The 72,089-nt window shown below is 36.5% G+C and overlaps 2 protein-coding genes and 1 long non-coding RNA gene across 3 annotated transcripts; 1 reads left to right on the top strand and 2 right to left on the bottom strand.

The window, feature by feature from the left end:
* Positions 1–3,014: 3,014 nt before the first annotated feature.
* Positions 3,015–24,670, bottom strand: LOC149798968 (uncharacterized). Its single transcript, XR_016420855.1, has 3 exons — positions 24,465–24,670; positions 11,692–11,844; positions 3,015–4,439 (listed from the first exon to the last, which is right to left on the bottom strand). It is a non-coding gene; the product is annotated as an uncharacterized LOC149798968 (long non-coding RNA).
* Positions 24,671–46,336: 21,666 nt separating this feature from the next.
* LOC149798967 (uncharacterized) lies at positions 46,337–47,216 on the top strand. Its single transcript, XM_089958113.1, has 2 exons — positions 46,337–46,681; positions 47,061–47,216. Exons 1-2 carry the CDS (start codon positions 46,337–46,339, stop codon positions 47,214–47,216), a joined length of 501 nt encoding a protein of 166 aa, XP_089814239.1.
* Positions 47,217–50,936: 3,720 nt separating this feature from the next.
* On the bottom strand, positions 50,937–71,721 carry LOC149798966 (uncharacterized). The gene is made up of 4 exons (XM_089957008.1): positions 71,572–71,721; positions 67,810–67,996; positions 63,940–64,134; positions 50,937–51,384 (listed from the first exon to the last, which is right to left on the bottom strand). Exons 2-4 carry the CDS (start codon positions 67,988–67,990, stop codon positions 51,131–51,133), a joined length of 630 nt encoding a protein of 209 aa, XP_089813134.1. The 5' UTR covers positions 67,991–67,996; positions 71,572–71,721; the 3' UTR covers positions 50,937–51,130.
* Between the last annotated feature and the right edge of the window lie 368 nt (positions 71,722–72,089).

Below are 72,089 nucleotides of genomic sequence, written 5' to 3'. Positions count from 1 at the left end.
ATCTTGGTCTGACGGGCTTTTAACATCGTATAACAAATATGCTGCACTAAAATCGAAAGGATCAAGCAACACTAAAATCGAAAGGATCAAGCAACACTAAAATCGAAAGGATCAAACAACACTAAAAGCCGGAACATACGATGATATAGTCATAACTAGTAAATTGCGTGACTTATATAACCTAAACTATCATTATAAAATTTGTTGAAACTGTACAACGTTTCTTATTAATATTGAGAGAGAAAACATTTTATTATAAACAGATTTTCTGTTATAATATCAAATTGCTGCGACAAAATTAATACACAAATGACTATCTGCTATTAACGCAGGTAAAATCACTGGGTGGGATTGTCTTCATAAATTTCAAAACGGCCATTGAATATGTTGATCACAATATTCTTCTGAACAGATTAACAGTCTATACCTTTTCAATACTCTGTTCAAAATTGGTGTGCGCAAAATAGCATGTACATATAAATATCAGAAACTACAGGTATGGCACTTCGCTCCATTCAGATACTCTAAAAAAATTGCTTCATTGACAGAGATCTTCGTCGGAACACGTACGTTAATTACATTTGCCATCTACTGAGTAAACGGTCTGCTCAAGTAAATATTCTATCTAATTACATTTATGAAAATATATTTAAATTATATTATAATAACTAGAGTTTGCAAATCTGAGATTATCAGTACACCATTTGAGGGAGCTGTAACACAAATTTTAGATTATGGATAGACCATTGAAGCACCTCTAATACAAATTTTAGATTATGGATACACCATTTGAGACAATTGTAACACAAATCTTAGACTATGGGTACACCATGAGGCAACTGTAATAGAAATCTTAGATCATAGGTACACTAATACAAATCTTAGATCATGAGTACACCATGAGGCAAATGTAACACAAATCTTAGATTATGGGTACACCATGAGGCAACTGTAATACAAATCTTAGATCATAGGTACACTAATACAAATCTTAGATCATGAGTACACCATGAGGCAAATGTAACACAAATCTTAGATCATGAGTACACCATGAGGCAACTGTAATACAAATCTTAGATCATGAGTACACCATGAGGCAATTGTAACACAAATCTTAGATCATGAGTACACCATGAGGCAAATGTAACACAAATCTTAGATTATGGGTACACCATTTGAGGCAACGGCAGTTAAGCAACTGTGAAATAATAGGGGATTATATCATTTATTTAAAACAAGAACAGAAGATGAAAATGTCTGTACACAATATAATGGATATATAAGTCTGGATATTATTGGTTGTGAGCCGAACGATACTCATTATATAAGGACTTGAATTTACAGTAAGAAGCTATGTTCTTAATTTCAATTTGAATAGTATTCCAGAATATATTTCATTCCAATCTGCATATTATTATTGTTTTAATTGCTATTGTCACAACATTGATTACACCTCATATACATTCCAATTCATGCAAAGATCTCCGGGCTTAGCATTAACAAAAAAAAATATTAGAGATGTTTGATCTGGAAATAAGGAAATAAATAGCAGAGATAAGTTTGGTCATGAAAAATCATTTAATTGGGTGGGAAATCTGGTGTTTTAAAACTGCTTGACATTAAATTCGCAACAAATTTAAAAAAATTAATCATACTATGAAGACAAAAACCGAAGAAGAAACGTGTTCTCAAAGGTCCAGGAGACTTTTGACTCCTTTTGAAAAAGTTACTGCTATAACGATTCTTGCTGTGTCCAAGATAAATCATTTAATTCGTTCTTTATCTAATCCATCCGAAAGTATTATCAGTAAAGTTAATAAAATATGTTGTTTAAAAGTTTGGATAAATAATTTTTTTTACAAAGACTATTCTTTATTCAAGAATATTGTACAGTAGGACTGAAAATGAATAACATTAAAATGTTTATGATGGCATGAAATACATCCTGGCTACGTAGACTATTTTATGTACAACTAAGCGGGGACCTTATTAATTTAAACATGCTAAATATACATGATGCTTTGGTTTTGGACTTGAATTTTGTAGAAAGATTTATAGAGGTCTAAACAATGATTTTTGGAAAGATGTTTAAATTATTTAATTAAATTAAAAATTAATTAATAGAACTGAATCGTGGAAATCGTTTCATGCTGAGCCAGTGTGATTTAGTGTATTGATTAAAACTGGAGATTACAGTATGACGTATAACCATCTGTACAAATGAAGATTAAACGTAATTGGGGACCTCAGTTGTAACAATAATTTCATTAGTTTTAATTACTTTTCTAGAAACAATTCATCAAAGTGGAATATTTTTTTTACAACATTTGGGTATAATAGATGCTATATAAAAATGTGGATTTGTAGATTGGAAACATCATATTGCAAAGAGCAACAGAGGAAATTTTGCCATCATTACTTACTCACAAGAAGAAAAATCCGGAAAGGTATCAAAGTAGTTTGCATTTTCGTGGAAAATGTAATTAAATCCCAAGTCACAAGATAAATGGAGACGTGATCTCAACATGGATGAGTGTTCTGAATGCAATGCAAAAGAATATTGGTACATACGTGTACAAACGATATTTATCTTAAAAGGTTGTAACTGAAAATGGTTCAAATAATTCTACCAACTTATGCCCTTCTGACCAAAGCTGAGAATTAGACAAGACAACGTATGTTCTTTTTGTAGACAAAAGAAGAATCGCTTTTGCAATTACTGATTACGTTACAGTTAAGTTTTGTTTCACACAATTGCTTTCATGGCTGAAAAATTAGTGCACAAACATTGTACATTTTTGTTTGATACGGTTGTTTGGGTGGCTGAAAGAGAAATACACACGACTCTTACATTTATCTCTTTGATTCGATTGTTTCGATAGTTGATAGAAAATGCATACGCCTCAAACAGCTTTGCTTGATAAGTTGTTTGAATGGTTGAATAACTGTCACATACACTTATAAACTTTAACTTCACATTAGTATATACAATATCAGAAATAAAACAAATATGATGACATTTTAAATTTAATTTTCATCATAAGAAAGAACTACATATTTAAATTAATATTCACAATAAATTACCAAACCTTGGAAAATATAAGACAGAAATATTATAGATACAAGTTAGAAAGGTATGCAGCCTACAAAAGTGTTTATTTGGAGAAATTCGGTAATAAATAGTGAAGCATATGAAGGTACAGTTGTTGAATAATTTTTGTTATGGATCATTTGCAAGCTAATTAATTATGTTAACATAATACATGTCTTGTCATCTATAATATATGAGAGAATACATTCAGTGGTGATTGATACAATTAAAAAATAATGTACTTGGCAATAATGAGTAATTACTTGAATTGTAACACAGAAAACAAAAAACTAATATAATACATTTATAACATGAATATTCTCTCTCTTCTCTGTTATATCCCATATACACTTCTTCCTCTGTACTATTATCGCTTTCTTTTAGAGGTGACTGGAAAATAATAATAATAATAATAATAATAATAATAATACAAACATGCAGTTAATTTGCTGTTTCACTCTGTGACTGTACAAATCTAAGTAAAATAATCTGTAGGATGATACTGTTCGTCATCTGAATTTTTTTCCTCATTATTTAACTCTTTTTGTGTAAATTTACCGTCATTCAAACATGTACATAGTTCATGTTTCTCAAGTTAGATGAATATATTACCGTCATTCAAACATGTACATAGTTCATTGCTTCTCTAGTCAGATGAATATATTGGGCGAGATGAATGTCGCCATGATGTAAAATGTTTCTGTGACGTCATAGTCTAACGATGCGCGAACTATATAGTCAAACCATGATTTAAGCGGGAATACTTTTGCAATTACTTCTTACGTAAGGTCTATATATGAACACACTATGATGGGTCAGCGGCCATGTTGAAACTTACAAGATGCAACGACACTATAGAGTGAACGCCTTCAGCTAAGCGGTATGTTGGACTGAGCTCTGGAACCAGAAGTCATGGATTCGAAGCCACACGGAGCAAATAAAGTTGTGATGCAAAATCAAAGAAGAACAATTTAAATCCTCATAGATTTCTGTAACCGCTGGTAAAGGAAATCCCTCAAAAGTAGAAGTATTAATAGGTTTGTGTACTGATAAGTATAATAGACTCAACTTGAAAAAAATCCGCACCAAAATGCTACTGCCACAAAATCACACAAAACTCCGCGTTTGAATCCACAAGATTAGATAATACCAATTCATTCTAATTTCGACTGGTATTGAGATTGAGGCTCTGTTTTTCTACGCATGGGTTAAAATCCTCACGCGTTCTTTACCATTTCCTGTTCAGTCGTATCTTCAATGGCGGAAGAAGATGAAGAAGAGATATAGGTACTCTGGGTCAAGGTCTTATTCATCTGCTTGTATTTTGCTTCTTTCCGTTCGGACTGACCTGTCGAACAAAATAAAAATACCTCTTTATTAAGTAAGTTGAAAAATGTTTCATTGTCTAAAGTAATAAATGTGGTATGACAGTACGTTAAATGTCTTTTCTCTGAAAGACTTAGATGCCATTGAGCCGTAACTCGAAAGCTACACCAACTCCGCTTATGTGGTATAAGCAGTGTTGAGAAAGCTCTGAACGGTATGTCACGGTGGCCCAGGCTGATGTAGGACATGTTTAACCCCACAGGAATCTACGTTGTTCTTGGTAAGGAATGTACAAACTTTCATATAAAGATGAAACAATACTCCAGATTTCGTCCGAACGAGTAACTGAAAAAAGAGATAATGCCCGAAGCGAGGATGTTAAAAATGAGAGAGAGAGAGAGAGAGAGAGAGAGAGAGAGAGAGAGAGAGAGAGAGAGAAGTACTGCATGTAAACATTGAGCACCCATAAATTGGAATCTGTAGAATGACATGATAAATCTGGAGCTTTTCAAGCTTGCCTAAATTGAATCGTATGCTCAAACGCAAACCTGCAGATTTTAAATTTCAAACTGTTTGGTAATTTGCATTTTGCCATAACTTTTGTATCCATCTATCACAACTATTTGTCCATACGGACGATGCAGATTCATATATAACTAATTAAAATAGTTGATTTCGGGATGCACAACAAATAAAATATAAAATATTCACTTTTTTACTTAAAATGCCAGCTCATTCATTAGCCATGTACTCATTGGTGACCACTTACTTTAATACTGCATAAAAATCACCATCGTTCCACTGCACGAGAACAGAGTTGGACCACCTGCATTACTAATACATACCCCAATCCCACAACAAAACAAACAAATGCACCATCTCCTAATACTCCCCACCCCCACCCCCATCCCCAAACAAACAAATAACACACTGAAATTATTAGATCTTTTCACTGGACCAATTTTCATTATACTGGATGTTACATGTGATACATGAACTCTGTCGGAACCCTAATATACCCCACAACTCAAACAAGCCATATTACTGAAATATTTATACTACCTTAAATGCAGTTGACAAAAAGCTATAATGCTATACTGAAAAATTGAGACACAAAATGATCTCAATTTATTTGAACAAGATAAATGATTTATCATAACTCTATTGTGACTAACTTAACGGTTTTCATAGAGTTAATAGTTTAATATTAAAACACCAATCATAGTATCAAATTATAATGTGCATTTGTTGACTGAATCGGAGTAAAGCATAGTGAAAGTTAGTTTTGATAGAAAATAGCATTGAAGATAACATAAATGTTGATTTTCCAATTTCAAAGATGAATAACTTTAAGTCAAGCCTCATCAACTCTAATAGCAAGATAACCACAATTTGCAATATTGGAGGGATTAAGTTATGTCTTTTCTTTAGATACACAAATATACATTCGGCTAAATTTACAGAAGAACATTTCATCAATTTTACAAGGTAAAAATACAACGATTCGTCAAACGAGAGGTATAACTTGTGGAAAACGAAGTTAGACTAAAAACAAGGGCACATATTGACTCGGTGTATAAAGTAGCTTTTTTGACACATTTATTTCAATGGCAAAATTTGAAATCAATCTGAAATTATTCGTACGTTTGAAATGAATGACAAAATGTTGCAAATTGTAAAATAAAATTTCAAGTTGTAGATATTTTGTCATGTGTTAGATATTCTCTTACCGTAATTCCTTTTATGTTACTAACCTTGATTACCATTGCAAGCTGACATTGTTACTTGCAAGCAAATTAAATATGGATACCAATGTGCGTCGTAAGTGATTGCTGGTCTTGCATAAGAGTATATGGATAAGCCCAGCTAACGCATATCATTTCTGGATCGTTTAGGGCAAAGGTGATGTCGCAACACAGAACGATTTCAATTTATTGGAAAAAGATAAATAATTAATCAAAACTTCGATGTGACCAACAAAACGATTTTCAGAGAGTTGATAGTTCAACATAAAAACATTAATCATGATCATCAAATGATAATGTGCATTTGTTTACATAACTGATTGGGATTTAAGCGTAGTCAAAGTTAGTTCTGATACAAAATAGCATACAAGATAAAAAAAAAAAAACATCCTAGCAACGTTCCTAAAGCATTGCATATGACTATAATCTTAATTGTCCTCCACATTTGCAACTATATATCTACGGATAACACGTATACACACTGTATATGATAGTCGAAACAATAAATGGCGTCATATTACTTGGATAATATGTGACGCTTCTATGTCTACGCTTAAATCCCAATCAGTTATGTAAACAAATGCACATTATCCGTAGTCCAAGAATTAATCTAGAGCAAAAGTATTTCCAACCAGATAAGTTTATTTCTGTTAAATCACTCCTGTATTAGAAAATAACCTCGTCATCTTCAAATGGAGATTAGGTGAAGTACAAGTACAATAAAGAAAGTTTCAGTACAAGTGAAACGTAAATTGCTGTATGTGCCGTGCTGCATATACGTTTTCTTTCTAGTATTAAATTTATTATTTATTTGCAGTAGCCCGAAAAGAAGAAAACGAAGACTTAGATTGAGACAGGATACATACTCGGACACAGAATCGTAGTAAATTCCATACGCCAAGACATAAAAATAAAGATATAGTATAGCATATGTGGTATCATATCCTCATATTTGATAGCATCCTATCTCTTCTTAAATAAGGGTGTCTGCACCTTTGGCCTACAAAACGTGCTAGGGAAATAAGATAGAAAAAAAAACGTTTTTATGGGCAAAATCATGTTTTAGAAGTACCTTTTTAGCTACTGCAGACGCTGAAAACGATTTTCATGCCATCAGCAGTAAACAATTTTGGATGTAACAACTACATAGAAACTGCTTGATCCAGACAAGTAAATTCACAAAGCATCTTCCGCGTCATAATTAAAGGATCTGTAAAGTGCATCTAATTGGGTGAGTTTCACATCTGCAATTATAGTGCTAATATCTGGAGCATCTAAGTGTCCCCATATTCATCCTGCTGTAATGGCCAGCCACCCACAGAGTGTTCATCCTGCTGTAATGGCCAGCCACCCATAGAGTGTTCATCCTGCTGTAATGGCCAGCCACCCATAGAGTTTTGTTAAGTGTCATTGCGCAAAAGCAACCAAAGTAAAAATGTAATTTAATGTACATTGTTCAACGAACATATAAATGATATTTTAGATTTCAAAATGAGTACACTAATTGTTTGGTCTTTGTTTCCAACACTTTGTACTTTTGACACCTAAATAATTTTGAAAAAATGTTGTCAGTACAGTTAGGCAAACATTACTTAATGAAACATTTTTGAAAAAAGAATGTTTTCAGTACAGTTAAGCAACTATTATTTAATGTAGACCCGTTAAACTTAGTAGGCATACTTTTATGCATTTCTGTCATATGATTGTAATGGCTATCTGAACACTTTTCACATGTTGTTAATTGTAGACGTTTGGTGTGGGTAAGATTAAAATAATTTGCTACCATGTTTTGGTAATGTTTAACTATCAATTTGTAAATTCTCGCCAGCAATACGGACTATGAAGTTTCACGAACCCAAAGTTTTTCACAGTACTTGCTAACCTTGTTCACGAGGTTAATCAATGCTATATATAATGACATTAAATAACAACGTTGCTGCAAATCGCATCAAATCGCATTGTCAAAAAGTTAAAGAAGGAACGTTGCCACATCTATAGTGCACGTTTGCTGCAAGTTGTTGCAACTTTGAACTGTTGTTGAAAACCTTTCGTACCCGTATCATTCATCTCCTTCTTTCCCATACAAAAAATGGTAGATGAAATACACGACGCTTTCACAGACGCGTTCAAACATTGAAATCTTAAAAAGATAAAGTTTAATGAGGAAAGGTGTCTTAGAAAAGAGGAAACGATTTTCTGAAGAACGAGGCAATCGAGTACTTTCCAGCCTATTCAGACAAAAATGTTCAATGCTTAGCAACACAATCGAAATTAAAATGTAGAGGCATTTATCTTACAACGAAACCAGACAAAGGGTAATCATTTAACACAGCATATTGAAAGATCCATTAACATTCATCACACATCAGTAGACATGTCTCCAGTTGAAGCGAGCAAGAAAAAGAAAAAAACAAGTAAAAAGTATGAATCAATCTATTATGCTATTTGACAACTGATAATATCGAACACATTAAGTCTAAACTGGAAAAAGAATAAGAATTTCACAATTCAAAACAATTTTTATAAAATGCTACCTTCCTTACTTCCTTAGAAAACATTTAAAATTGATCAAGTAATAATATGCGATCCGGCTGTTTCCAAGAAGAAGAATAAAAGGGAGAGGATATACAGGTCAAGTTTACGAGCACGAGTTATCGCTGTAAGATACACAGGATAACGTATACAAAGTTGAAAAGATTTTGAAGACCAAGAGAATGAAAATAAAAGAACCTGTATTCGTGAAACGAAAGGTATGTGACGAATTGTTTGACAGTTAACATAGTCCCAGCATAATACATGATTCCTTAGCATATAAATAATAGAACACAGCTATTAGTATCAAGCAACATAACAAATGTGAGATTTTGAGCGACAACGAGTTTCTAGACTGCTACAGATGTGGTAAAATAGCGCACCAGCAAATTCGTATTGATCACAAGACCAGAAAGCATCTACCTCCAAAACATGACAGTTAAGACGAACTTGATAAGGTGACTACAAATGATATCACAGAAGAAAAGAATGAGACAACATTCGAAACTATCAAGTTGATTCACAACTACATTTTTAAAAACCACGTAAGTTCTTAACCATTTCTCACCCGAAACATTCAACCGGCATATATTGGCTCATTGCTCAAATATGCAAATTTTTGTATGTGGTTATAGAAAATATAACAGCTTAATCGGAAATTGTCCTTACACGTGACATAGACCTTTCATGCTCCTTTTCTTATTTTATATTTCATAATCATCAATCATCAAAATAATATTGGTTATTTGTCTTGGCGAATTTATGTCAGATCTGACCAATCCTCTAATTCCTCTCTCAATCATCAAACTAATAAAAACGTCCGTGCAACGTTAAAATTCTTCACCCAATATTTTAAATCTGGCGTCGTGAGCTAAACCGCGTGTTCTTATATCTGGATCAAGTATGTAGTGTTGTCAGACATGTATTTCTCAGCTCTTCAAAAATGTTAAATAGCGTTACAGTGTTTTATATCAGGTAGCAATGGTGAACATCACCTTCTGGGCTCAATTTGATATATGACATCACATCGTGTACATTTTAGTAAATGTTATTGAATATAATAAATCACTCAGAAGTAATTTAAACATTACATTGTGTGGTACAGATATTTCGCTAATCATTAGAAACTACTGAGGCATTCATATAGCAAAGGTACTTTGTCCAAATATTTATGCTCCATGTTTTCAAACAGTTTCAGTGCTTCTGTGAATTTGTCATAATTTAAGTTTTAGTCAGATGTTATAATGACTGCATTATGAACCTAAAGCTAGTTACGAATGTAATTCATCTTTTAGCTGTTATTTTATTTTCGTCATTCATCAACCTATCAACTATGAATCCTTGCTGAATAAAATTTAGTTTTTGTTGCTATTCGGAATGAGTTTTTTTACCTCTTTCTCTGGTCATTTTTCGCATGCTATATAATGAGTATCATAGTTTAGCATGTTAGGAACGAATAGCGGGATGTGGCTGGGTATCGGAACGTTCCAGCCAGGGCATCATGATCAAAACTTTATCGTTTAATAAATTACTGTCACAAATATGACATGTACGTGTTGAGTTAAAACATTTTCCATGTTAATCTACGAATATGATAGATGTCTAATTTACAGTTCGGTATAGATGAGTCTCACTGTCCTACCCATCCAGTTGTAAAACACATATATGCAATTAGTTCCTCAGTAAACTACTGGTCCGTAACATTAGTGAACTGAATTTATGTAGGTACAGTACAGACACCTGACGGGATATGCTGAGCGGTTTGCACTGCTCATGATACACTTTATTGATTTAGAGTATCGTTGGAATTTTGTGATGGGGCGGTTGAACACAGAGTGTATTGCATCATTACAAATGCAATAAACGAAAGAATGATTTTCGATTCATAATAATATGTACATTGTACACTGGTTCTTTTTCATACATCATTTATATCTAGTTGTCAACACTGTAACATAGTCTTTGTGATCAGATAGCATTTATTGTACATTGAACAAATTCATGCCTTTTTACCGGTTGTTCCATTTCTATAAAGATATCATGAACTAGTCTTTTTTCTTGTTAGCAAATGAGCAAACAAAAATGACCACCTAAAATCTGCCATACTGACCAAACTGAAAGTGAAATAGTTATCAAATCCTCTATCAACTCGAAGCAAATATATTTATATTAAACATTATAGTGTTATAAAAAAATTCAGGAATGTTGACTGGTTTCACACTAAAGACACAATATTAGACCGGTCTATTGTTTGCTCATTCAGATAAAGAGCGCAAACGTGGACGCGGAAATACGTATTGCATTGGGCGTTCAGTAGTAAGGTGAAGGAGAAATCCAGATCAGATCGCTGAAAATCCTAAAGTAATAAAACTGGTCCAGTAGTAACTACAGTGAGTAAATCATGAAATATGGATCCGTTTTACTATTTTATGTAGTAGCGGGGATGTGATCTACCAATGTTCTTGTCTAGAGGTACGAGGGTGCTTTTATGCAGGAGTTGAGGAAATGGTTCAGCTGAGTAGAGAGAGCTAAGATATGATTCAAAGCCTCTGTTATTTTTTAAAATTTCATTTCTTGTGCACAAAATATGAACTATTTTAAAGTTAGCAATGATTCGTAACTCACATTATGTATCTACTAGCAGGCAATAAAAGGTACTTGGCCAGTTTAATAATAGTAGCCATCTGTATTCAGTAGGTGAGTTGATGGCATGGATAGCCCAGCATCACAACCTAATGCATGTTTTGACAGATTATTTTCAGGTGGCAGCAAGTGCTTTTACTGAGTAACACCTATGTAATAAAATCTATCCCAAGTGCTTGTTTATAAACTATTTAATATTTTAAAATACTCTGGACAAAGTACTCATGAATATGTCCAACAATAACTTCAAAATCTTGTAATAAAGGAATATCAAGTGGACAGCAGACATGAATCCGTTACTTGCATATTTGGAAAATCGACCATTAAATTTAGAATATATTAAACGGTACTTACACAAGTTTCCGTGTTTTTCCTGTCCATCAGGCTCACCCCGTGAGGAAGCACCGTCGGTGAAGAAAACTTCACTACAGTCCCTATATGATCCCGTTACACCTACCGAGCGGGACGATCCACAACCCATTGTTTCCAACTTCTCGTTTAAGGAGGCTAAAATTAGTTAATTAATTGATGAATTAATGATAGAAAGGTAATATTAAAGAAACTCGTTTAATCATTACATTCTAAAGCTTGGGTGAAATAAAACCAATTCGACGATTTTTCATTTGAAATGAACACACGTGTAAGTAGCACTGTCGCCACGAGACAATATCTGCTGGCAGACTGTAAAGTTGTTCTTGTACAATATTTGGTGATAGCGCTGGACGATCAAAAGTTACATTCAGAATGAGCAAAGATAAAGAAAGGGAAAACTAGATCACAGCAGATGTAAATTTACCACTGCTAAAATACCACATGTAATCTGTAACCTATTATTTCAGTCAAGTAATTTTAGCCCACCTGTCCGTAACGCCAAAATAACCTAAAGTATGTCTCTGTCCGCCGCGAGTCTTTCCTCGTCCATTGTCAGTCAACAGTTACTATTTTAAATTTCTTCAAATCTGCAGGACCAATATCAACCAGTCACTAGCACAAAATATGTTGGTTTTTCAGATTTGTACACATAATTTCCATTCGATATAAAATAGCCTCTGCTAGTAAAATAGAATCTATAAACAAATTCACCACAAATATCTAATCATGATTTGACCAAATGTGACAGGAGGCATACCTGTGTGATGTCTTTTTTTACATGCATACCCGAATTGAAAAAAGTGAGGGTACGGGACCAAAACGTGGAGGTCCTTGAAAAATATACTCTCATATCAGGGAGATCCATGTTATGGCAACACAGTTCTGCTCATGAGTAGGTCATGATACTGTTCCGTTGTTGTGCTCTTGTTGTTTGATATCCTCAACCAAAGCCTACCCGCCTACCCTCTGTGCATGTTCATCTTGGTCACTAATGACACGAGAGCTGCATTAATGAAATATACTGTAATTTAACGTCGCGTAAAATTCCTACTTGATAATTGGATCAAAGGAAATGAGATCGCCTGATACTGAAACAAATTAGATTCATAGTTGATCCGACACACGATGTAAATGTGGTAAAATCAATAATCCTTGGTATTTTTGCTCACGCCAAAAATGTAAACAGTACTTGAAGAAAACAAAAAGGCTGGCAAAGCAAACTTCGCTCCGAACTGTGCCTTACGAAAACCTGACCATATAAGCGGAGATATTATAAACCTTAGAATTATGTTTGGCTGACTGACCTTACGAACATAATTTTACCGGTACCTTGTGACCAATGAAGTAAAGTCAAGCAAAGTAATTTTTAGTTACATTCAGTGAATATAACTAAAATAGGCAAACCAAAACCTCTACAAAAGCTCGTACTCAGTTGACTATTGAAACAATTATCGATTTAAATAATATACAATATTACTCAGACGATACGACAAAATTACATCAATACAGTGTATGCAGTTATTACAGTAGTAGATACAGTAGCTCATCATCATCTTTATTTCCTTCCATGGAAGATTACATGATATAAGAATAAATCATCTGAATACAATCAATAAATATAAAAAAAAAAAAAAAAAAAAAAAAAATATTCTATATTGGAATACAAATTCTTACACAATATCAATCAACAAAGTGTTCGTCAACTCATAAGTTGCAAGTTTCAGTACCTTATTTACAGAAGATAGCTGCACACTGCATGACAAAGTATGCTGCATACAGGACGAATAGCTTGGAGTTTTCTTTGTCGATTACTCCTGATGGTAACCTTTTACCTAAAGATATTGTAGTTGCAGCTCATCTTCTGCATTAAATAACGTAATGTGCAGGCTCAGGGGAAATTTATCAGTAAGGAAATCCCAGAAAGAATTTCGAAAGTTCGACATATAAGGACAACTAACACAACAATAAAGTATCAAGTCTGTATAAACATTCCCACATCTAATACACATATCAAGCTGTGTTTGTGGAACAGCAGCCCATAGTTTAGCTACATATGTAAATACCTTAGTGTGTTGTCTAGTTTTAGCCGACTGCCACACTGAGGCAGGTCGTAAGTATTCGTGTATCGAAGAGAATCTATCAAAATCTGCTTGATTAGACATACGAATTCTCCAGAGGCTATTTTCAAGACCAACAATTTTTGACCTTACAATTTCTTTCCAATTATGTTTATCTGGAATTTCAGAATGATGTAAATAATCAGTTAGATACCCGAGCAAGTCAAACTTCTTTGAGGTATAATATAAATTTGAAATTAACCCGCAGCTTGACATGCATCCGCTCAGAATGAAGTGAAATAACGCAACGTTAAACACACGTTTAGTATGTACATTGTTAGGCATCAAACACAATCTGTGTAAAAACATCAATTTTCTTCTATCAATTTCGGACTGCGCTGATGTCCATCCTAGCATTCCCAGGGCAATGTCTGATCTTGTATGTATTGGAAAACCTTGTAAATGTTTGGCAAAATACCTCAGAGTTTTATCCAATAAAGCGAGGTCACTTTTTGAAATGTTACACCATAATTCACTTCCATAAAACATTGAAGGGAAAATTACCTTTTTAATTACATTTGCAGCAACCAAAGGATTTAAACCATTCGGTTTAATGCCAATACCAAACAGACCGTGAAAAGATTTTTTCCCTTTCTTGCATGCATCGAGTATTGCGTCATGCGACGTCAGCTTTGAGTTAATCCGGTGACCCAGGTGTGTTGCCGAATCGGTGACCGGCAAACATGACGGGCCAAGATACCATTTCATATTGATAAAATTCTTGTATTGGGGTCCGAAAATGATAATGTATGACTTTGTAACACTAAGCTCGAATCGCCACTTATTACTGTAGTCGTATGCTATATCTAACAGCTTTTGTAGATTGCTAGGATATATAGCCAAAAGTGAAATATCATCAGCTAGGGTTGGATTTCCCACAGCTAAGGATCCAATCTTTGCTCCAAATCCACTATTTTCTAACTGTAGCAGCAAGTCATTTATAAATATTGTGTACATCAAGGTTGACAAAACACCCCCTTGTCTCACTCCTTGGCCAATTGAGAACCAATCTGAAAATTGCCCATTTACAAGAACTTTACTCTGTAAATTTGTATACATGTTAAAAAATATCAAAAGGGATTTACCCGTAATTCCCAACGTGAATAATTTAAAAAGCAGTCCTTCGTGCCACACGGTATCAAATGCCTTTTTTGTATCAAGAAAAGCAGCAAAAACCCGTGAACCCATGTTTACATTATATTGTACTGATTGCAACAGCACAAAACTCGCTGTTGTGCAGCCTAAACCTTTTTGGTAACCATGTTGTTGTGAACTGGGTATACTAGAATTAGTATCTTTGAGCCAAGTTACCAAACGTTCATGAATAATTTTCTCAAAGGTTTTGTAGATAACAGGCAGTAAAGTAACAGGCCTGTAACTTTCGAGGGAGTTCTTTGATTTTCTGTTACCTTTATACAGTGGTATTACTAACCCTTTTTTGCAATCTACAGGTATGTAAGATTGAATAATATACAATATTACTCAGACGATACGACAAAATTACATCAATACAGTGTATGCAGTTATTACAGTAGTAGATACAGTAGCTGATAAATATAGTGTTACGTATATCTGATTTAATATATATTTATTTTAATTTAATTGTTTGATTGTCATTTTTTAAAAAAATTCTTACATGCTATTGTAATGTAAATTTATGCACTGGAGATGATATTTTTTTTCAGAAAATTGGTTGACCTGAATCATTCTTTTCATAAACACCAGCTGTTGGCCTGGAAGCTGACCTTGATTCAAAATTAGTATAAAAAAGTTCTATTTTACTTTAAAATGATTGGTTGTTGTCAAGGTCATGATGGGACTACGTGGGTTAAGAAGTAAACACTTTTTTATATCTTTATTCTGGGAATAAAATCATTGGTCTAATCAAGGCCATATTCTGCGTACGTCATATAAACACGATCACGTGACCCCCCCCCCCCCGATTTCGCAACTTGGGGGAATTTCGAAACTGCGTCTTATGATACAATATAACCTTTGTTTCAGAGAGAGAGAGAGAGAGAGAGAGAGAGAGAGATCAGTTTTGGGCTTTTCACACTGATGTCAAGTTAGTTTTGTTGTAACCAGATCTTGAGCTATAATTTTCTTCAGATCATTTGAATTTCAAAAGGATTAATTCTTTATTCTCTGGAAATATTTTAAAGAGTGCTCACACAGAAATTTTGGAAAGACATTGCTTACAAATTTAATTTGGATTTCCAACACCGGAGTGCCATTATTTGTATTTCTACAAGGAACTGCAGATAAACACAGCACTGACAAGAGCATACGTCATCCATCTTGGATTTTCCATCAGGATTCGAATTTGAAATTATTAGAACATTTATTACTAGGACTCTTGCAATTTAATTCGTGGATTATTCTTAGATTATTTTTGGATTTGATTCTTTAAACCGTAAGTTCTTGTCCTTTTTTTCATTTTTACAGAATTTTCCAGGAAAATAAATTATTTGTTAAATTTTAAAAGGCTTGTTATTTTTACTCTTTCTGTGTTACTGTTTATTCGAGCCTAAACACGTAACAATATATAAATGAATACAATTATTTAATTCCGACAAAAGCTCCATATCACAATATCCAAGGTTACAGGACAATAACAACCACACACAAAAACGGAACAAAATTACAAATTAGACGACATGATATTAGACTATAATGCCTGTTGTAGAATAAAAAATTTCTTCTTTTAAGAAATAGCTGACTGCTGTGATTCATTATAAATTGTGATTCTCGATATGCAGCTATTTGCAAAATTTATAGAATTACATAATTCGAGCTCTAAAACCACATAATCGTTTACATGATGAGGCGATGAGGTCATTTACAAAATAACACGATACAATCTCTCTGCGTGTATAATTGAAACAATGCATACATATTGTTATAACACATATATATTGTAATTAGAGTTTGCACATTTATTTATAGCTATCCATTTGAAAGATTTCTTTGATTTTTGTTATTACTTGTTTGAATATGGGAAGTCGGTGCTGCGGAAATAGTAATGAGACCGAAATAATTAGCTAAGTACTAGGGGCAAACGTCACGAAGTGAAGTGTTAGTGAGTAACCATGATGCCATGGTTAACTTTTGGTGAATTCAGGTCAGGGCCGCATGAGTGTCCTAGAGCTCAATAGTGCTTATTAAATCTAATTGTCCGAATTAATAGTGTGACTCCATGTGCAATATTTATGGTTGGAGACTAGTAAATTACGTAATTAATAAACGACGAGCGACTGCTCTGTAGTCGGCAGGCGCTGTTTATTGTTGCTGCAGTTGTAATTATGGTTTAGATTTACAGGCGAAATGTGGCTTAAAGTCATGATTTTTCTGGCTTACGGTGGCGTATTAAAATAGTTCCTGTAGTAGGTGGTTGAGTTGTATAGTTTCACAGCATAAACTACTGGGGTACGTTACGGAAAGTTAACTAGGAGAAACGATGCAGTTGTGAGGTTTACAGCAATTGGGAAGTTGTGAAATCTCTGGTCATTTATTAATTAGAGTAAAAGTACTTTTACTTTGGATGTGTTGATATTTCCATTTTACAACATCAGTTGTATAGTGGTCATTGTAATCGAGGGGAAACATATGATTTCTAGCGGGATTCGCGCCAGGGTTTGGCTTGTTACAATATTTTATACATACACTGGTTCAGAAAATCACACAATAGTGTGTAGCAATACAAGTCTGTGCAGAAAGCTTCATTTTCTTTTGTTGTTGTTGCTATAGGTATTACATTTCCATCTGACCAAGACAGCGTGTATACAGAGTGCTCTACTTCGATTACTAACATCCTCCTAATTATTCACGTGGGCAGAAATTACATGGCCAAGAGATGTGAATTTTATAAACAGTATAAAATATCCCCATACAAAATATGTGTATAAAATATATGTATATACAATTTCACATGACTTTCACATGAATTTGCAAGAAATATACATTTAAGTGTATGTATTAAACATCACACGTAGATGTAGGGAACAAAGCTCAGAATAATAATAGGCAATTAAAATTGAAGCAAATAAACAGCACATACCAAAGAGGAGCCAACATTTTCAGCCAGTTGTATATATTAAACATCACATGTAGCTGTAGGGTAAAAAAGCTCTGACTAGTTAAAGGCAATCAAAACTGAAGCAAATAATCAGCACATACCGAAGAGGAGCCAACACTCTTCAGCCATTGTAAAGAGCATCCTAAATATTTTGAAGGAAAGACTATTTGCGCTTTACAAATTACATTTAATGTCATTCCAGTTTTTGGCAAATTTCATACAATTATGAAAAGAGGCAGCAAAGTTAATAAAAATGCTGTTTTACCACAACTGACTGTTTTGAGTCTGGTATTTCTTCCATATGTGTATCCGAAGAATATTTAGAGTCTTTTTGTTAAGGATCACGCAAGCAATTAGAGCTAATGACATTCTGAATTTTATTGATCTCAATAGCTATATGCATCAGCATGTTAACATGCAGAGTACACGAGTTTGCTTTTGTTAACAGTACGTCATGTGTACTATCTATGTCTTGATCTAAAGCTCTGAATGGTCTGAAAAGGAGCTTTTCGAATTTGTTAGTGTTAGTTGGACCACAGAATTATCATATCACAGAGTTAAAAATAATATTTGAGATAATAAAAATGCCTACTACGTGGCTTTTCTATACGCTAATGTCAGATAATGTCCCCTAATGTCAGATGATGTCCCCTAATGTCAGATAATGTCAGATAATGTCCCCTAATGTCATATAATGTCCCCTAATGTCAGATAATGTCAGATGATGTCCCCTAATGTCATATAATGTCCCCTAATGTCAGATAATGTCCAGTCCGTTTCGTACTTTGATTTGTTTTGAAGTTTTCTTGCAGATCAATGATAAATATTTTTCAAAAATTAGATACCCAATTTTCAACCATAAAATAATTGCAGATCATTCACCTGTAATCACGGCATCTCCAAAAGCAGAAGATTTTTTTCTGAGAAAAAAAATGTTTTCCTTCACACTGTATGGCTCTGGAACTTATCGGGATTAGGCTTCATGTGGTTCACACTGTATGGCTCTGGAACTTATCGGGATTAGACTTCATGTGGTTCACACTGTATGGCTCTGGAACTTATCGGGATTAGGATTCATTTGGTTCACACTGTATGGCTCTGGAACTTATCGGCATTAGGCTTCATGTGGTTTACACTGTAAGGCTTTGGAACTTACCGGGATTAGGCTTCATGTGGTTCACACTGTATGGCTTTGGAACTTATCGGGATTAGGCTTCATGTGGTTCACACTGTATGGCTCTGGAACTTATCGGGATTAGGCTTCATGTAGTTCACACTGTAAGGTCTGGAACCTATCGGGATTAGGCTTCATGTGGTTCACACTGTAAGGCTCTGGAACTTATCGGGATTAGGCTTCATGTAGTTCACACTGTATGGCTCTGGAACTTATCGGGATTAGGATTCATTTGATTCACACTGTATGGCTCTGGAACTTAGAGGGATTAGGCTTCATGTGGTTCACACTGTATGGCTTTGGAACTTATCGGGATTAGGCTTCATGTGGTTCACACTGTATGGCTCTGGAACTTATCGGGATTAGGCTTCATGTGGTTCACACTCTATGGCTTTGGAACTTAGAGGGATTAGGCTTCATGTGGTTCACACTGTATGGCTCTGGAACTTACCGGGATTAGGCTTCATGTGATTCACACTCTATGGCTTTGGAACTTATCGGGATTAGGCTTCATGTGGTTCACACTGTAAGGCTCTGGAACCTATCGGGATTAGGCTTCATGTGGTTCACACTGTAAGGCTCTGGAACCTATCGGGATTAGGCTTCATGTGGTTCACACTGTAAGGCTCTGGAACCTATCGGGATTAGGCTTCATGTGGTTCACACTGTATGGCTTTGAAACGTATCGGGATTAGGCTTCATGTGGTTCACACTGTATGGCTCTGGAACTTATCGGGATTAGGCTTCATGTGGTTCACACTGTATGGCTCTGGAACTTATCGGGATTAGGTTTCATGTGGTTATAATAAAATCATGTGACCAACAGTATACTTTCACTTTCAAGATCCGATCTAAGAAATTGAAATTGCTCATGTAAGGCAACGTATTATAATTTGCATAATTACAGAGTGTAGTTTTCTCGGTAAAATTTGACTGTTATTAATACATATGTTAAATATGGATGGGCGGTATTGAACCTCTGTAATACACCATCTTATCCTAATCAACATCAAAACTGAACCATCAATATAGCGAAATCTTCCCCAAGACCGAATTTATTTTGTAGTCCCGAAGCTTTCATCATTTCAATTTTACGTTACCTCCTCCCCCATAAAACAAAACTCAGTTGAAACGTGAAAATGTATTTAGCTGCTAAATTCTGATACACGCTGGGCCAGATTAATTATGGATGGCAAGTAGGCCGACTTGTCTGTGAGACAAGAACCCAGAAGATCTCGCTTAAGTATGCAATGTTAAAACAGTACTTGACACGCATGCCGACTCAAGTACGGGCTGAAAACTGGCTCACCTGGTGGCCTTGACCATAACAAAGATCAAGCGTTTAAGTGGAATAATTAATAACTTAATGCTTGGAGCTAAGCAACTGGAGATATATTATGCTTATCTGCTTACCATCTAATTGTGATTGATGCTATTCATTTGCATACATGATCACTAGAACATTTTTTAAATTCAATATCAAAGCCTTATTTCCCAAGCACGTGTTCCCGCTTTTCATGCTTTGCAGACAAATCAGTACTTTATGTCAGAGTCGCTTTTGAACTGTTTGAAATGTGCAGAATATATGGAGTATTTAAACATTAAAGAATATCGTTCATAATTCTACTGGACCTATCATAAAGTGATAAAGTAGTTGATTCCTTAAACGTTTTTCATGATATGGACTGTATTTCTACGTGGAACAACTTCATTTATTCCTGTGACAGGATGTGATTTTCGGAGGGAAAGTAAGATATTCAGCTAATAATTACATGTATTAAAAAACATCAACAGAGTTCTTTATTTTGTGGGTGTGTGAAAAGATTGCTAGTAGCTTTTCTTGGGTCGGACGTTGTTCCCGTGTTCTTCCTCCACCAAATACATCGGCCGCCACGAATAGCCAGCCTGTCGTATAGAGAAAAATGGCGTTAAACCCTATAAAATGAAAAGCCATAATTCTCAATCTTGTCCATGCAGATATCGAAAATGTGCTATTAGCTCAGAAGCTTACAAGTTCTATTGAGTGTCCTTGAACACGAACGGTTTCTTTACTGAGCCGGTGCAGTATTTCATGATAATGATACAATTTGTAATCACAGAAAGGAGAATTATGTATTTGTCCTTGTTGGTTGCTTTGCTACGAAATAGGTCAGAGACAAGCGGAGTAATAATTATCGTCGCCATTACTTGAAAAGATTGATTAATGAATTCAGCTATAGTTCAACAGGCTACTTTGACGTTTCGTTATACAATATAAACGAGTAGTGAAAAAAAATGACATATGAATTATTACAGAGATAAAGAATCGATCCAGAACATGGGTTTAGGTTATGATATCAATGAATGGAATGTGGTACAATTCAAGAGATCGTTTGTAAATTGTAGCAAACTCTGAGTTTCTCGTGATACTTGATGTGAGATGGGGAATCCCAAATTAGGGTTATAGCTCGTCAATCAACAGCCTCGTATCTACATTAATCATAGGTTATTTTTCCTGGTTCATGTTGTATACCGATCAAATCTACATTAATCATAGGTTATTTTTCCTGGTTCATGTTATATACAGATCAAATCTACATTAATCATAGGTTATTTTTTCTGGTTCATGTTATATACAGATCAAATCTACTTTAATCATAGGTTATTTTTCCTGGTTCATGTTGTATACAGATCAAATCTACATTAATCATAGGTTATTTTTCCTGGTTCATGTTGTATACAGATCAAATCTACATTAATCATAGGTTATTTTTCCTGGTTCATGTTGTATACAGATCAAATCTACATTAATCATAGGTTATTTTTCCTGGTTCATGTTGTATACAGATCAAATCTACATTAATCATAGGTTATTTTTCCTGGTTCATGTTATATACAGATCAAATCTACTTTAATCATAGGTTATTTTTCCTGGTTCATGTTGTATACAGATCAAATCTACATTAATCATAGGTTATTTTTCCTGGTTCATGTTGTATACAGATCAAATCTACATTAATCATAGGCTATTTTTCCTGGTTCATGTTATATACAGATCAAATCTACATTAATCATAGGTTATTTTTCCTGGTTCATGTTATATACAGATCATACGAAGGGTCAGCCTGTATATGGTGCAGAGTAGGTATCAATGTTTAGGTATTCAATGACTTTCATGTTTGTTTCAATAACTTTTCACAATCTTGGTCCCAAAAAACGAAGTAGGGGGCAGCTGTAACTCAGCTGGTAATGCGTCGTACAAGTAAACCAAGGGATCGTGGATTCGATACCAGTTAAGTTCAGTCAGTAAACAAATACACAAATAAAACAGAGTAAATCATATGATGACCCAGTGGTGGTTAGTGTTTGCTATGTTTAGTGATTGTGGTACGCGTGTATCATTGGTGTCAGTAGCTTAATGATAAGCATAACGAACTGAGCCTAAGGTTCGCATACAGCCCTCCTTATCCTGGTAGATATGTTTGATGTTTTAGTTCTGTTAAAACCCGCTAGCAAGCTAGAAAATAAACAAGTCTGGAATCGCGGTTCCACGCATTATCCGTCAAGCATGTAGATGTACGAAGTTGTTTCCATATCTTGTTTGTCATTTCTGATAAGGCCGAGAATTGCTATAGTTTATACAAACGCTTCGAATGAGATTGAAGTTACCTCAGAAAAAATATAACACTTTATAAATATTACGTAATCACTCAATGTTCAAATTTTTCTATTACAAAAAGCTTCATATAAACCTTCAACAGGAATTAACTCCCTTTCTGTACGATCTGGTGATACTTGACAAATATATTAAGGGATATACAATATTAATCATGTTCGTTCGCATAAAACGATTCTTCTGGAATAATTTTGAAGCACTTCGCATAATTACTTGTTATCTTGTCTATATGATAAGGCATCTAGTTTGTTCTCTTAAAAATACCAGTGCATATCCGAGCAGGTTACATTTTGGTCGTAACAGTTTCGTTACGCTATCCCGATTGGTCATCGTTATCGAATTGGAAAACCATGACTTAAGGTGAAACATGTTCTCTGTCACAACGCAACCTACAAAGCTCACAGAAACTCATCTATACCTAAATCATATAGCATTTATTAAGATGTCATATGATTCAGGTATAGATGATTTTTCGGCACATATATAAAACTGATAGTGGCACTACTTCAAGAAGCCAAGGTTTCTCTTAAGGGCTATTCCATTTAAACATACCCGTGGGGGGGGGGGGAGGCACATTCAAAAATGGGTGACCACCCATAGAAGTGATTTTTTTCTACCACCACCAGTCATAGCAGTGAATTTTGGACACCCATGGCCATACATCTTTTGATATGACATGGCACAGAAGTGATTATTGTTTATTGATGACCATGCATGGAAGTTTTTTTATTTTGCCGTCCGCGGGGTAGTGGTATGTTTAAATGGAATAGGCCTAAGCGAAAAAATCACGTAGCTTATGTAAAGAACTTTGAAGACTTCGTTGAGACCTAAGTTCTTTCCCTCACTGGGGATAAAGGTATGAAATTAAACTCCACATTAAAAAAACGTAGCCAAAAGTTTTAAGTCTGAACATAAAAGAATTCGATTGGTCAAACATTATTTAAAATGAAATTTCATCCATTGATATCGTAGGATTCTAGACTTAATGTTAGGTTCAGTCTTAAAGTCCTCAAAGTGAGTTTCAATTGGGTTAGCAATGAATTTGGTGTGTGTGTGTATGTGTGCTTGCGTGATTGCGCTCGCGCGCGTGTGTGCGTGTATCTATATGTGTGTGTGTGTGTGTGAACTCTCACTGTGGATTGAAAGTCAAATAAAAAATAAGACAAAACAATCCACCGCAATTCGAAACATTATTTTTAAAATCCATTTTTACATAATATGCACATCTAGGAGAAAAAATAGCAGATTAATAGAGGTTTTAAAAGTTTTACACTTTGCATACTACCTGGCTCGGATTTCACCAATGATAACGAAATTGAACTTTAATTTAAATCTGGATTCCATCAAGTTGATTGGATAAGATTTAAGTCTGACATACGTTTGATCAATTAAATCTCTACAGTCCGATTTTGTACTTTTATAGATGTTGGTGAAAATGTGGTTTGGTTCTATGTAAATTCCAGGTGGAAACGCCTTCCCCTAATACCTTTAAATATGTTTGTACATGTTGACGGCATCTTTCCTTCTACATCGCTGCATCAGTTTGCCACTATAGCAAAAATTGTGCAACATAATGCTTACCATGATCATAGTGAGATACATAGCGATACGACAAAATCGGATTTAGATGTATGTAGAGTTTATAACAAAATACTTACCTGGTCATAATGATATATAAAAGCGATAAGAAAAATCGGAATTAGATGTATATAGAGTTTATAACAAAACCCTTACCTGGTCAGTATTTCATTGAATCCAACAAATTCTTTGTCATTGTTGAATACGAAGAATATTTCCTTTACATTTTGCGTAGACGTCAGGAATCAAACGAATCTAATTTCATATGCTGCACGGTGATTGAAGAATGTCAACATATCTCCAGCGTTTAATAGGTTTCTATGGTAACAACTGATAAAATGATCTGTCACATGTGAACAAGTAAAGAGCTGCCTGTCTCTAATGCCGCCATTAATATGCTCGTGCTCATTGTAATCGTATGAAAGATTTAAGCAAAGCGTTTCACGCTAAGTTTATAGGTGGTAAAAATCGATTTGTCTTCCAATATAATTTACACCGAATAAGGAAAGAACAAACCATCTTTCTCAACATTGGTCCAGATAAAAGAATAGAAATTAAAAATATATTAAGTTCATTTATACATGCAAAATGCACAAATACCATTTAATCCTACGTTTCTGTGTGAAATTTATTTATTTTGCTGTTATGAGTAGGTGTCATATTATGTTGAATCGTATTTCACAAATTTAATCACCAGTTTGACCAAGGGTTGAATGTGCTATGTGATTTGGTTAAAGTGACTCGTCCTTCACAGGACGCGACAGACTTTAGTTTTTATTGATCGTATGAATTATGAATATGGATTACATTAAATGAAAATTTGTAAATCGAAGTTGGGTTCTTTTTTTTTACATTGTTACGAAAAGAAAAAACAACAATAAAACAAACATAAACAACAAAAACAGCAAACAAACGAAAAATGTGTTACCAACATTTCCAACTGAAAATGTAACGGATTCATTTGCACACATTTATAATACGGATTGATTGATGTACTTATTGATTGATTGATCGACTAACTTTATTTCACCCTTTGGAGGCTAGAACATGCAAACAGTCACGTATCAAGGCTAGGAATGACACATACAGATTATCAGTACCGTAACTTGACCTAGGTGCTTATCATTTCTCGAGTTGACTGACGGAGATGGGATATGGCGATACCGGTATGGTCGAAGATGATCTGATATCTTTCCACTATTAAACGATACGTGATACGAGCACGTAGGTGGATTTACTGTTCTGATGATGTGTTGTTTCATTATATACATTAATCAGTTATTTCATTATAATTTGCGTTATGTTGTTGTGATTTACTTTAACATCATACATCTACTTACCTTGTATGTTGTGTCTAAATAGTGTTAGGTGACGTCATCCTTGACAGCGAAGAATCAAAATCTGTATCCAATGCCAAATTGACACAAGGTTTTATATTCTTCTCTAAGAATAGTGACCTCTATTATGATAGGTATATAATATATATGATACACCGTTTTATCAAATACCCATTGAATCTTAAATTGCTGATCTGGCGCTCAGTACAAATATTCAGTCTGATTCCGTATCGCACTCATAAAATATCCGCATCACACACCCAGCCAGTAACTACTTTTACAAGTTGAAATATTCAGTGAGTTCATTTATAAAATATCATAATGATTTATTGTTATAAATTTTTAATTTTAAAATACGTCACTTTAATAATTTTAAGAAAAACAATCATAGTTGGTGAAAAGGGCCGCTGCGACGAGCAGTTTATGTGCATTTCAAGGGATCTAGGCAGAGAAAATAGAGTTAGTTGAGGTAGACAATAATATTTTGGACAGAATGTTTGATGCTAAGTTCGCAGATGAAGTTGGTGCGCAAAGTGACATCAACTATGAGAGAGAGAGAGATCAGTGCCACTGAAACTTCTGTTGAAAATTGCAAAGATCCAAAGACCCAGACAAACTGAGAAAGACTCAAACAGTCAATCATGTCAAGTTTCAAGGCATGGATAGGGATTCCCCGGTGTTTCGAGAACTTTACACAATGTTTAATTCCCAAGAGTCATTCCACATTATGAATCATCTAAAATGCAAACTCACCCAAAGTCTATTTCATCTTTAGAGTTTCAAAAATATGGTCTGCGGAATTAAATTTTATAAGGAGCAAGCTGCAGCGGAGGGACTTAACGATTTTCCTGTTACTGAGGAACTGAATTTGTTTATTAAATATAAGAATAAAACTGACAAACATTTATAAAATAAAGATAAACATATCACAGAGAACAACAGTATTTTTTATTGTGACGCAAATTTAGAAGAATTACATCTTGTTACAATGTTGTTGAGACTTTTTCATCACTGGGACACGTGAAGGGAACTGATGGTTTGTTTACATTTTAAATTCTTTTGACTGTTCAATTAGAAATTAAAGAGAAGAAAAAGAACAACATTTTTGGAATTTTCTTGCTAAAAATATATCAAAAACAAAAATTAAAAATCTAGTCCGCATGTCAGGACGAGACCGAATCTTCGATTTCTTAAAATATATGCTTACATTATCAATTTCAGTTTAAATCATCAGCAATTTATTGTATTAAATGAACGATCAAAAATAGAGAGTTTACACGTATAGTAAATTAATGAGCTTTGCGTGGACAAATGAATGTATTGAATTAATTTTAGTCTGTGACATTTTCCCTGAAATTTTTTTGGAACCAGAGTGTCTTATCTATAGGTAGAGGGTAAGAAAAAGGGTCACTTACTGGTCCCTTTTCAGGGCTAAAATGAACAGATCAAATGCTTACGGGGTTTCAATTTGGAGAGATTAATTTGACTGAAGAAACCTCTTTCGATTCAATCGTTGTATTTTTCGAAAAATAATCATTTCGACCTCCTGTCAAAAATAGTTACACATTACTTCTTCCTAAAATCACCAAGAACAGGCAAGAGTTACCCTAATTCGACATAAATTCTTTTCAGGAAAGTCAAAAGAATACTATGTAAGCGAAATTCTAAGAAATAAGTAGAGTAGGAAAATCTGAAACAATATTGCTTGACTCTAATTACATGTGTGGCTTACACAAAACTGGTTGTTACGGACAGTCCGATTTAATTAACTGAGCAAAATTTGATTAATATGTGAGTCTATGGCTTTCAGCAGGATTCCGCTGCTGCTCTGCGACCAGGCCTTCCCACCGTTTCCGCTTCCGGATATTGGCAATTGGGACCAGATCACAATTATTAGTACCGGTTCTATTCCCACGAATGTAGTCCAGGTCTATTTATAAAGCAATTTTTCCTGTCTCCTTTGGGATGTGATACAAGAGTTAGAATTTAGGCATTCTTGGTGTTGATTTAAAAGGTAATTGTTTATTCTTTAGAAGTGGATCATTGTGGTGTGGTTGTCTGAGTGTAATCCGACGACAATACACAGTGAATAATGAGGCATTGATCAAGATCCGGTGGTGAATCTGTGACTCATTGTACTGTGCTTTGTTTATAATCCAGCCTCTAAGAAATGCCGGATCACCTGTTACAAGAACTTCACCGTGTGTTCATCTTTGAAGGTCCTTTAGAATAAGATGTGATGTATTATCATTTGGACACAACGGAAAGTTCAGAACTGAGAAACAAACGTTGAGAATATATAGTAAAATTAATTATGATTGGATTCCAATTAAGTAGTACATGCAATTAAAGTGTCAGAGAGATGCCTTAACTAGTACCTCCTCTATCCTTCATCCTACAACTGAAGTAATATATAATCCGCTTACATACCAGTGTCGTTCCCATGGCTAGTCGATAAATCAACCCTATCCCTAATCTGTGCTGATTCTGATGGACGATATGTGGGTCTGCTGTCACATGCTTATTAACATGTGCAATTTTACTGCATGCAAATCTTTCCTAAACACACCTCAATACATTTTAGATACGTACCGTTATTTTTGGTAACAGCCATATCTAGCCCAAAATATAAAATGGTTACACAATAGATGGCTGTGTTATTCCACGTAGATTTACAAGTCGCCAGACGTAAAATTTCATCTGGAAGTTGGATGTATTTATCGCCGAAAGGAACTTTTCAGCTGACGGTAGTTCAAATACCGCGAGAAATACCTGTAATTGTATAAATATACACGATGTGTGCAGACAATAGTGCTTGCAAAGTTTGCAAATTTTAATGAAATGGGGATACCAGCCCATAAACCTCTAGTCAGTATCATTCAATGTGTTGGGGTATTTTTCTCGGATTAGAGCAAGGCCAGTTTGGATAATATTTGAGTGGATATTTGTCTGATTACGCAAATGCCTATGTACAAATGGCTGTAATATAATTGCCACAAAGGAGTATCAACTTACATACTCTCTGTCTCTCTTTCTCATTATCATAGTAGTTTGTATCACACATTGAAATGATCACAGATGCTTTGATTTGTCAACGCTGAAGAACACCACAGCAGCATGTTATATATTTGAACATGTTTTGATATATTAGATATGGTTTATGCTTTTCTTATCTTAACAAAGTTATTTTCGGCAGCTATCAAAGAACAAAGCACTATCTTGCTAGACTAATCATGCATTAAATCATTTTTAAACAGTAAAAGAAAGACGACGCAAGTTGTGAGCATAGTATGGATATAATCAAGTCATGTTTCCTATACTATTGTGCGTTTATGTTTCCGGGGATGGGGTGGGGTGGGGTTGAACACCAAATTTCAGCACATGATAGGTTATACATGGCGGGTAATGTATTTGGTAGAGGAAGAACCCTGTAAGACCCTGGGAAGAGCCAACGACCCACGAAAAGCTGGCAATTTGTTTCATTTACGTTGATCGAGCCGAGCCTATAACTCACGCAGACATAAGTGAGATGTGTAAGTTATCTGCAAAGGCAAATGCCTTAGACCACTCGACCACCCCGGGACTCATGAACGGCGTTTGGGGGTGGCTAGTGGGGCGACCGCCGCAGGCCCCGCTCTTGAGGGGGTCCCGCGCTTCAGGCCTAAGGTCGTCCTTATGAGTTTGTCAAGCCATATTCTCCGGTAAAGTGGAAACGCTGATAAAGGCCGCACGTAATGCACGCAAAGTTGCGAAGTCAACTTAGTCAACTTCGTAACGCAATTAACAGGTGGCAGCACAGATGCAGACAGATGCAGCCATGTTCTCAAAGCCATATGTGGGCAACGGCTGTCAGATAACTTGGATCTCAGTTTTTCAAATTTTCGCATGGTTGCGCGGGAGCCATTGGGCTATGCGGACGATGTCCCGTCTATCTCTAGTCTATGGTCATTCCTGTCCAGGTACCCGGATAACCTATAGATACCACATCAACTTAGTTCAGTCTGCTGATACCGATACTCTGGCCCCGCGGAGTCATGGTCGGCCCTAGGCCCCACGTACTCCTAACGCCGCCTCTGCCGGGACTCCTGAGTTTATCAGTCAAAGATTGACAGATAGGCTTGGAATAGAGAGTTTCGAAGTTACTGACCTTGTCTCTTTTATAGTATGATAAACAACAATCTGATTAAAATCAGATCCCCACTGTCTACGTGAAGATCTGACAACGAATGCTTAGGATTCGTGTTCTTGATGACCGATATTATTACCATAATCGCCAGTTGTATTAACAAATCAGATGAAGTGTTATACCTTCACCTTTGGGTTACCGAGTAAGTTGGCCGAAGAGTATCAATGTGTGCCGAACGATTTAATTCAGTTTAAAATTTCTGAAAGCTGCATTTGCATTGGCTAATTCAAACTTCACCAGAAATAGTCTGGTTCCCTGCTTCGTATGCTCCCTGCAGTGCACTCCGCTATACTAAGTCAGATGAAGCCGACACCATATTGTCACGTGATCAAAACAAATGGCCTCTTATGGAGTGATCTAGTTTATCTGTCCGCGGCACATTTATTCCTTTAATATTCTGTTTGTTAGTGACACAATGTGAACTTTACTAATACTTTCGATTTGAACTATAGCAGTCGCTATCTTGTGGTCAAATTTAACCACCAATTCGGTCACATAATTATTTTTCAAATATTTTTACTAATACACGAAGATGAAGGAAAAGGATACAAACAACGCAGGGAGCATAAGAAGCAGGGAACCAGACTACACCAGAAAATAACCCCTAAGCGGTCTCTATCAGATCTTCACGAAAGACAGTGGAGATTTGATTTTAATTAGATTGGACAGACAGGGTCTGGTGCCAGAAAGTGATCATACAGGTTATCTGAGGAACTTTTGTCACTCGGAATGATTTTTCCCCACTCGTGTAATTGTTTGTTGTTTTTTTATATCAATATTAAGCTTGCGTCAGTCATTTGTGATGCAGCACGGTCGGTGAGGTCGAGTATTACATTACAGGTTCTCGTGTTTCAACATTATTCTGTGTTGTGTCAGTTAGTCCACATGTAGGTAAATTGTTGAAGTTTATTGCTATAATTAACTTTATACATATTGTTGGTGCTACAACAGGGCTGCGGGCATGGTAGGACAAATAAGACAGAATTCCGGGGGCCCACAATAGTCAATGTACCACCGCCATCACAATTTGTAATTCATAGGGGCCTACTAGAGAATGTTTCCTAGGGCCCACAAATCCTGTCTGCGGCTCTGTGCTTTAGTAATATCCCTGTCATTTGTTTTCTATATGTATGCCTTTATAATTAACATTGAGCGACTTTAACTATTTGCATATGCCGTATAGATTTCCAAGTGTGTGTGTGTGTGTGCGCGTCTGTGTGTGTGTGTGTGTCTGTATGTGTGTGTGTGTGCGTCTGTGTGTGTGTGTCTGTGTGTCTGTGTGTGTGTGTGTGTGTAATGCCCTTCGAAAGAATATGGATATCGAAATAAGGTGAATAATCGCCATTTAAAGAAATGTGTAATCAAATTCAACAAGTTACAGCCATTATTGAATTCATCAATACTAAACTCCTATAAAATCTATAGGACTTGACCTTTTAAAGTATCGAAATTAGTTTTTAAGGCTTGGTTACTGTACGCGAGATTGCAATATGGGATTTTCAAAAATATGCAAATCAAGACAAAGTCCAAGAAAGAGGCCAGATTACATCAATGGCCAATGTTAGTCGCACGTTTAAATTTGTCTTTTCAGTATGTGCACGGAGTATAGTATACATTAATATTAATATAAAGTGGTGAGCTCTAGTATTTATGTTATGACTATAGTTCAAGTCATCATAGGATGGGATTAAACTCTGGATAATTTTAGTTTCACTACGTAATTAGTCTTTTTAAGGCCAGTAAGTGAATATTTGGCAATAGGATGGTAACCTTGGCAGTTTCAAAGTCTGGACCCTGGTGAACAAATCCCTAGAGGCAATTTATCGACACTCCAATAATCTATTACATGTGTCTGTTTTCTACGGTGGTTACCTCCACCGACCACACATCCAAGGGCACAATTTAAGTGTGTGTTGATATTTAGATTCATTAACGTAGCTTTAACACTGTTTCAGTCATATCGCTACGATTTTTGCAGTGTGGCAGTTTATAGTGATGCCAAACACTTGGGCATCATGCCGCAGACATGTAGCATGATATCCCACCCAGTCACATATCCTGACACCAGGCCGACTAGTCCTAACACTAACCTCGTAATGCTGAGCGCATAGCGAGGCAGTTGTTAGTACCATATTCATAAGTCTTTGGTATGATTCCGCCGGAGGATCGAACCCTCCGAGGTAGACGCTTTAACCATTACTCCACCGGATCGGTCACTTAAATTAATGTTCTAAAAAGGCTATTCTTTTTGGCTGAGGAAGAACCCTGGAAGAGCCACTGACCACGGGAATCTACTGACTAGCCTTCTCATATAACCACATTGGTCGACGTGTGACCAACATTACATTGACTAGACGACATGTGTGAGTAATATATAAAGCAAGCGTCTTAGACCACTCGACTATCCGAGGTCCATTGTCTTGGAGGAATTAAACAACATTGCACTTAAATACGTATGGACGGACTGTTAAACAGTATATTGACTTTCTTTAAAAGAATATGGAAAAATGGGCAAACGTATCAAACGAGTGAATAAGGGTCACTGTAAATAAAATACTTGTTCCTTACGTATGACAAACTATATTTAACTCTTTTCACCAAATCCAATGCCCTGTTATTTTCCGTAAGATTCTCATACTAAATTATGGTCTCATACCATAGAAGTACGAACACATGGAATGAGTTTGCAGATACACTCTTTCGTAAAAAATAATCAATGGAAAAATACAAGACCACAAACTTACATCATATGCATTTTTTTGTTGTCTTGAATCAAATACAACGACGCCACAGAAGTGGTTAGATAATTTGACTAAAGACTTTACAGAATGGACAATTAAATCAATTGTAATCAAGAAGTTTTCACCTTGCATTATAAGAAAATTTGTACACAGCGCCAGGTAGGCAGATATGTGCAGAATGGCGTATGAACAGAGACAATCACAATATTTCATCATGCTAAGCACAGAGATCATAAAAAAAATTACCACTTATATTATTCGCATTAGTATCATTCTCAAAATTAATGTACATTTGTTTAATCGTGGCTTTTATCGCTAAATTAAGCTTTAAGTAACTTAGGCCTTCATATTTCAGCTTTTAATTACAGAATGACACGCCATGGATTGCAGAGAATCTCTATAGGTAAACACTATGTTTAATCAAACTGTTATAAAATTATTACTCCTCGACGCTTAGTGAATGATCGACAAATGTCATTTACCTTTTCTTTTCAGTGCAGAGACACTCCATGTTGCTCTAAAGTACATCACAGTGATGTGGACAAGACATTATGTTTTTCTTTTATTTTAAGTTATATTTTCACAATTACTAGTAAGTGCTACATAATACATTTTCATATTTATATGCACTATGTATATAACTCCTCTGCCTTCTGAAAAAAGATAGTACATTCACACAAGTAAAGAAGACATTTATAGCTATGTGCAGTGACCTTATAATGCCTAACATCGTATATATATATATATATATATATATATATATATATATATATATATATATATATATATATATATATATATAATACTACCACCTTTAACAGCTAATGAAAATCAGTTTAGCTTCTCTTTTCTTCCTCGTTATAGATCACTACCAAATTAAATCTTGGAGACAACAGTAGTCAAGACATATTAAAATCCTAATGCCACAGTTACGTGCAAAATCTGAATATTGATAGATACTGGACCTAAAGCAGCAGGGATGGTGAACCCTACACGGTTTAGGGGAGTCCATTTGCGAAAATAAAACTTCCTACGAAAAATACAAATACAAAGTCAATAACACCAAACCGAAGCCTCTAACTAACCGAGATTTTCTCTAATTGGGTTTGTTCATTTTGTTACTTTATTTTTGACGTTTTTGTTTTCAAAATTTGTATGCGTGTTCGTTTACCCACCCAAACACATAATTGTTGTTGTCACCCTCCCTGCTGCAGTCCCTTAACCGACAAGTTCATCAAGACCTACACGATATCGCGACCGAGTATCATGTAAATTTATCGTGATAAATCCGTGTGGAGGTAGCTTGCGCACGTGAAGAGAAGTTTTTGAACTTAATCATAACCATATCCCCTGAACACCAAGTCTGATTAATGTTTCGCAGAGTATGTGTATCAACTCCATTAAACACAACTAAAATATTGCAGTTATATCTGATCACTTTAATTATTTGTGTATATCGCTGAGTAACATAAATCACGTCTGTGTTTTTGTGCTTACCTCGAGAATATATCCGAGCTGGATTTGATTGTTCGTCCAGCACCACATCATCGTATACTACGAGACTATTAATAAAGCCATCTACAGATGGGACTTCATCAATATCGGTGATAAAATCAATAATATCATTACAATCCTCTTCCAATATTTTCTCGTTTTTATGAAAATCTTTAAGCACATCGGAGCATCTCTGATCATCTACAGATGGTGCCACTAAATATAACTTATCCCACTTGAACCATCTCATTATCAGATTGCGCAACAATTGTGTCTTACCAGACCAGATGGACCTATAATAATTGCTGTGATAGAATTTGGTAGTACTGGATGATGCTTGACTTGCTCTTGCTTTCGTGTCGCTGAGAAATCAATGATATCCGTGTTGTACAAATATAATAAATAATATGGATTTATTTTGTCTTCGATGCAGAGCACTCACCCAAATCAGTGGATTAACAACAATAATAACAAAAAAGCGTGCACTTACAGGCAAGTGTATGAAATGTGGTACAAAAAAGTAAAAAGTTATCTCTAATAAAACAGGTGGTGATATCGCTGCTTCACTGGAAAAATTACCAGGAGCTCCATGGGCTAAACACCCAGGAGAAAAACATCTTCCTGGATATAATTATTGTGGTCCTGGAACCCAGCTTGATATCCGACCTGACGAACGAGACCAACCAAGACCTGGAGCGTATCCAGTAAATGCGATTGATCAAGCGTGCCACGTTCATGATGTAGCGTATAAAAATCAGAATTTACAACAACGACATATTGCAGATGTAAAGTTGATTCACTCGTTAAATTCCATAATAAATAAACCTCTAATAGAAAAACATGCTTGCTTCCAAGTAAATTGATGAAAGATAAAATAGTTCTAGGGGCTCGTAATTAGTAGGTCGATTATAATAATCATAATGATAATAATAATGGAATCGATTTATTATAAACCAAGAGGATATTGGAGAGGTAGAGCAAGTAAACTTGCTGATGCAGCAGGAGTCACACATTCTGATGCTGCAGATTGGTTAGCACGACAGGCAATATGGCAAAATTAACTACCACCACCCAAAAAAATTCGAATGCATATTTTGATGTCAGCACTCGCAAAGAAGTTCATCAGGCAGATATTTTGTTTTTAACGCATGATACTGTTTAAATTTGTAGACGTCAATCATGCACATACAAATACGTGTTGACTGTCGTTGACGTTGCAAGTAGAAATAAAGAAATAGAATCACTATCAACTAAAACTGCAACTGAAATTGCATCTGTTTTTGAACGAATTTATCAACATGGCGGTCTACGAAGGCCATAGTTGCTACAGGTTGATCCTGGCAAGGAATTTCGTGGTGCAGTATCATCTATGATGTTAAAACATAACGTCAAAATCAGACGAGGACATATCGCAATTCGTTGCAATCAGGTAATTGTTGAACGATTTAATCGAACACTTGCACTTGCTGAGCGGTTATTTGCATACCACTATGCAAATGAAATAATTCAGACGTCAGTAGATCTCGTGAATGGATTGCAAGACTACCAAGTGTAATAGCTGCGTTAAATAATGAATTACTAGTGCGATTTCTATGAAACCTACCAATGTAATCAGAAAAAACATATACCAACACAACGACTTAACTCCTTCTCAAAACAACTAGTACTAGGTAATGTGACAGTGTTATATTTTTATGAACCTGGTGAACTTGAAGCTGGTAAAAAAGAGTGCAACTGATCAAATTTGGAGTGTAACGACACATACAATTTCCAGTGTGGTAAGATCGACGGGTAGACCCGCAATCTGTAAACTTGATTTAACTGCTTCTCAATGTGGATTTATATACGAACAACTACGAGTAATTCCTGAGGATACACATTTACCACCCCATTCACTTTTATGATTTGGCGCCTCGACGTCGATTACATTCAAGACAGGTCAGCATCACATTTTCGCGTGTGTGACCAAGGCTACTATTAATTCTATCTACGGTAAGCTGTCTTGGATAAATATTTGAATATTGCCAGAACATGACAGTGTTACAGCTTGCACAATGATTATTGTGTCGTTGTTTTAGTGTCACGATAAATTCAGCATCTAGATCAAAGTCTCGCTCTTTTTGTCACATTGTTTATAACTAGCTATTCTTTTCTTATTTCATCGCCGCCATTGCTAGCAGTTTGAATATTATTTTATGTGAAGTCTATGATAACCCTCCGCAGCTGAGACATTCATCTGACTCGAGACACTGCGAGATAAACTAAATTTGACTATTCAATACGACCATCAACAATCCAAATATTAGTATCAGAATTAGTTAATCATAGTGACGAATGAATCATTATAGCACATTCTAGCGCCCGTGGAGTTTTGTCCATCGTTAACACGCGATCGACAACACTCACAGGAACTAAAACAATATCATTCAACATAATATTTTGTTTATTACCGCAACCTGTAATTTCAACGTCGATATTTTGCCGTCGAGTATCTGCTGGTCGATAACAGAATCGTACAGGTAGATTTGAAATATTTTCTTTATGTAACAGAAATAATTGTTGTTGAAGTGTATCACGAACTATATTTCTACTTGTAACTATAAAATCACATGGACACTACATATTCCTAAAGTCATTCATAGGAGTTTATAAATTAGTTCACGCATTATTTCGCACTGAACCTTATTGTAGTCTGATTGATTTCTTAAGCCCTCTTAATTCTGGATCAAACGCTCTATAATCATCAGTTATCTCCTCATAATAATCTACGAACTTTATCAGCCATTCATGTGGGGATGGTCCAACAAAAGATTGTGGTTGACCATGATAGCCACAGATAACAGCAATATCATTTGTCAGTAACCAGTCAAGAAATATTTTTAATGTCTTCAGCGACACTGTGCATATTTCATCCCATATAATAATCTTTGGAAAGAACTCTGTCAAGTAAAGCTTTCTCCGATAGAGTAATTAAGTAGTAGTCCTGCTTGTTACTGCGCAATATTATGTATCTGATGCATTATCTTTGTGTGTGTGGTTCACACACTGCATATCTTGTCCCCAACGACAAAGTCGTAGACTATGTCAGAGGAATTCTGTCAGGATGTCCATCTTTCTTGTATAAATTCAGAAAAACAAGAATCATATCGTTAGTGTGTTGATCCAGATATAAATTACACAGACCATTTTGTTGCGATTGTCTGGCAAGACGAAGGGATATAACTCTGCCTTGACTGTGTCAGGGGATGAATAGAAAGATTAAATAATTTTCTTGTATTTTACCACTACTTTTATTTTTTTAAATTATTCGTTTAGTTGGGGTTTTTTTTGTTGATTTTTTGAGAAAATATTTATTTTTCTGAATCTGTCAGGTTTTTTGCTTTCTGTATAATTTTCAACCATAATAATTAAGGAAAAAGAATTTCAAACAGCGAATTAGCCACGCCCATTGTGTGAGCTAATTTTGGGTTTCATAGTATTGGTCAGCTTATATAATATAGGAATAGTGTCGCCCCATTTTCTCGAACTTCAACAGACAAGCAGACTTTCTCACTATGTCACCACGTGGTGGGTGCTCTTTTACACTCTTCTGGTATTGACTTTGGGGGAAGGTTTGCAGTTGTTTGAACGTAGAGAATGCCCCCGTTCATTTGTGTTATGCCGTCCCTAGAATTAAGTTAGTGTTGTGCCGTCCATATAATTAAGTTAATTAAGTTAGTGTTGTGCCGTCCATATAATTAAGTTAATTAAGTTAGTTTTGTGCCGTCCATATAATTAAGATTATATATAATGCTGTAAATACGTTGATATAATATAATGCTTTAAATATGCTAGTTAAGATTGTATGTTGTGCCGTCCTAAGAATTAAGTGTATTTATGTACCCTCTTGACCTGTCAGAATGTCGTTTGGCACATGGGGGATGTGCTGTCTTAGATCTAAGATTGTATATAATGCTGATAAAATTCAATGCAAGAATGGGCATAATTCAAACTCTGATCTCTATCACACACAGTCGTAATAATATGTTCTCGTTACAGTTCATTTAACTGTTCCTCAGATAGCAAAAATTCTTCATCGCCGTATTCATCAATAATTATATAACACTAAATTTTTCTGTGTGTGGAAGTGTCAATATTGTTCTGACGGCATGTAAGCGACCCATGATTAACTTTGTAGAAACCTTACACAAAGTCTCCTCTTCTTGCAAGAGGTTTGTGGGTTGGCGGATTGTACCTTCTTTCAAGGTGTCCGCCTACTTTGGTTCTCGTTATCTGGAGGTTGACCGTCCTCGATGTTATTGACCGGTTCGAGTAAATATAAATATAAGTCGTGAAACTTATAGGTGGAATATATAGAGATCTGAGCAGATATATAGAACAGACCAACACGAGCCCCCATACATGTAAACAACAATTTAATGAATTACACAAAACAACTGTGAGAATTCATTACATCAGGAATATAATCTGCTTCTAGAAATAAAACTTTCACCGAATTACAAAACACAAATATATTTAAATAAAGTAGCCGAACTGTTTTACTGATATAATTAGTTCATCATAGGATCGAGTTAACAATCGAAGTCAATGCCTTGTACAATTGCATAATCTGCTTCTCCGGTTCACTCCACTTCTACTGTAGCGATTCCTTCGACTTCCCTCTGTCTTGCCTCTTTCGGCCCTCAACCCTGTGCGTAGCTCGTAGATTCACAGATATCTGGATCTCAGGATAATACTTCTCACTATACGTCTCAGAATACGTCTCAGAGATAATACGTCACAGGATACGTCTCAGAGATACGACGTCACAGGATACGTTTCGGAATACGTCTCGGAGATAATACTTCATAGGATACGTCTCAGAATACATACGTATCAGAGATAATACGTCACATGATACGTCTCAGAATATGTCTCAGAGATAATACGCCACAGAAGCTATTTTCTACCTTTTTAAAAAAATAAAATGAGACAACCTAAATTTTACGTTGTTTATGATACTGGGGTTTGCATTATCCCCTCTCGTTATCAGATCTTACTATCGGTGCTAAACAGATGCCAAGGCTATCAGTCGGCCCCACCTTCGATATGTTATTTTAGTGATAATTGTATTACACAGTTCTCTTTTGAAACTGATTGTAGTTTTTTTTAATCCGACCAGGAGTCAGTAACGCTAACATGATGATATAACATTATAATATCATGAATGATTTAATTAATGATCGCTCGCGATCCAATTACATTTTTACTGGAGCATCAATAACTCTCATTCGTCCACCAACACCTTCAAGCAACATTGTTTTGTCTGAGAGAATAACAGTAATTGCTCTGTACTCAGCAATAGCTCCTCTTGTCAAACGAGCTCGAAAATGTATATCAACGACTGATTGAACAAATCAATATGTTCCAACGAAAAGTAATAGATCGGATACAGCGTTGTGAAATCCAGCTGAGAAATCCGCAAACCAGATCGACATTTTGATCACGCCATATAAATGACAAACGATTATATGCACGAGCAACATAATTATTCTCAAAATTTAACATTTCTTCAGATGGCTCTTGATGTTTGTTTATCCTTAAGGAAACTTCACTAACTCCAAGTTAGTCAAATACTATTAGACTGTGTTCTTGAGAGTTTAATCGTGCATTATCTTGGAAAGCAATAAATATATGTCTTGGTGCAGAAACACTTTGCTGTGATGCTTTTTTGCCATTTGAATAGACCATTAACTACGCTTTGGGTACTGTCTGTGATCATTGTCACAGGATGAAGCCGGGTTGGGACTGGATTAGGGAAGACACCAAAAGCAACTGCGTTTACAAGATGTTTATTTATAAACGCAATTTAAATATAACAAATCTGACACCAATATAATCAAAAGATAAGGAAAATTATAAAGTTCCTAACATGGAACTATCAACAATTAACTCAACTTAGAAAACAAAACTCCACATTAATTTAACGTATGTAATTTCAAAACAAACGTGAAATCCTATCACCGACCAACAAAATAAAAGTGACCTACACCTCACTATAAAATGTCTTGAAAGTATCGTTCAAATAACGATTTAGAAAAGAATGTAATTATATATCTTCAAATAACGATTCAGATAAGAATGTAAATATGTATCGTTCAAATAACGATTTAGAAAAGAATGTCATCACGTATCGTTCAAATAACGATTTAGAAAAGCAGTGTAAATTACTAACCTATCGTTCATAAAACGATATTGAAAAGCAGTGCAAATTACGAACCTATCGATCGTAACCAGATATTGAAATAGTAATGAATGAAATGATGAAACCTATCAATCGTTCACACAACGGCATTGCAATAGGAATGAACAACATCATAAACCTATCGATCGTTCACACAACGGCATTGCAATAGGAATGAATAACATTATTCCTATCAATCGTTCACATAACGATATAGCAATACGTGTAATTATTCGCCTATCGATCGTTCACGTAACGATATAGCAATACGTGTAATTACTCGCCTATCGATCGTTCACATAACGATATAGCAGTACGTGTAATTACTCGCCTATCGATCGCTCACATAACGATATAGCAATAAGTGTAATTACTCGCCTATCGATCGCTCACATAACGATATAGCAATAAGTGTAATTACTCGCTTATCGATCGTTCACATAACGATATAGCAATACGTGTAATTACTCGCCTATCGATCGTTCATATAACGATTTAACAGTATGTGTAATTATGAACGTATCGATCTTTCATATAACAATTTAATAGGGATGAATGACATGAACCTATCGATCGTTCATATAACGATAGTAATGAATGGAATGATGAACCTATCGATCGTTCATATAACGACATAGCAATAGGGATGAATGACATTATGAACCTATCGATCGTTCATATAACGATATAACAATAGAAATGAATGACATGAACCTATCGATCGTTCATATAACGACATAATAGGAATGAATGACATAAATGCAATTGTGGAAATAACATGGAACACTACAACTATCGTGGCGCCCATTTGACGACCAAGATGTTAACTCCGGTTCCACGCGCTCTAGTAAATGGCCAGAGAAGCACCCACGCATGGTCCGCTTCTCTCAGTCTGCTGAAGGATCGCCACACATCACAGACCCGTTGGTCGCAAAGCCCTGGTCCCTCGCACCGAGAAAACCAGTTCCCTCTTCCGATCCAACGTCACCAAAACACACCGTATACGTCACAGTAACCCCCACAGAGTTCTGTGACTCCACAACCAAACGATGTACAAGGCATGGCAGGCATGTATAAAGCAGCTCTACAGCTGGTGACTCCACATCAAACGATGTACACGGCATGGCATTTAGGCAGCTAAAATGATAACTAAACCGTGTAGTACATATGACACGGTTAAGTACTTCAGTCATATATGTAGCGCGTGCGCGCACATGAATTCATTACCCAATACATTAATTGTTTGATGCAAACATTGTATAATTAAATACAAGTTGTCTGTTCGGTTGCAACAAATAGCTAACTCGAACCAGACCATAGTAGTTATAATATAGCGTTGTATAACCTAGGTATTGACTCTCCGTAGAATTTAGAATAAATATGTTTCCTGCTCGTTAGCTACTGCATTCAATGATTATGTTTGCAGATAGAAGTCTTTTTGAAACATTAAGGTTCTAAAACATCTAAAGTATAAAAACAATTCTGTCATATAGACGAATAATAATAAAGAATTTCATTATCTCTACAGCTGGAGATTTGCTCCTGTAAAGGGGTGAGCGTCCTGACAAGACTTGGCGTAATGTGATTTGTTTATCGAGAATTTGCACTATATGTACACTAGCTGTGACAGATATGCGCAGCTAGGTACTTAGTTTCCCCGCTGCAAGCAATTTGTTCGTGCAGCATGGTCTGAGTTTCGCTCAGGATTTCGAAATAACTAAGCCGAAAAAGCTTACCACCCTCGGGTGACGCTGTACGCGGCAACGAAACCTGGGTACATTTTTGACAAAATATACATATTGATATTATTGATATAACTCCTACCCAATTCCGTGACAATCATCGGCAACTATGACAACGTTGATTTACCACCTTGGTCCGTAAAAGAGAGCAACCATTGTTCTCATTAATCGACTGAGTCAGTACCGGCATCCACAATGATAGTTTTGATAATATTACTTTACAAGCAGCAGCGCCGCCATTACGCCAGATAGCATCATTATCATTACCCTTTCTCACAAGTGCGACTGTATGCTTGGCTCCGAAAATGACCTTTCTGACATTTCTGCAAAATAAAAGATATGTAACAATGGAATCACACACTAAATTCTTTTACGTTCACACAGTAACATTAATTCATTGGCTCCATATAATATCGGAAAATCGGCGGCGGTCTGTCTATCTTTCCAGCTGGTTGTGGATCAGTCGCACTTTCCCGTGTTATTTGTACTGAAAGATGCAGTCTGTCATCAGGCTGGTCAAAATTATCCTTGGCAAACATCATTGACGGACCAGCTGATCTTATATACACATCTGAATATCTTGCTAGACCCAATATCGTTGTGGCAACGTCAACATTATCTTGAATTGATTCAATCTCTTTTCCATCAATCGTGTATATAGCACTTCTGAATAACTCCACGATACCATTATTAACCAAACCAACTCTAATTTTAGCTGCGTATGATGTATTAGCGACGACGTCTGTTACAAGTTATCCCTCTACTTTAATAAATGCCTCAGCGGGCATGAAATATCTACTAGTATCCTGGACTTGCAGCTCAATTCGACTTATTTGATTTGGCTGTCGTGCTTCATAAGAATAACACTGATAATGACGCACAGACTCACCTTTGAGTCCTGTTGCATCTATGCCAAATGCTGGATCGGATACAAGTTTGAACATTTTATTATATGTATGATCGTGTTAAACGAAGACCACTTCCTGCTTTCAGACTTGTATTTATATTTTTTTTTTGCTTCACCAGCCAACTCTGCTAGTGTTTGATTTGCAGCTTGATTTATTATTTTACTAACATTTGTAGGCATCACTTCGGTGCTGGGTACTTTTACTGGCAGTGGTTTTCGTCGTGCCAATCGTGCTTGTCTATCCTCGAATGCTGAGAATGCTTTACTAGCAGCATCATCAACAGCACCAATACCTTTATCACGTACAACATCAATAGCTTTCATTCCCAGTTACTTTACAATTAGTATTGCTTTTGGGGCTATCCTTCAGAATATACCCTGAACAATATCACCTAGTCCATCTCCGTAGATCGATCTATACGTAGGTAATTGCGAACTTATCACCCTGACCAATACAGGTCAACGTTGAGCATCATGTATGATCATCTTATTTTAGTCATTGTATCTAATTGCATACCTCAACCACTGTGGTAATCATCAGCGATTTTATCAATGAGGGACCGATAAACATTAATGTCCATGATACCACCTATAAATAATCTCTGACAAATAGCAACGTCTTCATTAATGATTTATGGAGAATTATTACCGGCTAGTCTTCCGCCAATCAGAATTTATAGTCATCAGCAAGGACGTTATTGTACCAAGGGGTAATAATGCTAATTCCCTGAGCAGCAAAACCACTTCCAATAACACGGGGGTAGAGCTTGCATCTTCCTCACTTGTTTTTTGGGCTGGTTGCTGAAAATGTTTTTGTTGTGTTTTTGTCGTTGTTGTTGTGGTGGTTGTAACTGTAAAATATTTATCTGTTCCATTAGTAAATACAATATATTTTGTATCATTATTTCGGACCTGATCAACTCGGAAGTGTAAACGGAATATCCCTTTGTACCAGTTATCAAGACTTACAGTATCATTAACGTACTTGGGTTTCAAAACTGTTTTTCTTTGATCAAAACTGCGCACGGCATACGGAGTTCTTCCACGCTGCCAGTTTTTTTTTTTTATGACGGCAATACTCTCTTCGGTAAATTTATCATTTATATCAATAATGGCTCTTCCTTGTTCTGGTTCTGTTTCTGGTTCTGATTCTGGTATAATATCCTTTACATCGGACACTTCAGAACGAAGCTGGTCAATACCCTCAAGTATTTCTTGTGTTTGTGGTTGATAAGTAACACCATCTATTTCACCTGGAAGTTCTCTTAGAATATTTATCTTTAGTTCTTTCTACTATTGTTCCAGTTGCTTTAGCGGTTTGCTCTGACGTGGGAACATGACCTTTGGTAGCCTTTGTAACAGGTTCAAATAACTGTTCTGCCCCTTCTGTAAATTCAACTGGAGACTCTTGACGAGCTTGTAGTTGTTGCTTGATAGAATCTCGGACTGGATAAATTTCTTAATTGCCTCTAGTCACTGTCGACCTACTTTAGCTGTACGAGATTCCATTATCAATATTGTTAATGATGTAATTATGCCCCACACACAGGAGCAGGGAGGGTGACGACAAAAATTGAATGTTCGGGTGGGTAAACGAACACGCATAATAATTTTGAAAACACAAACGTCAAAAACAAAGTAACAGAACGAGCTAACCCAATTATAGAAAATCTCGGCTCGTTAGAGGCTTCGATTTGGTGTTATTGACATGGTTTTCTTATTTTTCGTAGGAAGCTTTATTTTCGCAAATGGACCCTTCTAATCTTTGTAGGGTTCACCCTCCCTGCTGCTCCTAAATATAATCGAGTTACATTAAAGCCGGACAATATCGACGTTTCATCAGATTAGCCATCTCTCAATTTCTCCTTCCAATTGCGATACATGCCATTTTCCACGTGTACTAATTGATCCGGTATTGGTACGCATCATCCGTTTGTCTACCAGTTTAAGTCGAAAGCTGGCAAACAAGATCTTATGACGTCATCTTTGTAAACATATGAAGCTAACATCACCATATATCGGTTTGTCTTTAGCCCACGTTCGTCCTTCAGTGTGTATTCCAGCACTCCAGCTGATCACCAATATTCACCAGAGTCTCATTTTTATCTGATGCACACGTTTTCGTCTCAGATCTGCTTACAAAGCGGGTCTGCCTCTCTTCATTCACTCTCGAATCCATTTGTGCGTCCCGCCACATGCAATTGTTAATAGATCAGTCACCAACGGAACTTCCTGAATGTATCACTGAACTGAGGTGGCACCTCTTAATTCTAAACCTAATATTTGAAAGTAGTTTAAAGCTAGCTTGTTGATTATTTCAAAGAACGGTTTCTATCTACAACTTTTTAGCAAATCTTTTCCTTCCTTCCAAATTTTATTTAGATTAGAAGAATTTGTGAAATTTATGATAAACGGCAACATTGTGGCTTAATGTGACCCAAACATTTTAGAAACAAAGTTAACAGAAAAGTAACCCATAAATCACCTATTTTCTCAAAGCTTACCTCGAGAATTGCCAAGCGGGTGCCCAAGCGAAATAAGCCCTAGAATGACAACCACCACCACCACCAACAGCCGTGACTATGAACTTAACCTCAAACCAGTTGGCAAAACTCTTATGCGCTAGGTTTATGTTCTACAAAGCCTATCCTAGGCAGACACATTAGCATTTTTGTCTTATGAACTACTGTGGAGCAATTTGTCTACACCTTTAATAGTAAACATTGACTCAAATGTCCAATCATAAAATTGTGTAGTGTTACCTACAGACATAGAGAATGGGATGTAACAGACCTGGTAACTTGGTTGTGACTTAGGGGGGCAAAACGCCTCCATAGGGTAAAACGCCCCCAAGTCATCCTGACGCCCCTGCGCTAGAAAATGTCCTGGTCTTTAGACAGCAAGATTGCCCAGGTTACACAGGCCTTGTGAATGGCGGCCATTGTTGGATGCAGCCGCACGCATGGTTTTTATTCAAGAACATTACTTTTTTGGCATCCTCCTGTAAAAAAGTTCAATCCATTTGTTTGCAGTATTTTTGCCTGGAACTACATTACGAAAACAGGGCACGTATGTTTTTAAACAACATAGTATAGAGATGCATTATGTATAATATTTCATGATTCGCAGCAGTTGTTAATTCCGCCTACTGTTAAATTGTCAATGCTGTACGATAGGGTTAAAACGCCCCCACAGGGGGCGTGTTGCCCCATAGCTGTTTAAATGTTGTACACTTTTCAACTAACCGATCATATGCCCAAAATTATTATATACTTTTTTGCAGATGGTACGAACTTACAGAAGGAAAACTGATCGAGGAAATTATGGGACACTAACTCTAAAAGCGGCTCTTGAAGCAATTCATTCTGGAACTTCACTGAAAGCTGCTGCAAGGAATTATGGAATTCCAGCTAAAACTCTGCGTAGACAGAGATTTGAAGGTTTCGCAACCTGGATTGTCAAAACTGGGAAGTAAGACTACTGTTTTCAAGCCTGATTATGAGTTACTTCTAGTTGAGCACATCCAGTCCATGGAAAAGGCATTATTTGGACTTACCACAATTGACGTACGGCGTTTGGCATACGACTTAGCGGTTCATCTGAATATTAAAAACCACCCATTTCAAGGCACTGCAGCAGGTATTGATTGGCTGAAAGGCTTTATGAAAAGGCATCCAAATCTAGCCATCAGAGCTCCAGAGGCAACCAGTGTCAGCAGAGCTGTGGGCTTTAACCGGCCACGGGTAGTTAATTTTTACCAAGTATATAAGGAAATCTCTTGACGCAACACTTGCTGATAGTCTCAGAATATGGAACATGGATGAAACGGGCATTAGTACTGTCCACAAACCAGTGAACATCATTGCATCAAAAGGTGTTAGATCAGATGGTAAAGTTACAAGCGGTGAACGTGGTCAAACTATTACTGTAATATGTGCAATGAATGCGGCCTGTACCTTTGCACCGCCAGCATTTATCTACCCACGTAAACGAATGGTTCCATCACTGATGGATGGCGCACCAGCCGGATCACTAGGCTTGTGTAGCCCAAGTGGGTGGACAGACAGTCATATTTTCTTGCAATGGTTGGAACATTTCACTACTTTTGTGAAATCCACGAAGGACCCTCCACACATTCTTCTTCTTGATGGGCACCATAGTCATAAAACGTTGGAAGCTGTTCTCTGTGCACGCGAGAAAAGGATTGTGCTGATAACCTTTCCTCCCCATTGCACACATCGGCTGCAGCCTCTTGATGTCACATTTTCAAAGCACTAAAAAGTGCTTTCAATTTGGAGTCTGGTAACTGGATGACAAGCAATCCAGGAAGGCGAATAAGTGCATTTGAAGTTGCTACAATTTTTTCTGCAGCATATAACCGATCTGCCAGTTTACAGAAAGCTGTCACTGGTTTTGAAGCCTGCAGACTTTGGCCTTTTAATCCAAATAAGTTCACAGATGACGACTTCGCTCCTTCTGTGCTAACTGATGAACCTCAACCAGTATCACATAGGCCTAATGCGTGTCAACAAGCACTACCTATGTCATCACAACTGATTGAATCAATAAGACACCTGATCACCTGTCGGTTACTGGCTGCATAAACATGCCGGAGGGGTCAGGTGATGCAGAAACATTTGTTCAAGAGGACAAGAAAGCTGGCAAACAGTCAGTCAGTATTCCTGTAGTTATTGCAGGTGGGGCAGGCAATACAGAAACATCGAATGAGGGAAATATGCCAGTTGATGACCAATCGCTTAGTAACGTTATGATCATTTCTGACAATGCAAAACTATTGACTGAGCCAATCAAAACGGTTGAATTTCTGCTAACTGGTAGTTCTACAGCCACTGCGGATGGGTCGGGTAATCCAGAGACAGACCAAACAAATATATATTCAGTCAACTGATAATCAACAGACACATCACTGTCATCACCGTCGAGGAGACAGGCAATCGGAAAATGTTTGAGGAAGCTATTCTTGCTGGAAGAACAGAAAGTGCTACTTTGTGGGTATCTCATAACGAATGCAAAAGTGCAGACGATTCAGCATTTATGAACATATTGCTTAAACTTTCGCCAAAGCCTAGAATATCCATTCAGCGCACAAGAAAGCGAAAGGCAGAATCAGCCATGAACTTAACATCATCACTGTATAAAAAGATGCTTATTGAAAAGCACAAAAAAGACGATAACAAACACAAAAGGCAAATGTGATAGGACTGTACAGCAAGTGGGAGCAAAAGGAATGAAACCAAAGTTTCAAAGCATAAAGAAATGCAGACGAAAAAAGAAGCAGACATGTAGAGAGGACAAAAAGATAGGTAGAAAACCATCTATGACTATGAAGACAACTTGTATAGAGGACCATGAAAAGGGAAAAAAAAGCTTCGGGTCCAAAGTCAGTTGCTAAACATAATCTTGCCTTGTCAGTAGACAAAACATATAATAAAGACAACACTTGTGGAAACTGCGAATTTGAATATGGAGGAAGTGATGATCCCTTCATAGAAGATTACTGGTCGCAGTGCAAGGAATGTTCTAGGTGGTGCCATGAATCATGTGGCAATACCCTCAATATGCAATTTTGCTGTGCTAAGTCTGAGTATCAAAGAATTTACCAGAAGCATTCAAGACTTTTGGGCTTTGTCTTTTTCTTCATTAACTATGGAAATTAGGACTATTTAGATTTGAACATTGTTGTAGCTGCTGTCTTATCCGCATTGCTGTGCTAATTTGAATGATGAAACAGTATGAAGTTTTAGCATCTTTGCCATATATAACATGCCCATATAGGAATAATACTTGATTTTACAGTTCAATAATATCCCTGTAGTTTTACAGACTTTTACAGATGTCGAATGCATTGTGGCGCAAAATGCCCCGAAGGGAGCTTGTTGCCCCACCATAGGGGCAAAATGCCCCTTTATAAAGTTTTACCATTTTTCATTTTTCTCGTAAATAGTTTCTTCGTTGTAACCAAACTCATTCCGTTATGTTAGACGTAACGCATACTTTAAATAAATTTTCCAATTGCGAACACAATCATGTAAATCATGCCATAAATTACCAAAAGTTGTTAAATGGGGCCTTTTGCTCCCCTCTACCCTACCTCTCTCCTTTAATAATAAAAAAATATTGTATGCAACTTTAAGCACGAGAAAGACAAGTATTTAGTCAACGGAAACTATTTAAGACTATTGGAAAGATTAAAAGATGTACGAGTTTCCGTAAATCGGCCGGGTTGGATTGAGATTGCGCCAAAAATCAGTGATCATCAGCCGGTTAATATTTGGTTCATTTTTAAACACTCGCATATTATTTTATGCACCAATGGTGACAGTACTGTTTCCCATACTTTTCTTTGTAGCGATTCCTACCTGGGGGCAAGACATTCAACCAGGGGCAGCACAAGAAACTATATAGAGAATATTAAAGTTGACTTTTTATCGCTTGTAACTTGTGTAAAGATATTTTTTTTACCAAAAAAATGTTAAATATTGCAATATTTCGCAACCAATCATTTTTAACAAGAATCGTAAGCAGACTAAATCAAATTTAAAATAAACGTACAAGGGATATGCTAATGTGGAAAATTTAAAAAATTTGATTCGTTAAAGAAATGCTTTACTGTGTAAAAATATGAAACCCAAATATACATGTAACTTAAGGAAGTGAGATTAAAATAGGAATTTTGGAGTATTACCGTATTAGAAACTTGTGGCAATTTGAAATTATAATCACTGCCTGAATCATTTTAAAGGTTATTTGAACGATAACACAGAAAGTATGATTTTCTTCTAAAATATTGTCTGAAAAAGAAATCTTACGCCGTTTTGATAAAGTTTCCAAGCGGTCTAGATATGGTATACTGCACAAATGATTTACAGATGCTGCATCTATACATTTGTCCAAATGCTTTCGAAGTGTTCAAAGCTGTGCAAGACATTTTACTCGTATTCAAAATCTTTCTGTTACAATGTCTTTGTCAAGCATGATGAATCTCGGTCACCCCGTTTGTTTACCTTTATCGGTGATTTAGCAAGGTCATATCATAACGGTAATTTTGAAAGCAAGAAAATTGACGACATACTTTTTAATTTCAACATGTGCTGTTGATAATCCCCTTTTCTCAAAATCACAAAGGTTTTCAATGTCTACTCAATGAATAGAGAAATTACTATGACTGGCAATTTATAATCTTGGATTCCAACTTCTTTCCCTTAAGATGTTTCTTAAAGGGTTAAGCTAAATCTGATATCCTGCGGAAAATCGCATGGTTACAAAGGACAGTGATCCGTTAGAATCTGAACTTTAAGCTGCATTTTAAACTTTGTACCATATACTGCGAGTTGGATAGCATCTGCACCAGTCTAAACCTTGTACAATGTACTGCAAGATGGATAGCACATGTACTAGTTTAAACCTTATACCATATGCTGCAAGCTGGAGAACTTCTGTAAAGGTGTAAACCTTGCACTATTTACTGCAAGCTGGATAGCTTCTGTACCTGTCAAAACTTGTATCATATACTGCAGACTGGATAGCTTCTTTGCCGGTCTCAACTTGTACCATATACTGAAAGCTGGATAGCTTCTGTACTGGCCTAAACCTTGTACGATATACTGCAAGCTGGAGCTTCTGTACCAGTAAAAGCCTGGCAACTGCAGACTGGATAGCTTCTATATCTGTCTAAACTTGTACATCATACTGCAAAAAGAATAGCTTGCACCATATACTGCAAACAGGATAGCTTCTGTACTGTTGAAATTTTGTTTTATATACTGCAAACCGGATAGCATCTGTACCGCATCTTATGCACTGTATGCACCTCATAGCAACGTTCAATTTATCATTCGCAATGCCTTTGCTCAGTCATATTTGCATCTAACAGACCCCCCCCCCCTTTTCTCACACACACACCCATGTTGGCTCATCCAGGTAATTATTTGCACCTTTGATGGATAAAATAAAAACGGTAACAATTACAACATGAGATAGGTTGCACCGAAACTTTATTAAAAAATGACTCGTCTTACTGGCACATCTGGTTTCTGGAGGACAAACAAGGTACAATAAATCATATCAAAGAGCTGAAATATTTTTATGGAAATATATGATAACAGAAACGAGAAAAAATCGAGCAAGTTTAGTTCCAGTGTAGTGCTTTGCAGACATGCGCGTTATGCAGACTAGTACTTGTCCTCACAGTTCCTCAGGTATATTTGACAGGCATATCCACCCATCAGACTGCAGGCATTGGCATCCAATTTATTTGCTGCAGAAGAATTAGTCTGTGCCACGCAGTCTACATTAACCTGAGGACTGCTGTTCCAATATCGTGTATCTGACCCATTGAGAAACCCCCCACCTACGTAATAGAACTCGTTCGTGCCAGGCTCGCCACGCTTGGCCCCGATCCAGAAGTTTTGACTACAAGCATCATCTGCAAATAATAATAATAATAATAATAATAATAATAATGTGTGGGTGTGTGATTTGGATATTTTACTTAGCTTTAACAATTTTCAGTCATATCGCTACGATGTCTGCAGTGTGGCAGTTTATAGTGATGTCTAGCACTGGGGCATCATGGCGCAGATATGTAGCATGAGGTCCCACCCAGTCACATTATCCTGACACCAGGCAGACCAGTCCTTACGCTGACCTCTTAATGCTGAGCGTCAAGCGTGGCAACTGTTTGTAGCATTTTTTAAATGTTTGGTATGACTAAGCCGGAGATCGAACCCACGACATCTCAATAATAATACTAATATTACTACTACTACTATTACTAATAATAATAATGACAACGACGACGATAACTATGACGATGATAAGCGGCGAAGCTAAGATATTTGAGCCCCAGTGCAGGCTCATATGCAAAACTTACCTAATCTATATATAGTGTAAGAAAATAATTCGTGGGCCCCTATGCTTTGCATACTTTTGCTATATGGAAGCTACGCCCATGATAATGAGGAAATATATATTAAATAACTTCAAACTAGAATTAGCTAACAGTCAAGTGTACCATTGTTTAGATTTGTGGTGTGAAATACTTTGAGGACAAAAATCGGCAGAGGAAGTTTGCGTCACACTGAAAGCAGAAAAAAATGATGGATGCAGTGTGCCCATACACGTACCCGCTCTTTGAAATTATATAACGCATTTACACATTAGACTTGCTTTACGTTTTAACAGCGTCATAGAATGTAGCGTCTTCGCTAGCCAAGGTTCCGATAATCCTATCTACACCTTGGCGGATCTAAAAGCTATGTAGGTGCTTTGTCCTAGCGACATCTATTGGATTTCATGTGTTGCCTCCGTTAGTATATAATGTCAACTAACTAACAGCGTGATGAAATTGTACATCGGCCCAAACGGTTGTGGCAATTGACCTAAAAAGGATACTTTGTAAGTTTAACATCGAAAGTATAACTATGTAACAGGGGGAAGCCATTACAGTGTTTTTGAATGATAGGTATTTGTGCAAACTCGAACCGGCACTGGAAAAGTGCTTATTTATCATTCCATTCAAGTTGTGTGTTCCTCTTGTCTTGATCACCATAGGAACAGTGTTCAAATGTGAACAACTTAATTTTGATTGGATGCGGGGCTTGCCGCCTCATCCAATGAAATTCAGAGATCCGAAGCTCAGAAATAGCTGCTCGATATGCCAAGGTGTAGATAAGGTTATCGGCACCTTGGCTAGTCGGCACCTTGGCTAGCGAAGATGAAAAGGGGGTGCTTCTGCGATTATGATGCTTCAGCATGTGTAGGGTCGGATTGAACAACATATCTCTATAGCAGGGGTCTCAAAAACGCGGCCCGCCAAAACGTATCCTGTGTCCCGCAAAATGATTGGCGTCACATGGTGTCATGAGAGATAACAGGTGATGGAGTAATTGAGCCATCGAAAATGCCCTCATTCGGTCCTCAGGGTGGTTTGAGATTGAGACCTGTGCTCTGTAGATTCTTAATTAAACGGATAAATGGGAACCAGTCCAGAACTGTGTCAACATGAAATAGTGTATATACGGTTTAGAGAACCCTAATTCGTTGATAATGAAAGTAAAATTTAATGAATCTTTGAAAACTTTACCTATTTGTAAATGGGAAAATATAGAGACAATGTGTTTTGTTTTATAACCTTGACTTTGGAACACTTTTTACTGAAATTAGCACCTGATCACATAGGTGCGGGATTGAAAGTGTAATTTTTCAAACACATTCAGATTTTTAAAAAAAATGTCGCAGGACAATTGTTTTTTTTCCACACAGAAGCATGTATCAAGGCTGGATCTATAGTGATAAATATGTCTGAACACTTAAGAAATTTAAAGTTATTGATTTTTTTTTTATATTGTGGTGTTACCTTAGGTTTACTGGGGGAAGTGAAATAGTACCGCGAGTTCCTTGTCGAATCTCAATGAAGGTTTCGGTGTCTTGGGTGACCGAGTGATCTAAGGCTCTCGCCTTTACCGGTCACCGACATTTCACCTCCGTCCGCATGGGTTACAGTCTTGTGCACGGCCAAACAATGTTATGTAAGTAAGCTTACTAGTAGCCTCTCGTGGGTCGGTGGTTCTTCCCAGGATTTTCCTCTACCAGCTGTACTGGCCGTCATGTAATACCACTTGATTGACAAGCGTTAAACTCACAGCAACAAAATCATTGTAGTCTACATTGTGGCACTCAGGAGTGAGTGTATATATGATTACAAACGGAATGATCGGGAACACATTTGAACTTGTATGCTAAATGTGTAAAATCAAAGCAAGCAGGTGCTGGATGGAGTATCGTTTGAGTAGCGTACACAATATTTATTAACGATTACGTGCACTCATAATATAGACATAACAACGTACATTGTATACGTACGATAATCTTAATCGTACACTATTACTACAAACGGCTTGTATGATAAATCTTCACACTCAAACTCAAATGGTCGAGGCCATTCTAAATCTCTGCAGGGATGAGAATTTTCCGCGATTTTGCGGAGTTTGGTCAACTGGGTCATTTCTGAGATCGTTGTAAATTTGTCAAGAAAATTGGGGGGGGGGGGGGTAGGGTCAGTTAATTGAGCGCCGATTTAATGGACGGTTCCTTGTTTGATGATATTTTTAGACAACAATTGTGCGTTTCTTGATAATCAGTTCCGATATCAGTCTAATCTAATTGGTATTACTATTTAATTGGTATTAAATTCGACTATTTAGAAGACCTAAGTTTCACGAATATCTGCATGGATTTCACTGATTGTGGATTTTATGGCTCAGCAACACTGTCAGGCTAATTAGCGCCACACAAATGTTACACGATAAAATTGATAATCATAAAATGTTAATATAAAGGAGAAATAAAAGCATAAAACAGCGAAGGGTTTTATTAATTCATATGGACTCTGCAGCGCACCAGCACTCTAAAGTTATAAATCGCCATATAAGGGTAATATGATAAGCAAGGTCTAATAAAAGTCTAGGTCCCTTATTCAAGAGCGATAAAAGTACCAAAAAAAACAAAAAAAAAAACACAACGCTTGACGTATATAACATTTTTTCGTTTCCTGATAATGAATATTAAATATCACTCTAAAGAAATTGGGTTTGCATTGTTTTTCTTTTAAAATAATCAGATGACGCCGAGATTCGGGAAGTGGACGGTAGTGTGAAAATGTTTTCTTGGGCGTAGTTGAATTGATACGTTGATATCTTAATAAATCACGAAAGTAGTTATTCAAATTGTCGGAGTTTGTAACAGAATTGGACATAGCGGGAAAGGCGTTGTGCTCACTGTGTAAATGCCTTATTATTTACGAAACCAAAGGTGTCGGGGCAACAATAGAACATTATTAACTCGAGAAAGGATAAGGAAAAGGTAAAAGTAAAATCTATTCATTTTATTTTTTCATGAAAGATAATGATACTACAGACAGTCCAGTCCCAGCAACTATGAATCCTAATAGACCTTGATTAAGGGCCTAAGCAGCCCCCAAACCCCCAACTAACGTTTCAGGGATTTTCAACAAAGTCGATACTAATCCCTATAAATGTAATTAGGAACGTCATCATTATGGAAAAACCGATGCAATTCATATTAAATATTTACCGAGACCCGAAGAACACTGATGAAATCATTAATGATCTAAATCTGGTCTTAATCTACATTAATTTTTATCACATCGGACTTGTATTTTAAAAATGAAAAACCGGTTCACTTATAAGACGGATCATACCGTCATGTTTTTAAAATAAAACGTAGATAGTACTTTGCGGATTTATATCAGTCGACCTATAAAAAGCCCTTCATACAGTTTTTAGTTGCTATAAATAACTGACTTCCTCGCTGCTACATTGCACCTATTAAATATATGCAAACGGAAAACTACGAACTAGGTTTTCCTTATTGCATTTGCTGCAGAGTAAACAGTGATTGGTTTAATGAAACTATATATATATATTAATTCAGCACATCGTCATCTATTGTAAAAACACATTAAAAAGTCAAGCTAAATTCAAGGGAGCAATGCTTCAAGATTCTTCCTCTCAAAAATACACACTCAATCGGTTCCAACTTGGGCCTTTCGAGAGAAACTAGAGAGTCGCATGTAATGCAATCTAAACTGAATGCTCAAATGATTTGGACTGATCTCGATTTTTATTCTTTAATGAGTAAATTGTTCATATCTCTTTGTTACTAGTTTTTATTCTGACATGCTGAAGATGGATATTAAACGTGCATACTGTAAATGGTACATTAGATACCCACCCCGTTTTTAACATTACTGTAGGCACCAGCTGAGCATTGCTGACTCTGGAAACAATTATTCATTTTACTCTGCAAACAATTATCCATTTAACTCTGCAAACAATTATCCATTATACTCTGCAAACTATCCATTTCACTCTGGAAACAATTATCTATTTTACTCTGCAAACAATTATTCATTTTACTCTGCAAACAATTATCCATTTTACTCTGCAAACAATTATCCATTTTACTCTGTAAACAATTATCCATTTTACTCTGCAAACAATTATCCATTTTTCTCTGCAAACAAATATCCATTTTCATCTGCAAATAATTATTCATATTACTCTGCAAATAATTATCCATTTTCCTCTGCAAACAAGTATCCATTTTCCTCTGCAAATGATTATCCATTTTCTTCTGCAAACAATTATCCATTTTCCTCTACAAACAATTATACATTTTCCTCTGCAAACAATTATCCATTTTACTCTGCAAATAATTATCCATTTTACTCTGCAAACAATTATCCATTTTACTCTGCAAATAATTATTCATTTTACTCTGCAAATACTTATTCATTTTACTCTGCAAACAATTATTCATTTTACTCTGCAAACAATTATCCATTTTCGTTTACAAACAATTATCCATTTTCCTTTACAAACAATTATCCATTTTACTCTGCAAACAATTAGGATATCGACGAAGGAATTTCAAACTTCTCAATCAACGATACTGAGAGATTCCTTGCTGATCATAATTAATAAAAGGAATTACGTCAATATTTTGGCAAGGATGACGAATACAATTCCAAGATGTAATTTACTTCTAGAAAAGAATGAACAGGTAGACACGATAAGCGATTTTGAACTAGTAAATTATGACCAATTTCCGAGCACCAAACTGCAGTTTACGAAACGGAGGCATTCTTACGAGTTTTAAATTATTTTGTCGAATGTAGATGAAATCGTTCCATTGGAAATTTATAAGGGTTATTGATTTGGGGGAAAAAATCTTACATAATTTGCTTATATATTTCATACTTCTTTTACAATCAATTTTTGTTTCTGTGTCACTAAAACCCTTTTTACAAGCAAATCTGTTCTTCAAATATGACGACAAATCTTGGATTACTTCAAACATTCTAGACGCGTTAGCAGACGTTGTAAGAATGAAATGCTCTAAACTTCGCGTCAACTGGTAAGACATGTTTATTATATATTTCATAATGAAATGAAGAAATATATCAATGGGAGAAAAATGATACTGTAAACTGGCGACAACTTTTATCGCCACAGTGTTGTTATCGCCAGAGTTATCACCGTTTTGAAATGCTTTCTCGTTCTATTTAGACAGTATATCGGCTTTTATGCATGTTTTCACGACTTGTTCATGCATATTTAGGCCTAATTGTTCTCTCTCTCTCTTCCCCAACGTCTCTACATCAGGTGAATAAATCTTAAAATGCTCAAAGACCCTTTACCCACAGGTATACATTTAAGTAATCAACGAAAAGGTGCCGTCAAGAATGCATACAAATGAACCCCACAGAACAAAAAACATGTCTTAAGTATTGACCTTTTTAGAATTTGCTTTCCACATGAATCTTGCAAAAAATTGTCAGTGACTGGACTTGCGCATGACCTGTTGCTAACTATTCTATGACACAGATAAATATGTTATAACTCTACGACAAAATAAACGGTAAACAATCCATAGAGTAATAAAACTTTACCTAGCGATTTTAACTACAATCACAATCATGTCTGGAAACAATGGAGAAATCAAACATTAGATGATGTCCATTGCAAATCTAAATTACCGAAACGGACTGCAAGCCTGCCAACAAAAAATTTAAGTCTGAATGCAGACAATAAAAATAGCTGAAAAAATCTCATAATCATTAACTCTGTTGTTTAATGATGTTACGACGTGAAGTCTGTTGAAGTACTGCCATGTTGATATAGTACTTTCATTCCAGCATTGTTCACTGCGTCAATCCCGCAGAAATGGTGCTAACGAAAATTAAAGTCTCTTTATTTTAGCATGAAAACATTCATTAATGTGACACATACACAGTTTGAAGCATTAGGTACTGAAAGTAATTTGCGAAAATGTGCTGTCCTAAAATTATTGCAATATCATTTTACCCATATAGTAATGGAGCCCGTAATCGCACTGACACAAAATGGAGAAACAAGGCCATGCAACTCGAGGATTCTGCCTATATATATAATAAAAAGATAAAAGGAACCATTGCACGAGTAAAGTGGAAACAATGTATTGTCACGAGTCACGAAGATTTCAACTTCACTTATGAAGCATTTTCCTTCTAACCACTCAAAACACGTGGATCACAGTATCAAATTCAGACGTGATAACAGCCACGTGTACTATTTCAGAAATGTTTCCATTTCGAAGCTGAATTCCGAGGAAAATGCACATCCGCGAAAACACCTACTCAAACCAAGCAAACAAAACTAACAGCAACGTAAAAAATGATCACCTTGAAAGCTCACGGTGTTCTCAGATTGACAAAAGAAATGATAGTGCACTGTCAACGGAAATTCATTTTATCGAGGACACAAGATTTTACCAGTCTAACGTGTTTTTCTGCGCAAACCATTTTCCTTCCTTCAGTCAGTCACCTTGTCATTTAACCTAAGAATCTCTAGGCTGTTTAATTCCTTCAGTTAGTCACCTTGTCATTTAACCTAAAAACTCTCGGCTGTTTCCTTCCTTTAGTCAGTCACCTTGTCATTTAACCTAAGAATCTCTAGGCTGTTTCCTTCCTTCAGTCAGTCACCTTGTCATTTAATCTAAAGAATCTCTAGGCTTTTCCTTGATTCAAATGCTAGCCAGCCACAAAGTTTATTTATGGTCTGTGATCAAGAATTTAGTTATTTTGCAGGATCCAACACAGACGGATGGATAGAACATTTGCTCCATGATCTATAAAGTGGTTCTTTTGTATGAACCAAAATAAATGGATGGACAAACATTATATTTCCTCAAGGTCCGTGACTTAGAACTTAGTCTTTTTGCTGGAACCCAAACAGATGGACGGAAAAAACGTTAGATTTGCTCCAGGTCCATGATCTATAAATAAGGTCTTCTACAGGAACCAACACAGACGGACGGACAGAACATTTGCTATAGGTCAGTGATTCAGAACTTGGTCCTTTGCAGGAACCAACACAGACAGACGGACAGAACATTTGCTCAAGGTCAGTGATCTAGAATTGAGTTCTTTTGCAGGAACCAAAACAGATGGACTGACAGAACATAATTGATCAAGGTCCGTAGTCTAGAAGTTAGTTCCTTTGCAGGAACAAGCATAAATGGACGGACACTCGGAGAGTAGTACATGCGCAATAGGAATCTAGTACATGCGCCATTTAGGTATATCTGTAGAACGCAGAGCTGTCAAGGGTCATTAAAATATTAACCCTGAGATGGAGTCCAACTTCCTAGTCTGGGACATGGTGGTCAGGTGGAGTAATGCTTTCCATTTGGTTGTTGTTGTTGTTGTTGTGGGGTTTAACGCCATTTTTCAGCACACGATAGGCTATACATGGCGGCCAGTATTAATGGCGGAGGAAGAACCCGGGAAAACCCCGGAAAGAACCACCGACCCTCGAGAAGCTACTGGCAAGCTTTCTCATATACCCACATTGGCTTTCCATTTGGTACTCTCCTTCCATTTGAAACGCCTGTTCTGGAGTTTACTTCATTTTTCAAGTAATTACCAACATGTACCAGAAAAAAATAGTTTTAAGACTTTAAACTGCAGATCCTGAATTGCATTTTATAGCGATTGCTGGCACGAAAAGCCTCCACTTCCTTAAGCAGAAGTCAATAGTCTCTCCGCGTTACGAGCGTATTTAACAGAAACTGCTTTCAAGATGGCGCTCTCGCTTCCCTCGAAACGCTACTGCAATCACAAATTCAAATCAGCAAATTTCATGCAGAAACGCTAGTTCTTTTGTTCTCATTCTTCAACGGAGTCACAAAAAGCACCAGAAATATAGAAATTTTAAGGCTTTTGCCAGTCACTTTATTATTGTTATTGTCAACTTTTTATCTTTCTGTCGACAAATTCAATGCAAAAATGACACAAACGACAACTCGAAGAGATATTTACCCAGGAATGAAACGGATTGTGCAGGTAGTGATGACATTTAGTACGTCACCCGTGGGCAGCTTTTGCGGTGGACTTTGGAAACAAAGTTTTGCTTGCTTCTGCTGTTCTTTACCTTTTGCAAATGTGGTAGCTGACAAAATCGTATTTCAAATGTTTCAATTTTTTAACAAGCTATTATTGTACTTATTTTCACGATCTATAATGAGGCCTTTTTACCAAAGATATGCATCGTAAAATAAAAAATGTTCGTGGCGCAGGATAGAAAGAGCAAAGTGACGGAGTGGAAGACATCGCCATAAATTCACGCGATATCAGGATCAAAATGACAAGCCCTCATTGTTTGTCAGTGGTTTTCCAGGTCTGACCCTGTTGTCACAAGACAGTCTGAACAAGAAATAGAACGCTTGCTCTGAACTGTACGAATCTAGATTCAAAGCTTTATTTGGAGTGCGGTTACACTCATGTAAATTTCGGAATCATCATAACGTGTACATGCATACCTCACTTAAAGGATGGTGCTATTTTTTATTAACGATTTTTAGTAATGGGGTTTGGAGTTCATTATATGTGCTCAGACGGTTTGATCATTATGGGGTCAAGAGAACACCATGAAACACAGGATTCCGTGATTGAGTATGAGATTTTGTTTTGTGAAATCGCAAACAGTTACTTTTGAAAGCTCACGTCTTATTGGTTGATAGTAAAAACGCAATCTCGAGTTTAATGACCGATAATCTCCAGGCAATATATGTTTCTTGTTTCAATCAAAAATACTCGATTCGCAGAACGAGAAAGTTAGTATAATCGCAGTTATTCTTTTAGAGGTAGGACATTTGGCAAAAATGAACTTGAGAAGTTACGCGAATAATATAACCTCATAATGAAATATTGAAAACTGCATTCGAATAAAATACATACACTTTTAATTTAATTTGACATGAAATTCTTCCAATTTTGGAATTATATGAATTTTAAAAAATCGTCGAATTTTTATAGAGTCCAACTTTTCCCTACTTTGCTACAAGTAATGATACATAATCGAGTCATTGTGGAGTCAATAACGCCTTTAAGAAGTAATCACTTTGGGTACATGGGCAGTTGAAAATGGCACAATATACCCCCGCTTTCATTGTAGCTTTCCCTCGACAACCTACTGATGTCACAAGTTGATATATGACTTTTCCTTAAACAGCCTTCTATCGCATTTTCCTAAGAATTCGCAAAACATACCTAATTAACAAATTTCAAAGGTTGCATCGGTAGATGTAACGTTCATTTTTAACTTATTAAATTTTGGTGTCAAAATTTAGGGCATTATTTTTTCAGCGACAAGTTAAACAAAGCTATCCCAGGGGCCAAAGGATCTGTGCATCAGGTAGCCTTGTTTACCATATATGGAGTGCAGTCTGATACTCGCGGATCTTTGTCTTGCGTGAGATAAAAAATGTATAGGGTTGTTCCGATTGTACAAGCTGTTAAAAATGTATCCCTGCAGCAAGCAGTGTCTCAGAAATCACCAGGGCGACCAGAAGTTGTTCTGCATAGAAGTGACGTCAACAATATATTCGGTTGCACTCCCTCCTAGGATTTCTGTACTTCATATTACGATTTTCTAAACATGACTTAAAATTACATGGCATATTACCCAGTACCTCATAGTTACATATTACCCAGTACCTCATAGTTACATATTACCCAGTACCTCATAGTTACATATTACCCAGTACCTCATAGTTACATATTACCCAGTACCTCATAGTTACATATTACCCAGTACCTCATAGTTACATATTACCCAGTACCTCATAGTCACAAATCCAGTTTTCTGTGTCATTTGTATGTGTGGGTCTCTTTTGTACCATTAACGTTTGTGTCGAAATGTGTATGTAATGTACGTTTAGGGTTGTCACTGTAATATGAAATTCAATAATTTCGTAAGAATATATATTTAAACATTCTGAATAAATACAACATGCTTAAGAGAAAACCTGTACAAACTACATATAAATACAGTGTGTGATAAATTTAACAAAATATATAAACAAAATATCCCACCAAAACAAAAAAGCAACAAACAAAAAAATAAAAGTAAAAAATCACCAAGACGATCATGGCCTGCATGTCAAGCCCACTTTCAAAGCATCGGTAAAAAGAAAATTGAGATCCTAACCACACCATCAACAGGGGACAGCGATGAGTGACGCATAATGAATGGTCTCGTTATAATTATTTAACTGATGTATGCACAAAATCCACCAAGGGGTTTATAAAATAAAGGAAATTTTTAAAAAGCTAAAATTTAACGCACAATTTACGTCTTCTTGACCCCAGTATTAAAGGGACAACATCGGGTTTTGCAGAATTAATTAAATCTGCTGCAAAAGGATTCGTTCCAAGAATGAAAATCCACCATGAGGTTTATAAAATATAAGCAAATGAAAAAGATTTTTAAAAAGTCGAAAACTCTACTATTTGATTCTGACACTGACCTCGAAATCAGAGTGAAAGACATGCACTAAGTGGAAGACGTCACTAATCGAATGTCTTAGTTGCGTGGATATTCATCTGAAGCATCAACAAAATATGAAGCTTTGACCTTGACCCTTGAGCGTGTGTATAATGCATTGCCTTATCTTCTTAACGACTACTGCCAAGTATGGTGAAACACTAACAAGGTGTTCCGGCAACATTAGCAAATGGAACGAGCTTTAAAACTCCACGCAAAGTTCTTGTAAATAGAACTTTGACCCCAAATGTCAAAGGGACGTGTGGGTATATCGCGGAGTGAGTTGTCTAAGATGTACAACGATTTTTACTATGTGTGACAATCATCTATCAGATGGTTTAGGAATGATATACAAATGAAAACCTTAAATCAAAACTTTAACAAACTATTGACGAATTATTTGAAATTGATTGTTATTCCGCCATTTTCAGTAAAGTGGACACCACGAAAAGTGAACATTGGGATTAACAATTTAAAAAATTATTAGCCTGCAAACCAAGCGACGAGTTTATCATATTGTTGGTAAGCCTTGTTTTGAAGTTTTCACTCAGTGTATAATCGGAACATCGCTGGGCTATTTTCGTCAAATCAACAAAGAACCTCGGAAGTACTTGTATGAATACACATAAATTAGATAGATTTGGTGATTCGCCTCGGGTGGACTGTACCACATATGATGCCGCCTCGATAGGAATGACGACTATGTTAAGTTTATGACTCTTTCCTCGCCAGACTGTGCCATGTGGATAAAAGTTATTCAAAATAATGTGCTCAATGGCGGCGAATTACATCAAGGTTTCTTTCTTGAATTAAAGGAAAGTGGTGAAAGTATTCCGATCGTCAGCTGTTCACATTTTTTATCAGATCACATTGCCTTGCTAATGGACTCACGCGAGAGTCTGGTTGAACGAGATAGAATTAACTCCGTGACATATGCCAAACTATTCTCGTGACACCGTCCATACAAACCATTTGACCCAAAGTCAGCTTTGCTATGAGTTGTTTTTTAACATTCTTTTGAGTCGACTTTTTCACGGGAAAAAGTTCTTAAACTAAAAATCAGAGTCCTAGATCTGCTTTCAAGTGTTAAGATTCACTTAGTTTCTTTTACTTTTTCCACAATCTTCCGAAAATATTAAAACCAGCTGTGGCATTTCAGTAAGATTCTTGCCGACATAAGCTTGTGGTGGCATTGACGTTTCTACAGATATCTGAGCGGCAAAAAAGGGGGAAGGGCAAATAGGGAAACATTTTATCTTGTATTTTATACTAACTGGCAAGTCAGTTCCAATCGGAAACTGTTCAAAATAGTAATCAACAACGCAACAAGGGGCTTGAAATGGACCGTTTCAGATCCTTACGGCTGAGGCTGCAGTGGCGTTGGGATCTGTTTTTTCTCTCTCGTTCTGGTAACCTTCGAAATGCCCCTATATAAAATCAAAGACATGTCAGTGTACAGGTCTACATCTTTATTTTAAAACGGCGCAAAGTCTTCTGTGCCATGTGTTAAATGGAATCTCAAAACATGTCCATTTAAAAAACAAAATTTATGTCAAACATTGAATAAGAAAATTTACTTGGCATTTACTTACCTAAAAATGCTCTACCGTAGGTAATGAAAAAATTAAAATTTTCTTCGCTAAACTGGATGAGGTCACCACCTTCGAGTTGACACGCCTCTCGTGCGTCAGTATAATTAAGGCAGTGGTTTCTCTTTGCTTCATATCTGTAGCAGAAAGGTCGCTCATCGTTGCCAACATAACGAATGTAGTTCTTTGGACACGTATCTAGAATAAGCGAGCGACAGACAAGATGAAAAAAGGGCAAAATCTGGTTAGACAAATGAACTACAACGCAGTGCTTCATTACTTAGAAGTCTGCTTAAATAATATACATCATAGCATTGTTTTCTATACTGTAATGCCTAACTCAGCAAACCACACTATTAGGCACTATTAAAAACTACATTCTTTTTCCAATAGTAATACTAATAATGATAATGTAAAAACATGAAACAAAGTCAGAAAAACATGAGACAGTTCACTATGTTGTAATACCTTAAATGGTATTGTGAATCGAGTTTTGCATGCACAAACATTGTCCATTTAATGTGAAGATTATTTGATGCTAAACGTTGAGAAATATGATGTTAGTCCATACATTAGTGACTTAATCATCCGGTGGCTATTTGTTACCGAAACCGCGGAGATACATGATAGTGATGGAATCAATGTGCCTGGCCGAAGAATCACATTTCTCTTGTCAGACTTTTGTTGAACAGTAAGTTATAACTAATGTTACTATTCATTATTGTAAGTTCTTGGTTATGCAGAACTTGTTATTTTACTTTAATGTGCAAAATATTATGCATTTGATAGGGTCTATTTCTAGATGTATTACGACTCATTGCATCATCAGTACTTTAAACTCTCGCTCGATTCTCATACTAATTCGCTTGTCCGTTTCGTTCATTTCTACTTAATCATAGGTATGAATATATAAATAAGATTAAAAGTAAAAGCGCACACCACGGACATTGAGAGGACAACTTAATTGCGGCTAAATTTTGGGTTCAGAGGGATTTTTTCCATGCAGTTTGAACAGTTGACTTGGTTACCGCCATGGTCAACCCTGATAAGGACAAACATTGATTGGCTAACTAAGGTCATATGACGTGAATAAGAGTATATAAATACGAGTGCAGACAGGGAATTGGCAGGTAGCTGTCAGAGCAGCAAAGTATGAACATCTAAGTGGAAAAGAATTTCGGCCATGTATTCTAAAACCATCACTTATATATTTGTACATAACTAATCTTAACTTTGGCACTTTAAAATAAATAAAACTGAATCAAATTGTTGTGAGAATTTTTAATAGATTTATTACATATTGCTATTGAATTGAAATGCTTTATAATTATCATATAATTCTTTATAAAGCCGCTGTTATCTCCCACCACACTGGTCAAGTACACTAGCAGTAAAAAAAAATTCCACCAAGATCACGCTACTATGTCAGGATGTGTTACAGTCAATCTAATACATTTAGCTGCTAATATACGCATGAATTTAATAATATAATTAATTTCACCATAATATGATGTATTGCAACGCTGTATTTTGGCATTTGGCATTTAGACACACAAGACTGTTCTATATTATCAGAAGTTGATATTGTTGTGACAAACACTGTGTTGATGTGACAGACACTGTGTTGTTGTGACAAACACTGTGTTGATGTGACAAACACTGTGTTGATGTGACAGACACTGTGCTGACGTAAAGTCACTATGCGATATTGAAAGGCATGTTCTATGTCACCTTTATTATTTATAAAAAGCATTTTTAAGTCCTGATCTCTGGTCTTTTCGATATATATATATATAACACGGGGTGCTACAATAAGCTCTCTATTCATACATGGAATGAGACGATATATATATATATATATATATATATATATATATATATATATATATATATATATATATATATATATATAATAAACTGACTACGAACAGTGCAAAACTAGTATTTAGCTAGCCTAAGCGCTTTCGACTCAATCTTTTTCAAAGGCAAATACAAAACATAGACAAGACAAACAAATAAAACAGACAAACCGTTGTCTTTGTAAAACTTTACATGACTGACTTGTTGCGGATGCTGAAAGATATTTTATAAAAATTTTGCACTGTTCGTAGTCAGTTTATTACATTTATTTTAATCAATCCCTGACAAACATGATCCCTTGCTGGATCCAGTGCACTTGAAAGGAACGTTATTTGCCATATGATTTGTATTATTTACATATATATCCTGAAAATAAAGGTGAGGCATACAGCAATGTACACTAAAATTTAAGTTGGATACAACAACAAATGCAGCCAAGAATTAAAGAAATGGCAGCCATCATATATCCCAAAGCATTCAAGCTATGTTGCAGCACCGTGCATGGGCATGTCTCTTCATGTTGGAGTGTATACAAGGTGCGAGATTTCATAGGTTCCATACAAGTTCCCTAATCAAGGTCACAACATAAGAAATGGATCCACAAGAACATTCATCTCGTTATGTTAGTTAAAAATATGTATGCACTTGTGGGGTAAGTCTTCACACTTTCCGTGCTACGATCAAGTGACAAGTTACATAATCCAGGGGCATGATACATGATGATGCTTATTACTGGATATATGTCTGATTTCGTGACGTGTCCTTCAACATCTATTTACCACGTTTACCTAATGACGTCAGACACAATTGCAGTGCTGATTACAGGAGAATCGAGCGGGATAGTTTTGTACTAGGCCGAAACAAACATTCCAATGTTTCGTTTTCAAAAATGAACTTACTGTAATGCTTTTACTCAATGCGTGCAAATAATTCCAAAAATCTTGTCATAACGCTCTCAACATGATAATCATTTTGCTACGCGTACTGTAACCTGTGATTGGGTTCTCCGCCATTTTCTGATTTTCTGACGATTTCCACCTTTTTAGGCTTCAACTCCATGAAATATTTCAGGGACAAACTTATGTAGAGAAGTTATGAAAGGGAAACGGAACCGTTCTAGAAATCACATGGTACATTTACACTATTTAATGATAAACAAGAATGGGACCTCGAGCAAGCATTGAAGACTAATATCATTTATTCATTTTTATCCATCCACAATCAATTCACATTGAATTGTTAAAACTCGGAATTCGTGCAAAGAACGCGTTTTGTCTAGACTACTGGGACTTTATCTCTGCATGGGTGGGGGATGTAAGATTGTACATTTATTGTCAGAGCGTGGGAATGGCAATGAATATTTCTCAGCAAATCGATCAACCAATCAGCATGTATCACCATTGGGCAAGTTATTCAGACACCGAGTACTTTTTCTGCGTATTTTACATTTTCTCTGTTAGATGGAGCTGATGGTTTTGTTACGTCACATTTTTTCAAAATCTCCCCTACCTTCATTGTCACATAAGTCGGACCCCGTCCTTTCATCATGCACGACGACCGCTCCGGTGGCCGGGTGGTTAGAGCGTCCGCCTCGGATGCGGAAGGTCGTGGGTTCGATTCCCGGTCGAGTCATACCAAAGACTAACCAAAATGTTACTAACAGCTACCTTACTTGGCGCTCAGCATTAAGAAGTTAGTGTTGGGACTGGTCGGCCTGGTGTCAGGATAATATAACTGTGTAGGACATCATGTTACATGTCCGCGGCATGATGCCCCAGTGCTAGACATGACTATAAACAGTCACACTGCAGACATCGTAGCGACATGACTGAAAAATTGTTACAGCTACGTTAAAGAAAAATTTTAAAAAATCCATGCACGCCGCCATATATGGAATGCTAACCAAAGACTAGTGAAATTCGTTGTTCAAATGTACAGTTTAGAGAAGTAGTGCTGTGAAAGATGTAAGATGGGTACATAGAAGATACACAGTCGGAAAGACAGTTCGCTTACTCTCTCTAGCTTCGGTCAGACCCTTTTTGATATATTCCAACTTCCAGTGGAGCTCGTGAATCTTCTCCATCAACTTTTCGACAAGATGTTGGTCATTCGCTTCATATTTACTAGAGATTGGCGTGGTCATCAACCACAGAAGCACTGCCCCCATGACTGTCGTCCACGTTAGTGGTGCCATTTTATACTGTAAACAGTTAAATAGAAACTTTTATTTGACAACGAAGCTATGGTACCGTAAAAATAGTATCGATGTGTTTCTTTCCTAGATTAAGGCACTATATGACTACATCTTTATGCCAGTGTCAAATGTTAAAGGCAACTTAGAGATGTAATGTTATGCCAGGTAACTTAACGGTAGAGGTGTAATTCCAACTGTGGACATAATTCGTAAGACGTACATCCTCGATGTCAAACACAAAGCTAGCCTAGTTCTGACGAGTTGATTCGTTTTATAATCGGCTGGGCTTCAAGCTAGAGGTTTGGTTTTGTGGTGTTTAGCGGTTATTTTTTTAGCATGGCGGCCAGTATATTTTGGTGGAGGAAGAAACCGGGAAGATCTCTGGAAGAATCACCGACACAAGAGAAGATATTGATAAACTTTCTCACCTACCCACGCTGGTCGAGCCCAAACTCGAGCTCATGAGGGCTTGGGTGAGATGTGTCCAGGTAGGAAAAGCTGTATATAGATTTGGTTAATGGCGCATTTTTCAATGTACCATTCTATCCATATCACCTTGTCAGCTATTTGGAATCAGGTCACATTTAGTACATCCAGTTCACAACCACCGACTTCTTCAAATTAAAGTTAGAACAATCCTAGATATGTTTATAAAAGAGAGGATGCCATGAATTTGACTTATAAAACATTGTTTGACAATTTTCTCCAAAACTTGCCCCAAAGATCAACAAGAGGAAACGATTAAAAAGTTTGCGCATTTGCAACAACCACATGGTTTAGACCCCAAAGTTTCAGTTAAATTATTGAAGAGCGTGGTGGAGATGTGGTACGCCAAAACCTGACTTCTCAAAATGCACAAGTGTTCGAAAAGTTTTAAGGAAATTCCCCCAAAATGAGAAAGAGAAAACAAAAACAAAGAAACTTACTGCGCATCTTCAAGAATTTAGTACGTTAGGCTGAAAAGTTGCGATAAAATCTTTGCAAAAGTTTAGGAGAAGTAATAAAATAACTTCCAACACCTAGACCTGTGAAAACACCTCTAAAAATACCACTGAAAACAAAACAGATTCAAGATAATAGCTCAAAAAATTAGGATTAAAATAAAGTATTAACGTTGTGCCCATTCAAATGAAACACTCGTTTCAAAAAAATTCTAGCAACATGGAAGAGAAAAATTTGATAAACTCTTCAGTAACCCAATTTTTCAAAGCAATTACCTAAAAATAAGGCTAAGAAACCAGACACTGTACTTACCAATGATCTATTTATCGTACAAAGTGTTACTACCAATTTTCGAGGCGCGGAGTGGAGACATCTTAAATCCATATTTTTTTTTTACAATTTGTCAACATTACCCCAAAAATGACCTATTTGTTGTTGTTGTTGTTCGAGGGTTTAACGCCATTTTCCAGCACAAGATAGGCTATACATGGCGGCCAGTATTAATGGTGGAGGAAGAACCCTGGAAAACCCAGGTAAGAACCACCGACCCACGAGAAGCTACTGGCAGGCTTTCCCACGTACCCACGCTAGCCGAGCTTTGGACTCGAACCCACGCAGACAGAGGTGAGATGGCAGTGATCCGGAACGGTGAGCGCTTTAGACCACTCGGCCACTCGGTGCCCCCCCAAAATGACCTATAGGCAAAATGTTAAACCTTATGCGTATTTACAACCATGTTGAGCCAGGAAGTTTAAATCAAATCGTTTAAGCAGTGACGAGCAGAAAACTTCTCCAAAAGCCCACTTATGGACAAAATAAGATTAGGCACAGGCAAAGTACAAACTTATTTGGCATTTATTCCAACATTCACAGACAGACAGCCGGACGGATAAACCGACTGACATTCGAACTTAGTCACAGTTTCCCAGGTCTTCACTTGAGTACAGAGATTGCAAGGGTATAGTACTTGTACTTGTCAATTTGGGGCCCCGAGTGGCCGAGTGGTCTGAAGCGCTCACCGTTACTAATCACTGCCGTCTCACCACTGTTTGCCTGTGTTCGAGTCTCGGGCTCGGCCAATGTGAGTACAGGAGAAAGCTCGTGGGTCGGTGGTTCTTTTCGGGGTTTTCTCGGGTTCTTCCTCCACCATTTATAATGGCCTATCTTGTGCTGAATAATGGCGTTAAACCCAACAACAACTCGTCAAGTTTCATAATTCTAGGCAGAATAGCATGATTACAGCAGATAAAGAACCAATGTGTTCAGGAACTTGACGCAAAACCTGCGGCAGTAAAATGTAAAATAATTAATGTTCTTTTGTTGTAGTAATGACAGGAATGCATAGAAAAGAATGCAACATTCATGTTCATAACCTGATTATTTTGGTCTACAACGTTAAACATTATAATTAATTTGAATGTTTGTAGACCAAGACCATATTTCCTAAATTAGAGCACATATATCTTGTGTGTATGTGTGCGTGCGTCTGTGTGTGTGTGTGCGATTTGGATTTTTAACGTAGTTTTAACAAGTTTTCAGCCATATCGCTACGATGTCTGAAGTGTGGCAGTTTATAGTGATGTTGGGACATCATACCGCAGACATGTAGCATCATGTCCCACCCAGTCACATTAACCAGGCTGACAAGTCCTAACACTTAAGTTCTTAATGCTTAGCGCATAGCAAGGCGCCTGCTATTGCCATTTTTACAAGTCTTTGGTACGACTCGGCCAGGGATCGAACCCGCGTCCTCCCGCACCCGAGGCGAACGCTCTAACCAATAGTCCACCGGAGCGTTAGAAAGATAAATTGATCGGCATAGTTGCAGTTTAATACACATTTTTACCCATTAGCAATTACCATAGTGTAATCAAGCTACTCAGGTCAGTTACAATCAATTGCAATATATAGTTTCTGATGTGCTCATTTTGAAGTCGCAAGGCCAAGATTACACGATGTAGTGACAAAAAATGAAAACTACACCGTAACGAAGGCCAGTAAACTGTGGTGTGTGTGTGTGTGTGTGTGTGTGTGTGTGTGTGTTTTGGATTTTTAACGTAGCTTTAATACTTCTTCAGTGATATCGCTACGATGTCTGCAGTGTGGTAGTTTATAGTGATGCCTATCACTGCTGAATCATGCCGCAAACATGTAGCATGATGTCCCACACAGTCACATTTTCCTGACACCAGGCCGACCAGTCCTAACATTAACTTCTTAATGCTGAGCGCCAAGCGAGGCGCCATAGCGTTGGTTTAGTACACATCGAGATATACCCATTCACCTACTTTCATTACTAAATGCCGAATACAGTGTACAGAGTAATAAAATACCTCCAAACTAAATTCACACACATTACAAATAGTTGCATTGTTTTCAGTTAACCCATTGACTCCTCTTTACTTGGTTGTGCCATGAAACCCATCCAAAATGTTGCATTGGACATGGCAGAAAAAAAATGTCGATATACCACAAGGGTGCGGATATACAGATGATCAAGTATATAAATGCCAGTGCGACGCCACGTCAGGATTAATACAGTAGCCCTAAATTAGATCTAAAAACAATAATGATTATCATCTTATCTATTTAAATAAATATATTGGAGGTATATGGTTTAAAAAAATACTTTTACTCACAAATTGATGCGCCACGAAATCACTGTGGGTCCCAAACACCAATGCTCGTGCTGCTTTCCTTCTCTTATAACTTTCACTATGGAACAGACAGCACGTGCATCACGATATGTAGTCTATGAATTGAGTTGTCTCACGCATGTATAGTTAAAAAGTATTTAGTAATTGCATTCATCGTATGGGCATATATACTAACTGGATACCTTTATAATTGACAGTTCTGACCCCAATCCCAACAACAACAAAAAGAACAGAAAAAGACACGGGGAAATTCAGGAATATGAAATAAATACTGATTTTGTTTACATTGATCCTGTTGCTGCTTCAGTTGCTAATAATGACGACGATGACAATAGTGATAATACTAATTATAAGAATATTCTACCACTAAACAATATTACTATTAATAGTATTAGTGCTATAGTATTATTGACCAATCCAACAATAACAGATGCGTGCAGCAATAGCAAAATGATGACGAGAAGACGTCTGTGATGATGACGTCGACGAAGACAAAGATG

This window comes from Sinohyriopsis cumingii, chromosome 5 (assembly GCF_028554795.1).
Source record: "Sinohyriopsis cumingii isolate HCF-2022 chromosome 5, ASM2855479v2, whole genome shotgun sequence".
NCBI lineage: Eukaryota > Metazoa > Mollusca > Bivalvia > Unionida > Unionidae > Sinohyriopsis > Sinohyriopsis cumingii.
Note: the sequence above shows the minus strand (reverse complement) of the source record. Positions and strands in the feature narration are given on the sequence as shown.

Excerpts from the sequence above, each read along its gene's own strand:
- LOC149798966 (XM_089957008.1), bottom strand. The coding sequence starts at position 67,990 with ATGGCACCACTAACGTGGACGACAGTCATGGGGGCAGTGCTTCTGTGG. Across the intron at positions 64,135-67,809 it reads TCTGACCGAAGCTAGAGAGA|ATACGTGTCCAAAGAACTAC; the intron begins GTAAGCGAACTG and ends CGCTTATTCTAG. Across the intron at positions 51,385-63,939 it reads CTACGGTAGAGCATTTTTAG|ATGATGCTTGTAGTCAAAAC; the intron begins GTAAGTAAATGC and ends TATTATTTGCAG.
- LOC149798967 (XM_089958113.1), top strand. The coding sequence starts at position 46,337 with ATGGAATTCCAGCTAAAACTCTGCGTAGACAGAGATTTGAAGGTTTCG. Across the intron at positions 46,682-47,060 it reads TGGGCTTTAACCGGCCACGG|GACCCTCCACACATTCTTCT; the intron begins GTAGTTAATTTT and ends AAATCCACGAAG.